A 69,640-nucleotide genomic window follows, 5' to 3' on the forward strand; every position below is an offset into this window, starting at 1 on the left:
TCCCCAGGTAGAGGACACTCCTACCCTCACCCCAGTCCCTTGTCAAATTTCCCTGTCAAGAAGCAGTACATACGTATATAAGGATACTCCTAGTGTTGGTGTGCATCTGAGAGAGAGGGAAGGAGGGAGGGAGGGAGAGCTGGAGGGCGGTGGGGCAGGGGAGCAGGTGTTCCTCCTGGCTAAGCCCCTGCAGCTACTTCCTTTCTTCCCCCAGACAAGTTGAGGATAATTAGCATCCCATGAGGGAACAGAGAGGCAGCTCCCATCCCTAGACTGAGTGTGGGAGGAAGATTCAGAGCCCCCACCAACTCCACTCCCACTGCACAACCCAGCACCCCCCAAAACAGGCCCAAGGACAAGGGGTCGGGTTCTACCACCCCCACCCCATGAGTCCAACCACTCCCAGCTTCTGTAAGGAACAAGAGTTCAAAGACATAAAACCTCTGTCCAAAGAGGTACTTGCTCTGCACAGTCAAGTGGGGTGGCACAACGTTCTTGAAAACCTGACCTTTCTTTGGAGTTCCTGGTTGTTTCTTGTGTTCTCTGACTCCCTTTCGAGCTGGACTGGTCCATGAGTGTTTCTCAGGGACGAGATATGACAATGGGAAGCAGACAAAAAAAGATTCTCTGCCTGGCTTTTGAGTTTTGGTGCCTGGCTTGGGCACATGACAGATAAGAGCAAAGCTTCCCAGCTGCCATCCCTCCCGCCAGGAAAAGGGTTCCTGAAGGGAAGAAGAGAGGGGTGGTTGGCGGGGGTCAGTGGGGATGGACTGAAGGAACCATCCTCTTTGAGGGTGTCTCGTCTGTTTCCAGCACCCAGGAGGCCCCTGGAGCCATGTTTGGAACCAGGCTTCCGGGCTCCTCTTCCTCAGGTGCCCCACCAGCCTGCCCCTCCCACATGACTGTGGCATCTCCAGCAGTAGCCCCTGTGTCTCCTGTGACGAACCAGTGAGGGGGCTGCCACCTGTGCCCTGAGCATCCACGTGGGATAGGTTCTTACCCATTGGACTGCCCTCCCATCTTCACCCTAAGGCACGCTTAAGACCCAATAGAGGCTAGGTACAGTGGCTCACACCTGTAATCCCAACACTTTGGGAGGCCGAGGTGGGTAGATCTCTTGAGGTTAGGAGTTCGAGACCAGCCTGGCCAACATGGTGAAGCCCTGTCTCTACTAAAAATACAAAAATTAGCCAGGCATAGTGGCGTGCGCCTGTAATCCCAGCTACTCAGGAGGCTGATGCAGGAGAATCGCTTGAACCCGGGAGGTGGAGGTTCCAGTGAGTCGGGATCACACCACTGCATTCTAGCCTGGGCAATAGAGCGAGACTGGGTCTCAAAGGAAAAAAAAAAAAAAAAGACCGGGTAGACCGGGTTGAGCCCCAATAGGGGAGACAGCAGTGCAGAAAGCCCCTCCCTTGTGCCTCAGTGGGACTAGGAGAAACAGCTTGAGGTCCCCAGAACCCCGAGTAAGGCAGGTGCTGGGTAAACCAACCCTGTGCTCAAACACTGACTTTGTGATATGGACTCAGGAGACCTTGAGCAAAAGGGCCAGCCAGGCTCAGAGCCCGCTACTCTGAAGTCTGGCAGTGGCACCCACCTCCCTGCAGAAGAGGCAGACCCAGGCTTATCCATGGCAGGGTCACCAGGGCCTGGGGCTGCAGGATGCCAGGAAGGGGCTCAGCTTCTGCCTGGCCTGGGGCATCCCTCTGGGCCTCTCTCTCCTGTGTGCCCATGGGGAGTTGAGCTGCCTGAGCCCTGGGACCCCTCCCAGCTCTGCCACCCTGGACATGAGACCCTGAGATGCTGTGTCCCCATCTTTGGGGGTGAAGGATCCGTTAACCAAGTTCGGCTTCAGGCTGCAGGGCCCTCTCTGGCTGAAGCTCAGCTGACTGATGCTCCCATTTAATCTTGGGGCTTGGAGCAGGGTTCCTGAGCCCCCCAGGCAGAGTTCCCACCTTCCTGTTAGGCTATTCCCCATGAGCCTTTTTATAAAGAGTTTGGCTGGGAGCCAGAGAGCTTTTGGAAAGTGTATGGGCCAAGCCAAGCTGTACAAACCTGTCTCCCTCCCAGAGCCGAAAGAGGCCAGGTTGTTCCCAAACAAATGCAGAGGCGGGGCCGGGGGTTGGGAAGAAGAAAGGGGGCTATTTTAGGAGGACCTGCATACTGCAGAGCCCCCACACAGCAGCAAGGGGTGTGGGGAGGCACGGCCAGAGGCAGCAGAGGTAGGGACCTGGTACCAGGTGTCTCATGTAGACACACACATGAAACATACGCATACACCCCCAAACGCATGTGGGCACAGACACAAGTCACAAAGATACACAGACTTGTGACTGTGTAGAAGCATGTGCTGATGTGTACAGAAATATGCACAAGTACATACTAGGTAGTCACACCTGCAGCTGCAGGGACATGCACAAACATGCTCACACGTACAATCACACACCACCACGTACACACACATGCATAGACACTTAGAGATGTACACAAAGGATGCAGATTGAGCAATGCCAGGCTAAACGCAGGAGGCTGGGAGAGAGCTTGCACTCCCTGACAACCCAACTCCCTGAAACCCAGCACACATGTGCATGCACACACACACACACACACACACACACACACACCCTGGGAGGGAACCGCTTCCTCCATAGGAACTTTTGGATCCAGGGCAACATGCAATCAAGACCTTGTGCTAGGAAAGAAAGCGCCTTTGTCTGCTGGCACCAGGGCTGCAGGAGCAGCTGCAACCTCCTCCAGGATAAAAGCCAGGCCAGTTCCTTGCCCTGGGGAAGAAGGTCAGGCCAGGCCCTAGATGGGGGATGGAAAGAGGGAGCTGGGGGCTCCAGCAGGCCCTGCCACCAATCCCAGGACACTGTGTCTGGCTGGTGGCAAAAAGCCCGGATAGCTTGTTGTTCTCAGGCCTGGCCACCCTGACCTCTAACCCTAGTTTGGCCCTGTCTCCAGAACGACTGTGGTTCTGACCCTAGCCCTGGTGCTACACTGACCCAGACTGAGACCTGGCTCGCCCGGGGCTCCATGCCTGCCATGTGCCTGTGACCTCACTTTTTTTTAGCAGAGTGAAAAAAAAGTCAGGCTCTGGAATTAGAAAGATGTGAAATTGAATCCTGATTTGTCACTCTCTGAGTGATTTTTAGAATGTGCTTGACCTTTTTGAGCCCTAAATTCAAACTCCCGTTATACAGAGGCAGATCTTTTTATTTATTCATTTATTTATTTAGAGACAGGGTTTCATTTCTCATTCCATCACCCAGGCTGGAGTGCTTGCTGTAACCTTGAACTCCCGGGCTCAGGTGATCCTCTCTGAGCCTCCCAAGTAACTAGAACTGCGGGTGTGTACCACTCGCCTGGCTCATTTTTCAAAACATGTATCATAGAGATGGGGTCTTGCTGTGTTGCCCAGGCTGGTCTTAAACTCCTGGCCTCAAGCCATCCTCCCAGCTTGGCCTCCCAAAGCACTGGGATTATAGGCATGACCCACCACACCAAGCCTAAATCCTCTTTATTGAGCCCACTGCATACAGCTGCCTTCTCCCTGTGTATACCTTCTCTTCTGGGCCTGGTGAAGCTGGGTTGGTCCTCTCAGCCCCCAGCACCCCTGCCCAGCACCCTCTCCTGCTGCGCTGGCCCCAGGGAGGAAAGCAAGACCCAGGCCTGATCTCTAGGGACTGCCATCTTGGGAGCGCCCCTCCTCCCTTGTGCCCTTTTCTCACCCCCTGTGGTCCCGGCCATGTCCCTGAAGCTGCCCCGTGCCCCTCTGCACTCCTCATCACGCTCTGAAGACCAAAACCTCAGTGAGAACAGCCCTGTTTTTCTAACTCAGGAAAAAGATTTAGCTTTGGAGGCCTTTCAGAGGTAACGTAAGCCCCCTCCAGACACTTCCAGAACTAATTTCAGTCCTTCCATTCAACAGATATTTACCAAGGGCCTACTATGCTCTTCTAGATGCTGGAGATTCCACGGTGGGCAAATAGGCAAAACTTCCCGCCTGGGGCTTACATTCAGGCTCCCTATGCCCCATGCTGCGGGAGCCTCTAGCCTCACACATTCTCCACATCGGCCCGAGGGCTGCAGCCACGGTGCAAGCGCAGACACACCCCCTCCTTCATGTTGCCACAAAACTTTGGAATGTCACTATCATCACTGTCGCAGCTCTTTCTCCCACTGAGGCGCTCCTGGCTGATGCTGGGAATCTCAAGGGCAGGAATGCGCCTGGTGGGAATGCACTTGAACTATTGAAAGCCATTGCGGCGCGCTCTCTCTCTCTCTTTCTCTTTCTCTCTGCCCTGCCACCTCCTGCCCTCATGTAAGATGTGCCTTGCTTCTCTTTGCCTTCCACCGTGATTGTAAGGCCTGCCCAGTCATGCAGGACTATGAGTCAGTTAAACCTCTTTCGTTTATAAAGTTTTAAAAAATTGGGCCAAGGTGCAGTGGTTCACGCCTGTAATCCCAGCACTTTGGGAGGCCAAGATAGGTGGATCACGAGGTCAGGAGATGGAGACCATCCTGGATAACATGGTGAAACCCCATCTCCACTAAAAATACAAAAAATGAGCCAGGCATGGTGGCGGGCGCCTGTAGTCCCAGCTACTTGGGAGGCTGAGGCAGGAGAATGGTGTGAACCCAGGAGGTGGAGCTTGCAGTGAGCCGAGATCGCACCACTGCACTCCATCCAACCTGAGCGACAGAGCGAGACTCCGTCTCAAAAAAAAATTAAAAATATAAATAAATAAATAAATAAACAATGAAAGCCACTGTGGAGTCTGACAGCAGCTTTCAATAGTTCAAGTGTGGCCGGCCGCAGCGGCTCAAGCCTGTAATCCCAGCACTCTGGGAGGCCGAGATGGGCAGATCACGAGGTCAGGAGATCGAGACCATCCTGGCTAATACGGTGAAACCCCGTCTCTACTAAAAAATCCACAAAAAAAAAAAATCACTAGCCGGGCGAGGTGGCGGTTGCCTGTAATCCCAGCTACTCAGGAGGCTGAGGCAGGAGAATAGTGTGAACCCGGGAGGCGGAGCTTGCAGTGAGCTGAGATCCGGCCACTGCACTCCAGCCTGGGCAACAGAGTGAGACTCTGTCTCAAAAAAAATAATAAAATAAAATAGTTCAAGTGATTTCACGTACCAATGTCCCTTAGCGTGCCTTCTGATCTTACTATAACTTGGTATCTTTCAACTATGATGCAATTATGATAGTTATTACATCATAATTGAATTATACATAATTATTTCTCTTAATTGCATCATCGTTAAATAACTTGCCCTTATTTTAAATAAAAGCATACTGTTTTAGGAAATAAATCAGCCATGCACAGCAACTCATGCCTATAATCCCATTACTTTGGGAGGCTGAGGCAGGAGGATCTCTTGAGGCCAGGAGCTTGAGACCAGCCTTAACAACATAGCAAGGCCCCATCTCTACAAAAAATAAAAAATTAGCCAGGCACAGTGGCACACACCTGTAGTCTCAGCTACTTAGGAGGCTGAGGTGGGAAGATTGCTTGAGCCCAGGAGTTCAAGGCTGTAGTGAGCCGTGATCATGCCACTGCACTCAAGCCTGAGTGACTGAGCGAGACCCTGTCTCAAAAAATATAAGAGATGGACTGAACCTGAAGCTCAATTAGTGTCAGTTCAATTGCCCTGGTCTGTCACTCACAGTTCGATGCGTTTGTTCATGAAATTTTAATTGAACACTTGCTCTTTGCCAGATATGGAGAGGGGGAAAGGGGTCCCCGGAGCCCCCTGTCTAGAGTGAGCCAGTGAGCAGAAAATGACAATGCAGTGTAGTAAGTGCCGAACAGACTGATGGGCAGTTGCCATAGGAGCCCAAGGGGAGTTCCTTGGGGGCAGATGGATTAAAGACAGTTTTGCAGAACAGGGGATATTTGAGCTGAGCCTTGAAGGAGCAGTTGGATTTTTTTCAGGTAGAGATGAAAGAGAGTGAGCCAAGCAGAAGGACCAGCATTTGCAAAAGTCACGGAAACAGGGAAGTGCCTGATGTGTGAGGAAGATGGCAAAATGTTAAATGTCCCAGGCGGAGAGGCCAGGCTGGCTGAGGAAGTGACTGGCACCAGATAAGACTGTGAATGCCAGGGAGAGTGGGGAACCCCTGCCACGTGGAGGTCACCCAACCCTGGCCCTGGAGCTGTCCCCCTGAGCTGTCCACCCCCAACCTGAAAACTCTGTGCAGCCCTTCCCCTCCTACCTTCCTCCTGCCCTTAGAAACCCTGATTTCACTGTGGTCAAATTCCCCTCCATTCTTGGCTTAGGGAAAACAATTATGAGGCAGGAATTCTTGTAAGAGCTTTTTCTATATTAAAATGCTTGATCCTCTGTTAAATATTGTCTGTCATTTTTTTTCACAGTTTGACCTTATTTTATTACGTTTTGATGGAAAGAAGCCTCCCATTATCATGTCGTGAAATCTGTCAGTCTGTTCATATGATGTCTTCTTAGGAAGTTGTCCCCTATCCTAAAGTTGTGTAAGTTTTCGGATTCTTTTATGGTTTACCTTCTAGCATTCAAATCTTTAAGCCATCTGCAGTTTATTTGGGTTTAAGGTAGAAATCTAACTTTTTTCCAAATTGTTAGCCAGTTGTCCAGTCCCACTTCTTAAGTAATCCATCATTTCTGCCCTGTTTTTTTTTTTTTTCCCCCAAATTTTCAATTCCCCCCCTCCTCGATTTTTAAAGTTATACCTGCTATCCAGGAAAAAGAAGAGGAGTGAGCAGGAGGGGGATGAGAAGTGGGGAAATGAATGGCTTAGGAAGTAAAAGCCCTCCTCCCCTTTCACCTCCCTGAGGTAGAGGCAATAACTGTTCATCGTTTGTTATATATCCTATTATTATTAGTGTTACAACACTTACTAGGTTTCTCTTAAGTGCAGAGATGTTCAAAAGAGAAAACCCAAAAGGGATCAAAACCTCTGGAACATATTTTGGCATAAAAGCATGTTGGCTTCTCAGGTGAAGAAGGTTGCAGTGAGCAGAGATCGTGCCACTGCACTCCAGACTGGGCAACAGAGCGAGACCCTGTCTCAAAACAAACAAACAAACAAATATATATATATGTATGTATGTACATATGTATATGTGTGTGTGTGTGTATATATGTTGGTTTTTAAAAAAAAAAAAAAGAATACATACGGCAGGGCACAGTGGCTCACACCTGTAATCCCAGCACTTTGGGAGGCCGAGGCGGGCAGATCACAAGGTCAGGAGATCGAGACCATCCTGGCTACCATGGTGAAACCCTGTTTCAACTAAAAATACAAAAAATTAGCTGGGCATGGTGGCGCGTGCCTGTAGTCCCAGCTACTCAGGAGGCTGAGGCAGGAGAATCGCTTGAACCCAGGAGGCAGAGGTTGCAGTGAGCCAAGATTGCACCACTGTACTCCTGGGCAACAAAGCAAGACTCCGTCTCAAAAACAAACAAAAAACAAACAAACAAACAAAAAAACCATATATAAGGTTGGAAAAATAAAACAACTCTAAAAGATACAAAATGAAAAATAAACACTTCCCTCTCACTCGCTACTGTCACACGCCAAGTCCCGCTCCCCAAAAGTAACCACTGGTGAAATTTCCTATTTGCTTTAGTGTGACATGCATTTCCTTTTTTTTTTTTTTTTTTTTTTTGAGACGGAGTCTTGCTCTGTCACCCAGGCCAGAGTGCAGTGGCGCGATCTCCACTCACTGCAAGCTCCGCCCCCCGGGTTCACACCGTTCTCCTGCCTCAGCCTCCTGTGTAGCTGGGACTACAGGTGCCCGCCACCACGACTGGCTAATTTTTTGTATTTTTAGTAGAGACGGGGTTTCACCGTGTTAGCCAGGATGGTCTCGATCTCCTGACCTCGTGATCCGCCCGTCTTGGCCTCCCAAAGTGCTGGGATTACAGGCATGAGCCACCATGCCCAGCCTAGTGTGACATGCATTTCTTTGCCACATTCCACATTCTCATCTGGAGATGGGTTTACTGCTCATGTTTCCATTTTCTGTGCCATTTCCCTCTCTGCTGCGCCGGCACAAGTACCATAATGTTGAAGGTATTCTAGTGTTACCTGCTTTTAACATCTGGGAGGGTAAGTCACGCCTTAATGTTTTTCATCTGTGGAGATATGGTGAGTATTATATACTTATGTTCTACTTTATATTGCACCCTCTCCCTACCCCCGCCAATTTGATTGGAAATTTGTTGGAAGGGCATTGTTTGTATAGATTCATTTGGAGAAGATGATGAGTTTATCTCTTTGTGGACATCTCGCCCCTGTGACTGCATTCAGATATTGTGACTTTTCTTTTTTTCTTTTTGAGACAAGATCTTGCTCTTTCATCCAGGTTGGAGTGCAGTGGCACAATCATGGCTTACTGCAGCCTCAACCTCCCGAGCTCAAGTGATCCTCCCACCTCAGCCTCCCAATTAGCTGGGACCACAGATGCCACCACCCCTGGTTAATTTTTTTATTTTTAGTAGAGACAGGGTCTCTCTGTGTTGCTCAGGCTGATCTCAAACTCCAGGGCTCAAGTGATCCTCCTCGGCCTCCCAGTGTGGGGATTACAGACGTGAGCCTGGCCCTTTTCTCTTTGAATTGGAGTGAAGGCATACCGATATTATTAACATGTACACAGGGAGAACCACAGAGTCATTCCCCCAGACATTGTGACTTTTCTTGTTTGGGATTTTGAACACCTCTCCTTAGAGCATCTTAATCTTTGTCCATCTGATGTCATAACTGCAACCGCCTACTAGGAAAAGGGTCGGGAGACTTGGTCGCTGTCTTCCCATACTCGAGGGTATCAGGTGAAAGAGGGTGTGGCCTGCTCAGCAGAGCTCCAGAGAGCAGAACTCAGACCAGTTGGGGGTCACACAGAGGCCATCTTTGGCTCAGTGAACGGAAGAATGTTCTATCCGTTGGAGCTGCAGGGCCATGGAACGAGCCGCTGGGGGAGGTGGTGAGCTGCCCACCTTGGCTCTTTTCCAGTGTTCCAGGGAAAAGGCAGCCCGTGCTGCCCAGGGGCATCCGTGTTGCTGAGAGGAGTAGGGGAGGATGCTTGGTTACTTGGGCCCCTGTTCTCTCCACTCTGCCCAAAGGGAAAGCCAGGGCTTTCTGAGCCCCGCGCTGTGCTACTTACTTCATTTCATTTTGCACAATGACCTCTGTGGGTAGAATGGCGTTATTCTATTTTCCATTCAAAGACAGGGAGGCCAAGGGACTTCTCCAGGCTCATCCAGCTAGGCCTGCTTGAACCGGATTCCAAAGCAGACCCTCCCCAAGCTGCCTGTCTATGATTGTCCCCTGGGAGCCCCTGCTCAGAGTCAGGGCTGAAAAAAGGGGAGCGGGAACACCCTCCCTGCCTTTCAGTCCAGGGACAGCTGCAGGGCAGGTGAGCGCCCAGTGGGCAGCAAGAAGGCACCTGGCTCCTCTCCCATCCCTGATTCTGCACGTCCATGTCTCTCCCCCGGGCAGCTCTCAGCTTGGCTCACAGTGTCCTCAGGGGGCCAATGGGCTTCTTGATTCCAGGCTGCACATCTGGAAGTTGACGCTATTAAAACAAACCCCATTATATAACAAACGGACATCTGGAATCCGTTAGCAATGAGTTTTTAGAAAAAGAAATTGTTTTGGATGTGCTCTCTCCTAAGAATGTGGCAAAGCGCCCTCGCCCTGGCTGTCCAGGAACCCAGGGACCCAGGGGCCTCTCCTGGGCCCACTTTTCAAGGTATCTCAGGCCAGACCAGAGGTGGGCTGGGGCACAGACAGAGACAGACTCCTCCCTGCCCCCACAGGCAACTTCACTGTCTCCTGCTGGCTCCATCTTCGGAAGGGCTCCTTTCCAATTCATTCAGCAAACACTTGTGTGCCTACTGTGTGCCGCCAACTGCATATCATTCATATGGCCATGCCCAACTTCTCCACTGCACCTAAGCACTCCAACATAGCTTAAGAAAAAACATCATGGACTTCCCTGGATTCTAAACAGCAACGCTAAACAGCCTGAGCCTCTGTTTCCTCAAACACAGAGCCCAAACGCCTTAGCTAGTCCCTGGAACTCCCTAGCACCCTCAGGCCTCTTTCTGAATTGTCTCCCTACTCTTTCTTCCTGGGCACATTGGTGGGGGACACAAGGACAAATGACTTGGGCATAGGCTTGTGGCAACCTTGATCTAACAATGAAGAAAAGATTTTATGAGAAATGTCTAGCTAATATTTTCAAATGCAAATTTTATCCCCCCCCCAACATTTTATGACGAAAAATTTCAAACCTACAGAAAAGTTGAAAGAATTATACAATGAGGCCAGGCACAGTGGCTCATGCCTGTAATCCCAGCACTTTGGGAGGCTGAGGCAGGCTGATCGCTTGAGTCCAGGAGTTTGAGACCAGCCTCTGTAACATGGTGAGACCCAGTTCCTATAAAACAATACAAAAATTAGCTGGGTGTGGTGTCACACGCCCATAGTCCCAGCTACTCTTGAGGTTGAAGTGGGAGGATCGCTTGAGCCCACAAGACGGAGGTTGCAGTAAGCTGAGATCACAACACTACCCTCCAGTCTGGGCAACACAGCAAGACCCTGTCTCAAAAAAAAAAAAAAAGAGAGAAAGAAAAGCAAAGCGCTGGGCTCAGTGGCTCACGCCTGTAATCCCAACACTTCGGGAGGCCGAGGCAGGTGGATCACTTGAGGCCAGGAGTTTGAGACCAGCCTGGCCAGCATGGCAAAACCACGTCTCTACTAAAAAAATACAAAAATTAGCCGGGTGTGGTGGTGGGCACCTGTAATCCCAGCTACTTAGGAGCCTGAGGCAGGAGAATCACTTGAACCTGGGAGGCAGAAGCTGCAGTGAACCTAGATCACACCACTGCACTCTAGCCTGGGCGACAAAGCAAGACTCCATCTCAATAATAATAATAATAATAATAATAATAATAATAATTGTACAGTGAATCCACCATCTAAAGTCTGCAATTGTTGGTATGTTGCTATATTTGAGTTTTCAAATATCTATTCATCTATAGACCCAGCCATCAGTTCAAAAGCTATTTGCAGACAGCAGTACACTTTATCCCTTAACAATATGCATGCATATTATTAACTAGAGTTCAATATTTGTTTCTGGTTTTCTTTGAGGCAAAATTAACAGACAATTAAATGCACAAATTGTACTATTCCATGTACAATATGGACTACATGTTCTATTCCAGTGAGTTTGACAAATGTAGATATGTAGATACTTCTTTTTTTTTTTTTTTTTTTTTTTTGAGACAGAGTCTTGCTCTGTCATTAGGCTGGAGTGCAGTGGCGCAATCTCAGCTCACTGCAACCTCTGCCTCCTGGGTTTGAGTAATTCTCCTGCCTCAGCCTCCCGAGTAGCTGCAACTACTGGCGTGTGCCACCATGCCCAGCTAATTTTTGTATTCTTAGTAGAGACGGGGTTTCACCATGTTGGCCAGGATGGTCTCGATCTCTGGACCTCATGATCCACCCACCTCGGCCTCCCAAAGTGCTGGGATTACAGGCGTGAGCCATCATGCCTGGCCAACAAATGTAGGTATTTGTATAACCCAAACCCTATCACCAAATCCAGTTTTCCATCAACCCCAGAAAGTCCCCCAAACCCCTTCCTAGTATATCCCTAACCCACACTCCTCCCAGAGGCAACCACTATTCTGGTTATTTTCACCATAGTCTAGGTGTTGTGGGCTAATTGTGTTCTCCCAAAATCCACATGTTAAAAGTCCTAATCCCTAGTACTGCAAAATGTGACTGTATTTGGAGGTTGGGTCTTTAAAGAGATGATTACATTAAAATGAGGTCCTCAGGGTGGAACGTAATCCAGTATGCCTGGTGTCCTTATAAGAAGAGGAAATTAGGACACAGATACACACAGAGGGACAACCACATGAAAACACTGGGAGAAAACCGCCATTTACAAGCCAAGGAGAGGGGCCTAAGAAGAAACCACCCCTGCCAATACCTTGATCGAGGCTTCTGGCCTCCAGAACTGTGAGGAAACAAATTTCTGCTGTTTAAGCCACCCCGTTCCTGGTACTTTGTCATTGGTAGCCCTAGCACAATAATACACTAAGTTTGTCTTTTCTAGAATTTCATATAAAGTCATTTGCTCTGTGCTCTTTTGTGTCAGGCTTTTTATTTGGCCCAGTGTAAGACTGTTGGGATTCCTCCATGTTGCTACATGAATCAGTACCTTGTTCCTTTTCATTGCTTAGTAGTATTCCATTATATTAATACTCCACAGTTTGTTTAGCCAGAGAAATTTTTCATTTTTTAAGAACACAGGAATGCTTTGGCAGCATTTCACTTCAGTGTATGCCCTTTATGCCACCCCAGCAGCAAACCAGACATTCCATGGCCCACTCTATTCAGCAGGAGCTTCAGAACCATATGTGGATGTCCTGATAAAAGACATCATAACTCCAGGAATGAAAAGTTCTTACAGATGAGATTAAATTAATATTACATCATTTTTATCTCAGCAAATATAGATGATCCATTATGTCACAGGAGCCTCAGATCTTCACCCGTTTGGCTGCAAACCGAACGCAGTGATTACACTGGCTTGGGAATCAGGCTAGGTTTGACTTTTACTTGCTGCGTAACCTTGGGCGGGTCACTTAACATCTCTGACCCCCACTTTCCTCCTACAGCAAATGGGACTAGTGATTTCTTCCTGCAGGGTTGCTTGAAGACTGAATGAACAAATGAGTTCAGGGTGTGTATTAGTCCCTTTTCACGCTGCTGATAAAGGCATACCTGAGACTAGGTAATTAACAAGAAAAAGAGGTTTAATGGACTCACAGTTCCATGTGGCTGGGGAGGCCTCATAATCATGACAGAAGGCAAAAGGCATGTCTTATATGGTGGCAAGCAAGAGAGAGAATGAGAACCAAGAGAAAGGGGTTTTCCTCTTATAAAACCATCAGATCTCGGCTGGATGTGGTGGCTCATGCCTGTAATCTCAGCACTTTGGGAGGCCGAGGCAGGCAGATCATGAGGTCAGGAGTTCAAGACCAGCCTGGCCAATATGGTGACACCCCGTCTCTCCTAAAAACACAAAAATTAGCCAGGTGTGGTGGTGCATACCTGTGGTCCCAGCTACTCAGGAAGCTGAGGCAGGAGAATCACTTGAACCTGGGAGGCAGAGGTTGTAGTGAGCCGAGATGGCACCAATGCACTCCAGCCTGGGCCATAGAGTGGACTCCATCTCAAAAAAAACAAAAAACAAAAACAAACAAAAAACCATCAGATCTCATGAGACTTATTCACTACCACAAGAACAGTATGAGGGAACCCGCTCCCATGTTTCAATTGTCTCCTACCCAGTCCCTCCCAACCCTGTCCCTCCCGGAGCTACGATTCAGGATGAGATTTGGGTGGAGACACAGCCAAACCATATCAGGGTGGCAAAGGAAAGACTCAGGAAACATTCGATATGGTTTGTCTCACTCTGCAGCTGTTGGGGCCAGAACCTCTAACTGGACAGAGCAGCAAAAGTGGGTTTCTAAGCCACTAAGAGTAGAAAATGAGCTTTCTGCATTGCTATTGTAATCGCTGAGACTAAAGAGCAGTGTGGTGAAGACAGTGTCAAATCACCAGGCTGCCAAGATCAATTAAGTTGATACAATCGTAGCAGGAGTGATCTTTTTGGAGTTTCATAAAACACACTCTGAATTGTGGGATTTAGAGTGCTTCCAGGCTGCACAAATTTTGCACGTGTTTGGCTATTTCTATGTATTATTTAATTTCAGCTGAATGGGACTGCTCAGAAATTTGCTTCACTTCAATGTGATCATTTCTACGAAACCGTAAATTTAAATGTAATCTAGGAACCCATCCTTCATAAGAGACATTAATTTAATACTTTTCCTATGAGAAAGTAGGAAAAATGCATAATTGGAATTGCTATCATTTGTTTTATCTCAGAAGTTCTTTTCTTCTGAAGGAAATATTTTTCAACTTTGAAGTCCTTAGGAATTGGAGGAATTGGTTTTTGGCATAATTTATCCACTCTGTCCCAAGTGGCCTTGAAAGGCTCATAATTTCTCTCAGATGATCATCTTTTTTGGCTTTTAAAGGCAAAGAAAATGTCTACAGTTTCACTTTGAAGCTCTTTAGAAAAAATTCCTGCGACACTTATCATGTGGTTAAAAAAAAAGTAAAACAAAAGATAAAATCAAAGTTGGAATCAATGATAGCGATTGTATACTTCGATCACCTGCAAGAGCTGAAGAGTCATTTGTTACAACTTCCTGTGGTCTAATGGTATATGAAAGTTCTTCAGCCACAGGTGAAGATGGACCATGAGGCCCAGTCCAAAGTGTTTTCAAGAAATCGGCCAGGCATGGTGGCTCACGCCTGTAATCCCAGCACTTTGGGAGGCCGAGGTGGGTGGATCACGAGGTCAGGAGATCGAGACAAACCTGGCTAAGACGGTGAAACTCCGTCTCTACTAAAAATACAAAATGTTAGCCGGTCATGGTGGTGCGCGCCTGTAGTTTCAGCTACTTGGGAGGCTGAGGCAGGAGAATGTCATGAACCCGGGAGGCGGAGCTTGCAGTGAGCCAAGATCGCGCCACTGCACTCCAGCCTGGGCGACAGAGTGAGACTCCGTCTCAAAAAAAAAAGAAAAGAAGAAAGAAATCACCCTGCTCCCTGCACACTTCATCTTCACCCACGTTCAAAGGTTTGGAAAACTCTTTTGGTGGGTACATGGTATTGTGCCAAGGAGAGAACTGAGAGCATTTAAGGTTTATTCTTTTTTTTTTTTTTTTTTTTTTTTGAGACGGAGTCTCGCTCTGTAGCCCAGGCTGGAGTGCAGTGGCCGGATCTCAGCTCACTGCAAGCTCCGCCTCCCGGGTTCACGCCATTCTCCGGCCTCAGCCTCCCGAGTAGCTGGGACTACAGGCGCTGCCACCTCGCCCGGCTATTTTTTGTATTTCTTAGTAGAGACGGGGTTTCACCGTGTTAGCCAGGATGGTCTCGATCTCCTGACCTCGTGATCCGCCCATCTCGGCCTCCCAAAGTGCTGGGATTACAGGCTTGAGCCACCGCGCCCGGCCTAAGGTTTATTCTTTTCCTCACAAAATGCTATAATTACCAGAACCAAAAGATGTGCAGAATTCCTCAGAACTCCTTCAATGTCACTCAATTTTCTATGCATGCTAGATGCATCTTCATAGACCTAGTAAAAAAAAAAAACAAAAAACAAAAAACTGATTTTATTCAAATCCATTCCATTTTGCTTTTTATTTTTATTTTTTTCTGATATACTTTTGCAAGTATAAGTATACTTTTGCAAGGTAATTGATCCCAGTCATCTCTTCAATATCATGAAACCCAAGAACTTCTCTTTAATTAAACCTCTAGGGTGTAGGCAGGCTGACCACCCTGCTGCCCTCCTTTCCAATCTCCAATGGGCTCCCGCAGCAGAGCTCCTGGGTCAGCCAGCAGCCAGGCCTGGTGGGTTGGACGGGGCCTTTGTCCTGATAGGGCTGACTTAGGACTTAGTCTCCCTCTGGGGCAGACAGTAGGGACCTGCAGCAGAGAGAGCCCTGGGTAAGAACGAGACCTCCAAGGCTCCAAGAGCGAACTTGGCACAGGGATACACAAGAGAGGCAGAGCCAGCAGCTTTGGGTGGTCCTGGGAGGCCCTGCAGAATCCCTCCCTGCCCCGAGGCTGGGAGACGGGGATGCAGAACAGCAGAATGAGCAGAGAGCTCTCTCCTGGGACACACAGACGTGCAGCCAATTTGTCAGCTGAATCTGAGCCTTGGAGATGATTAGGGCTGCAAGAAGGCAGAAAGACAGTCGGCACCTGAGGGAATCCAGCAGCCAGGAAGGAAGAGCCTGCAATTCACTCAGCATGGCAAGAGGAGGCCAACCACAACCTGCACAACAGGAAAAGCAAACAAAACCATAAGCTCACATTTTAAAAAACCAAAAGCACTGGGAGGCTGAGGCGGGCGGATCACAAGGAGTTCGAGACCAACTTGGCCGAAGTAGTGAAACCCCATTAATACTAAAAATACAAAAATTAGCCAGGCATGGTGGCAGGTGCCTGTAGTCCCAGCTACTCAGGAGGCTGAGGCGGGAGAATTGCTTGAAACTGGAAGGCGGAGGTTGCAGTGAGCCGAGATCACGCCACTGCACTCCGACCTGGGTGAAAGAACAAAACTCCATCTCAAAAATAAAATAAAATAGGCAAAGGCGAAATCAAATACTTTCCTGAACGAGGAAACGTCATTTTCAATTTAAAATGACTTGTAGGGGAGGATGGAGCCCTGGGAAACCACATGGAAGAGATAACACAAAACCCAAAGTAAAAGTCTAAAAACGCCTCAGAGGAGAGAGATCCAGGAGTGGTAATAGGTGAATAATGAAAATAAGAATAAAAATCTCAGAAAGAAAAAAGAAGAAATAGAGGAGAAGCAATCATTTTTAAATGAGAAAGAAAATTTTCCGTGGTTTGAAGAACGCCTTGGGTTTGCAGATTAAAAGGCTCATTGAGTTCCAGGCAGGAATGATGGAAAAAAGACACACATCAAGGCATAGCCTGGTAAGTTTCCCGAATTCCACGATTAAAGAGAAAACTCAGACAAGCTTCCCTAATGAGAAAATAAGTTGCATAGAAAGAAAAGAATCAGACTGAAATCATACATCTTATTTGCAAGCTAGAAACCAATATGAATCACCTTCATAGACCACTGAGAGAAAAGCATCCTAAACCAACCAGGTTGCCATTCACCTTCCCAGGATGGAAAAAATGCAAAGGTCCACGTAATTTTCCCATAGAAAGGAATCTAATCAGGAAACAGATGAATCAGATTGAAGACAAGGAGATGAAGAAAAGAGGAACCCGTGGTGAGCCATGAGTCGACCAAATCATGTACAATTACCTTCAAATAAATAATGATAGGACAGAATTTGTAATGTAAGGGCTAAGTATATTCTTTTAAATAGAAGAGAGATGCAATAACATGTATTGCTGACTTAAAGGGAAAGCACTGAATGATGGCAAAATGTAGGTATTGAGGAGGGGAAAGGGAGCCTGAAAAGGCATTTTACATATCTCCTATTGTCTGGGGGAGGAGAAACAGGGACAAGAGCTCTCCAGTGAGAGGAATTAATTGATACCTAGTTGCCATGAGTTTCTTTTTAACGAAAATCAGAAAAGGTAAGGTCAGTACTTGCGGACAGCAGCATCTAGCAGAGCTTCCAAAATAAGAAGGGAAAAAGAGGAATGACAGGTGTCTATTGCCAATTGTTCCATCTTTTTAAAAAAAGTTAAGACTTTATTATGGAACCATTATATATATATAAAATATATATTTAATATATTATACATATAATATATTATACATATATGTGTGTGTATAGAGAGAGAGGTTTCACCATGTTGGCCAGGCTGGTCTTGAACTCCTGACCTCAAGTGATCGGCCTGCCTCAGTCTCCAAAGTGCTGGGATTACAGGCTGGCCAATTATGGAAACTTCTGAACACACACCACACAAAAGGGGAGCCATAACATATTGAATCTCTGTGGATCCAACACTAGGGTCCAATGACTCCTTTTTTTTTTTTTAAGCTGGGAATACATTGATAGATATAAAACCCTGTAATGTTTCAGTGTTTATTTTTCCCAGCAATTCCATTTAGAATTTGTACACTTTTGCAAAGAGCACCACTCATCTTCATTGATCTAAAGGTCTCTTTTCCTACATTTTTTTTTTTTTTTTGAGATGGAGTCTTGCTCTGTCTCTCAGGTTGGAGTGCAGTGGTGCAATCTCGGCTCACTGCAACCTCCATCTCCCGGGTTAAGCAATTCTCCTGCCTCAGCCTCCTGAGTAGCTAGGACTACAGGTGTGCACCACCATGCCCAACTAATTTTTGTATTTTTAGTAGAGACAGGGTTTCACCATGTTGGCAAGGCAGGTCTCAAACTCCTGACCTCAGGTGATCCACCTGTCTCGGCCTCCCAAAGTGCTAGGATTACAGGCGTGAGCCACTGCACCCGGCCTAACGGGTGATATCAACCAGCATTTATCTTCACACGATAAGAGACACCTGTCTTGGCACAGTATCATTCACTCTCTGCTTCTATTTTAGTGCCAGGTGCTAATGATTCTGGAAAACTCTGGGCCATCACTTAACTCCTTGGGTGAGTTCTTGCTGGAAAATGACAACAGACTGTGTCTTCACTCGTCACAGTTACCTTGGTCAAGATGTCAGGAAGTAAAGAGTAGGAAATATCTGTAAGCACAGCGATAAACAAGCCAGGCAGGTGGGCAGGTGGACACCAGCAAGGCAGAGAATGTCAGCGTCAGGTTGTCCCCAGACATTCGGTTTGTTCATTTGTTCTTCTTTCTCAGTGAAAATGTGATTTTTTTTTTTTTTTACATTGCCACAAAGCAAATAGTCACATTTTACAATTCTGAAGGCCCTGCCAGGTTTCTGTTGATTTTTTTTGTTTGTTTGTTTTTTCGAGACAGTCTCTCACTCTGTCACCTAGGCTGGAGTGCCGTGGTGCCACCGCAACCTCTGCCTCCCAGGTTCAAGCAATTCTCATGCCTCCGCCTCCTGAGTAGCTGGGATTACAGACACGTGCTACCATGCCTGGCTAATTTTTTGTATTTTATTGGTAGAGACGGGGTTTCGCCATGTTGGCCAGGCTGGTCTTGAACTCCTGGCCTCAAGTGATCCACCTGCCTCAGCCTCCCAAAGTGCTGGATTACAGGCGTGAGCCACCATGCCCAGCCACATTTCTGTTGATTCTAAATTTGGTTTTCCCTAGGAAACTGGTTGAGGAGCAGCAATCCTTACTCCCCCCAGGTTTCCTCTCCCTCCCTAGATCCACCCTTACAGCCCTGGACCCGCCCCTGTAGGCAACATTCTGGCCCCGCCCTCAAACTGCGGGGGGCTGTGGCCAGGGGGCAGTCACCAGAGCCTTGCAGCCACCACAGAGACTATGGTCTAGCCTGTCCTCAAACCTTCACTTCTCCTCAGCCTTATCTAAATATCCCTCCATCCTCTCTCCAGATCTCAGGAGAAAACCTCACTGCCCAGTCAGACCAATAAGCAGAGGCCATTTCTGCTTCCTGCCACCCCGTCAGTCCCCGCCACACCTGCAGGTGGTCTGCCTCCCAGCCTGCCTGCCGCCTCCTCCTTCTCCTGCCCCTCTTCCCTCCAGCCTGGGTCCTGCCCGCTAGGGGCCTTGCTTTCCTCTCTCTGGCTCCCTCCCCTTTGCCTAGAAACATCTCAGCTCTTCCAGCTCAGCACCGTACCCTTCCCTGGGCTCACTCATTTTCCTTCAGCTGCCTTAGACTTCTTCCTGCCCCCTCCCCACAGCCACTGCCTGCACTCCATGACTCCCTCACCTCCCACCCTGCTTCCACCCAACTTGGTCCATGCAGAGGGCACCACCACCTTCCCTCTGGGTTGTGAACTCCAGCTCTTCACCTGCAGCTTCTCTTAGTCTCTTGGAAACTCCTCCACCTCTTGATCTCTTATCTTGGCTGGTGTCTCTCTCTCTCTCTCTCTGTCTCTGTCTCCCCCCATCTTTCTCCCTCTCTCTCTCCCCTCCTCTCCCACCCCTCTTCCAGCTCCTCTGACCACTTCTTTTTTTTTTTTTTTTTTTTTTTTTTTTTGAGACGGAGTCTCGCTCTGTCGCCCAGGCTGGAGTGCAGTGGCCGGATCTCAACTCACTGCAAGCTCCGCCTCCCGGGTTCACACCATTCTCCTGCCTCAGCCTCCCAAGTAGCTGGGACTACAGGCGCCGCCACCTCGCCCGGCTAGTTTTTTGTATTTTTTTAGTAGAGACGGGGTTTCACCGTGTTCGCCAGGATGGTCTCGATCTCCTGACCTCGTGATCCGCCGGTCTCGGCCTCCCAAAGTGCTGGGATTACAGGCTTGAGCCACCGCGCCCGGCCCCGACCACTTCTTTCTGATCTCCTTCACTGACTCATTTTCCTTAGTTTTCACCCTAAATGTCCCCAGTTTTCTTCTTACACCACACAAACTCCTTTGTTTGTTTTTTGAGACAGAGTCTTACTCTGTTGCCCAGGCTGGGGTGCAGTGGAACAATCTTGGCTCACCACAACCTCCGCCTCCCAGGTTCAAGCGATTCTCCTGCCTCAGCCTCCTGAGTAGCTGGGATTACAGGCACGTGCCACCACACCTGGCTAATTTTTGTATTTTTAGTAGAGAGAGGCTTTCACCATGTTAGCCAGGTTGGTGTCAAACTCCTGACCTCAAATGATTCACCTGCCTCAGCCTCCCAAAGTGCTGGGATTACAGGTGTGAGCCACTGTGCCCAGCCTACAAACTCCTTTGGAGATCTCTTCATTCCCATAGCCTTTATTTTTTCTGATGAGTTAAATTATCTTCAATTTCAAAGAAATGAGACGGGGCAGGTTTTGAACATTAGCTGGTTTTGTTGTAAGACTTTTTTGGGGGGTTGTCTCTATTTTCCCTTGTATTAGGAGTCATTTGGCCCATTCTTCTGGGGAGGGTGACCCTTGCCTGGTTGGAACCTAGACTCCTCCCCTCTCTTCCCAGGAATGTTGCCCTGACTGGCACACTTGAGTGTCTAAGGTCAGGCTCTCAAGGTGGGGGAAACCAGTTTCTCTCCTGGTGACAATTTGGGCTCCAGGTATAATAGGCAATCAAAACTTTTCCGGATTATGGGAAAAGGAGAAGAATGAGGTTTGCGGGAGGAGAAAGGGAGGGCTCCTGGGAAGGAGATGGTGAGAAGAGAGGCTAGGCATGGGGGGAAGGACAAAAAACACATGAGGGACCCAAAGCTGGAAAGATCATCCATGGTGCAGCAGCCACCTGGGAAGTGCCAGGCCCGTGGAACAGGGAAGGATGGCCTCGGGGCAGCAGAGGGGCTGTGGCCTCAGCCAGCCGTGCCCTCTGACTAAGTGCCTTCATCAGCTATCGGGGAGGAGGGGGCACCAGGACAGCCAGTCAGCCACTTCCCTGTGGCTCTAACAGGAGCCCTGGACAGCAGTGGGATAGGGTGGACCTCTGACCTTGCACTACAGCACATCCCTGCCCTGCCCCCAGCTTCAAAGGGGCAGCCAACAAATGGGACACCTTAACAGTGTGTATATCCTGCTGGCCTCCAGACAGCCTTCTCCCCCGGGGTACCTGAAGGCACCTCCAATTCAGTATGGCTTCCCTCCAAACTGGTGTGCCCCTCTGTCCTTGTCTCAGCAAAAGGCCCCCCAAGCCAGAAGCCTGTAGTCATCCAGGAGCCCCTCAAAAGTCAAAAGGCCTCATCGCCTGGATGCTTTCAGCTGCTCCCTTCCATCCTCACCAACATGGCTCCAGCCTTCCCCCTGGCTCAGGCACCAGCACTGCCACCTAACTGGCACTACCAACCACCCACTCCATGGTGGGCAGCTGGGGGGACGATGGGCCTTTTCATGAGGCCAGAGACACAGGAGGAGGATGGAGAGAGGGAGGGAGAGGGAGGGGAGGGCAGACTGTGACTGGAGGTGGGACTGTGGTGCTATGGCCAGAGAGGAAGATACCCTAATCCCAGTGCAGCTCCTGGGGCAAGGGAGGGAAGGAAAGGATACAGTCCCACCCGTGGGAGCCTCCTGTCCGCTCTTTCCCGAAGGAACTGGGGCTGCTGGCCAACACCAGCATAGCCAGGGATGTGGGATTCCCGGCTGCAAAGACTTAACCTGGGGAAGGCCTCAAAGGTCACATGGTGGGTGGCGAGGACAGGTGGGTGGGACCCCGGCAAAAGGAGAAGGCTGGGCTGCTCTGGAGGAGAAAGGATTGTCAGAGGATCAGGCCCTGGCAGGGAGCCCATTTTTTTTCTTTTTTTTTTTTGAGAAGGAGTCTCGCTCTGTCACCCAGCTGGAGTGCAGTGGTGCGAACTCGGCTCACTGCAAGCTCCACCTCCCAGGTTCACGCCATTCTCCTGCCTCAGCCTCCTGAGTAGCTGGGACTACAGGCGCCCGCCACCACGCCTGGCTAAGTTTTTGTATTTTAGTAGAGACGGGTTTTCACCGTGATAGCCAGGATGGTCTCGATACTCTGACCTCGTGATCCGCCCGCCTCGGCCTCCCAAAGTGCTGGGATCACAGGCGTGAGCCACCGTGCCCGGCCTGGGGAGCCCTTTTGAATAGATGCCAAATATATCATCTAGCCCTAAGCATAAGACAGAATCCTGGGGCCCCACCGACCCTGCCCTTAGCCCTGACCCTTCTCCAGCCAGCTCATTGAAGCCTGGTGACTCTGTCTCCAAAATGCCCACCCTCTCTCATCTCCAGCATCTCTTGCCTGGATCCCAGTGCCAGCCTGCCTAGTGCCATCTCCTCATGGCTACAGAATGACCCATTTAACACCCACGGTGCATCCATTCAGCCAACTTGGGCAGGAGATGGCCCCTGCATCCAGGACTACCAGTCTGGATTGGAGCTTGACTCAGAAACAGAAAATGGCAGTGGCACTATGAAGTGGTCTAGAGTGGATTCAAGGGGCTGAAGGCCAAGCGTCTCCATGTACCACCCCCCCCCCCCCAGCCTCCTCAAGTCCTCAGCCTGCACGCAACCCTCTCCCCTCCAGCCATGTCCCCTCCTAAGTCCCCTCCCTCTGATTGGAGCACATGCCTCCCACCATGGATGCTCCTTCCCCTCTCACCTCCCCAGGCCCCTTTCTGGCCCCTCCTGGGGCTTCTCTAACTCTCATCCACCTCTGCCCCTCTGGGTGCCTTGAGCACAGAGCCTGGAGCCGACCTGTCTGCGCTTCCAGCACCGGGTGCCCAGCAAATGTCCCAGCAAATTAAGGAATTAAGGCAGAGCAGGTCTGAGATAAGGACAGTGTCTGGGTGAAGGTCAGGTTCTGCCTGTCCAAGCATGAGTCTTCCATGGCAACAACCTCCCCTTCCTTCCCCACATGGAGAATAGCCCCCTCCCCTGCTCGTTTTGGCCTCTCTGCACCCGCCCTGCATTGCAAGTCTGCCTCCCCCACACCAGCGGGTAATCTTGTGTAGTTTTTACTCTGGTGCCCATGAATAGAAGAGTTAGAGAAGAGCTGACGGAGAGCCCTTCCCAGGGCCTTGCAACCACACCCCCGCATCGATGCCTGAGCAGCTCTGCACTCCACTTCACTCCCCCACGCCCAGCCTCTCCCCATCCCTGTCCTAATCAGGCCTGGAGGCCAGACCCTCCAGTGAGGGGCAGCCCCAGGTCCTACTGGGGTCAGGCCAGCTGTGCCACATACTCTGGTCAGTGTCCAGACCTTCCAGCTGGAGGCTCAGGCTGGCTCTAGCTGTGGTGGGCACAGGGAATGCAGACCCCTGCCCTGTACAGCTCATTCAACCCTGCCTCAGCCCTGACATTTTGTCTCCCCTTTTTGTGGTGCCTTCCAGACTCCTTCCCACAGCCAGAGTCCCCATATTAGCCACCAAGGCCTTTCAGTCCTTTGTCCTGAAAGCCTTTAGAATCTCGCCCTGTTCCCCATCTCTCGGTGCCTGTTAGCCTGGTGGCTGACAGCTGCCAGGGCCACCCCACTGGCACCCCACCTCCAGTGTCTGCTCCACACAAGCTGCAGCCACAGGATGCTTTCCGTGACAGTTCTGTACGCCTCGTTTCCCAGCTGTAAAGTCCAGATTCTTCACTGGGGTATTCAAGGCCCCTCTCGTCTGGCCCCTGCCAACCTCTCTTGGAGCCTGGGCTACCCAGAGCTCTGCAGGTTCCCCAAACATACCAGGCTCTCTCCTGCCTCCAGGCCATGCACATGCCCTGCCCACCACCCAGGGAGCTTTCTCCCCATGTGGTGGACTCTAGTGTTGCCTGTTTTGTGAAACACCCTCTGATCCCTTTCCCCAAGCCCAGGAACCAGGCGCTTCTTCCTCTGTGAGCCCATGCTACCCTACGGTTCCTGACTATACAAGTTAATGTCCCCCTCTGCATGCAGGTCTGTCCCCCTCTCTTGGGTTGGGTTCCACAAAAGCAGATCCTGAGACAGTGATCTAGTTATAGGTCATTTATCGAGGGGGCTCCTGGGAGAGACACATAAGGGAGGTAGGAAAACAGGAGAGGATGGAAATAGAGCAAGAATGGATCCCAAGTAGAGTCTAGAGGGCCCTGACCAAGGGGGCTGTGCAACATAAACTAACACTGGGCTGTCCACCAGGAGACAAGGAGGCTGCCTTTTATGTCCCCCTGGATATTTGTCCGTTTTCACGCTGCTGATAAAGACATATTCTAGACTGGGCAATTTACAAAAGAAAGAGGTTTATTGGACTTACAGTTACATGGCTGGGGAGGCCTCACAATCATGGTGGAAGGTGAAAGGCATGTCTCACATGGTGGCAGACAAGAAAAGAGAGCTTGTGCAGGGAAACTCCCCTTTTTAAAACCATCAGATCTTGTGAGACTGATTCACTATCATGAGAACAGCGCAGGAAAGACCTGCCCGCATAATTCAATCACCTCCCACCAGGGTCCTCCCAAGACACATGGGAATTGTAAGAGTTACGATTCAAGATGAGATTTGGGTAGGGACACAGCCAAACCATATCACCCTATCAGCCAGTCACTCCTCAGCGAAGGGCAATTTGCAGAAGGGGCAGCTGGGAGCATTCCCGTCATCACACCTGCAGCCAGGGGATTCGTGGGTACACTGACCAGGGAAAGGGAGTCTGGGTGGGGTACCCACAGCACCCCTGTTGAGTGTGACCTCTGCCAGATTTCTTGATGAGTGAGAGGAACATGGATTCCTGGCCCATCCAAGCACTGACATTTTCCAAACCCAGAGCTGCATGTGTTGCCTTGCAAGAAGGTCCTGCCCATGAGCTGAGGGGGCATAGTTGCTACTGCAGTGACTAGAAAGGAGCCCCAGATATCCAACCCCCAAGAAAGGACTCTGTGCAGAGCCCTGCCACACTCACTGGGCATCTTTTATGTGCACGACTGTGCACATGGGAGCCTTGGCCAAAGTTCTCATCTATTCCTTATAATAATAATCATTTTATTACAGGAAAGCAGAGGCTCAGAGGGGTGAAGTGACTCCAAGGAGGTCATGCAACTTGTGAGTGGAAGAGCTGGGATTCAAACCCGAGTCTAACTGACTCCTTGCCTGATTTCTTCCCCCCAGTGTGTGAACCACCTTGGAGCAAAGCCCTTCCTGCCCACCATAAGAAAATTGGCAAGTCCTAGCTGGGTGCAGTGGCTCACACCTGTAATCCCAGCACTTTGGGAGGCCGAGGCAGGTAGATCACTTGAGGTCAAGAGTTCAAGACCAGCCTGGCCAACATGGTGAAACCTCATCTCTACTGAAAACACAAAAATTAGCTGGGTGTGGTGGCTCATTCGTGTAGTCCTAGCTACTCCAGAGGCTAAGGCACAAGAATGGCTTGAAACTGGGAGGCGGTGGTTGCAGTGAGCCAAGATCACGCCACTGCACTCCAGCCTGGGCAACAGAGTGTGAGTCAGTCTCAACACACACACAAAAAAAAGAAAGAAGGAAGGAAGGAAGGAAGGAAGGGAGGGAGGGAGGGAGGGAGGGTAGGGAGGAAGAAGCAAGTCCAGGGTGATCTCTCTGCCCCACAACAGGTCTCAGCTAAACTCAGGGTCCTCAAGGACCATATCTGGCATTTGCAATAGTTGGGAGACCTGTGCATGTATTTTGTATATAATTTGCATAATGTTGCATCTGGTTTGCATATGTCCATGCTGAGAGTCCATCAGCATTGCACAATTTCTAAGTTGTTCCTAAGCTACTCTCACTCAATGGAAGTCTGTCCAGGCTTTACAGAGCCCAGTTTCCACAATTTCTGGACTCTTCCAGGACCTCACCTTCAGGCTGCACATCTATCCCCCGCCAGGATCCTGGAAAAGCCCTGCTTCTGCCCAGCTGGATGGGGTCAGTGCAAACTCCTGCCCCAGAAACTCATTTGCATTTGGTATAACCTGTTTTGATGGTGCAGGTATAATCAAAATGCTGATGGTGATGATGTGCAGAAAAAAGTGAGCCTGGGCAAAAAGCCTTGCTGCACAGAACTTCCAGAGGTGGCTCTGTGTGCAGGGAGGCCTAGCTGTGCACTCTCAAAAAAGAAAAAAAAGAGGGTAGGGGAGATGGGCACTGACAAAGGGCTGTACCTTAGGGCTGGTACCTTCAAGGGCTGTGGTCCCTGTGCAGGAAGGGTCCATCTGCAGCAGGAAGGGCTTGTGCCAGAAAGCCAGCAGCTTCAGTGCTTTCTATTTCTGTGTTTTTTAGGGGAACTTCATCCCACACAACTTTGTGTGGTTTTTAATAATCTTCTGTGCTGGGCCCTCAATAAGAAAAGGAAAGGCCGGATGTAGTGGCTCATGCCTGTAATCCCAGCACTTTAGGAGGCCGAGGTGGGCGGATCATTTGAGACCAGCCTGGCCAACATGGCGAAACCCTGTCTCTACTGGAAAAAAAAAAAAAAAAAAAAATACAAAAAATTAGCTGGGTGTGGTGGCGTGTGCCTATAATCCCAGTTGCTTGGGAGGCTGAGGCAGAATAATCCCTTGAACCCGAGAGGCGGAGGTTGCAGTGAGCAGAGATCATGCCACTGCACTCCAGCCTGGGTAACAGAGTGAGACTCCATCTCAAAAAAAAAAAAAAAAGAAAAGAAAAGAAAAGAAAACAGAAAAGGCAGGATGCATGGGGTTCTCCCCTGTAATCCCAACACTTTGGGCAGGAGAATCACTTGAGGACAGGAGTTTGAGACTAGCCTAGGCAGCACAGTGAGACCCCATCTGTACAAAAGGAAAAACTGTGTGTGTTCATGCACATGCGTGATAGTGGTATGGGGGATGGGTTGGGTGTGTCTGGATGTGGTTGTGCATGTCCCTGTGAATAGAAACTGCACTCCCACTCCTGTGTGTGGCCCGTTTCCATTCAGGTGTAGAAACTCCAGTCTGAATCAGAGGAACGTGACTGCCTCCTTTCCTCCTCTGCTTCTGGCCTCCCTAGGTTTCCTGTCTGGCAGATGCAAAGTCGCCTCATCGTCTACTGGGGGGACCCCAGCTCTGGCCTGATCCAGCCAAGACCCTGAGCATCTCCCTGTACTGAGGTCCTCCACCTCCACTAGAATGGGGCCCAATCCTGGCTCCCAAAACTGTTGCAGTGAAAGAGGGAGCATGGGGTTTGATGTCAGCCACTTGGAAAAGGGGGAAGTGGGGTCCAGCTGTCCTTTCAGCCCCTGTGACATGGAGATTTCCAAGCTCAAACAGAGTCCAGCCTCTTCCCTGTGAGTTTTGGGTTCTACAGCTGGGGCTGGGGAAGGGAATGAGAGGAAGGGGTGGGACCCCTTGGAAAAAGATCACAGCCTCTGGGGTGGGGGAGTTTCCTCCCAGAGCCAGTCTGGGTAATGCTGCCAGGCAGTCAGCACCCAGCCTAGGATGAGGAGCTGGCTCTGTTCATGTTCCCCTCAGATGTTTCTCACTTCCTAAAAAGCACAAAGTCAGTGGTTACAAGATCAAGAGCGTGTTGTGGATATGGTGTGTCTTGCCCTCAGCAAAATGGTTCTTAACATCTCTCTTAGAGGTTGGAGAATATAATAAAACATTCGGTGGTTTTATAGGGAGAGCGAGAGGCTGTCTTAGGCACCATTTGGTTGCTGTAAGACTATACTTCCAGGGATCATTTCTACAGTTCCTTACTAGAGAAGTTTCTCTCTGTAGGGTGCATTTGGTTGCTGGGATCAGAAACCCATTCAAGCTAGCTCCAGTGGTGGACTACTGGGAAGCAGATAGGGAAGACACAGCTTGTCCACAGATGTTTACTCACCACACAGCCCCATGACTCTGCCCCACTCTCCCCTGACCACCCTCTTTCTCCATTTCCCATGATTCCCCCAGAGCTCTCGTGGTCTCTCCTATCATTACCAGCCAAGTGTCCCTGTAGTGGACTGAACTGGGCCCCTCCCAAAATTCATGAACATTTGGAACCTCAGAACGTGACCTTATTTGGAAATAGGTCTCTGCAGATGTACTTATTTAAGATGAGGTTATGTTGGGCCCTATATCCAATGACTGGTGTCCTTATAAGAAGAGGAGGCTGGGCTGGGTGCAGTGGCTCCCAGCACTTTGGGAGACTGAGGTGAGAGCATCACTTGAGCTCAGGAGTTTGTGACCAGCCTGGGTAACAAAGTGAGATCCCATCTCTACAGAAAATTTAAAAAGGAGCTGTGTATGGTGGTGCACAACTGTGGTCCCAGCTACAGAGGAGGCAGGGGCAGGAGGATCACTTGAGCTCAGGAGGTCAAGGTTGCATTCCAATCTGGGTAATGGAGCTAGACCTTGCATTTATTTATTTATTTATTTATTTATTTATTTATTTATTTATGGAGATGGAGTTTCACTCTTGTCACCCAGGCTGGAGTGCAATGGCATGATCTTGGCTCATTGCAACCTCCGCCTCCAGGGTTCAAGCGATTCTCTTGCCTTAGTCTCCCAGGTAGCTGGGATTACAGGCACCTGCCACCACGGCCGGCTAATTTTTATATTTTTAGTAGAGATGGCGTTTCACCATATTGGCCAGGCTGGTCTCAAACTCCTGACCTCAGGTGATCCACCCACCTCGGCCTCCCAAAGTGCTGGGATTACAGGCGTGAGCCATCGCGCCCAGCCCTGTCTCAAATTTAAAAACAAAACCAAAAAGGCCAGGCACGGTGGCTCATGCCTGTAACCCCAGCACTTTGGGAGGCTGAGGCGGGCGGATCACAAGGTCAGGAGATCGAGACCATCCTGGCTAACACGGTGAAACCCTGTCTCTACTAAAAACAAAAATATTAGCCAGGCGTGGTGGTGGGCATCTGTAGTTCCAGCTACTCGGGAAGCTGAGGCAGGAGAATGGCGTGAACCCGGGAGGCGGAGATTGCAGTGAACTGAGATCACACCACTGCACTCTAGCCTGGGCAACCAAGCGAGACTCCGTCTCAAAACAACAACAACAACAACAAAAAAAAACAAAAACAAGAGGAAAGGACACAGACCAAACAAGAGGAAAGGACACAGAGAAAAAAGGTCACGTGAACAGGGATATGTGGAGGCGAAAGCAGAGGTAGGAGTGATGCTGCTACAAAGAATCCTTGACCAAAGAATGCCGGAGATTGCCAGGAACCACCAGTGGCTGGAAGAGGCAAAGAAGGCTTCTCCCCAGGGCCACTGGAGCAGGCATGACCCTGCTGGCCCCTGGATTTTAGAGTTAGCCTCCAGAATTGTGGGAGAATACATTTCTGTGTGTTAAGCCACTGAGCCTGTGGCTGTTACCACAGCCCTGAGAAACTCACACAACCTACACCTGGAAACTGGATTCCTTCAGCTTCTGTGTTCTGATTCCAAAGCCTGGGAGAAAGCAGAATGGGCCTAGCTGGGGTCAGGTGTCTGCCCCACAGAACCCACAAGCCACTAAAGCTGAGGGCAGGGAATAGATGTGGGTTTCAGAGCTGCCCCTTCCAGTATCCTTCATAACCATCGCCCTGTCCAAAGGGTACTAATTCATATCTCAAGGTCAATTTGGAGGGAGGTCTCTCCAGGCAAGCCCCAGAGTTCCGTGCATTCTGTACACCTATCAGCTCTTGGGGCAAAAACACAGAAGGCTGTAGCCACCGGTGTGGATGAGACAAGTCCAGGAAAGTACCACTCTGATGACAGAATCAGGATTCAAGGGTTCTGTGCAGGTTAGAGAGTTAGCAAGGTGATATTGAATGAGGACGACGATAAAACCCACCTCTTGGGTTCCAAGAGTCAACTTCACAAGCAAAATGTGGACGACGCCTGGCTTCACGGCGGCAGTGACTCGTGAGAAAGACCTGAAGATTTTCTTTGACCAGCCGGCTTCGAGCTTCAGTTGCACAAAAAGCACAGCACTTTTGGCTCGGCTGGGGCGGTGATGGGCCTTTCGGGCTCGGTGCAGCCCATACCTAAGACAGACAGGAAACACAAGCCTCTCCAGAGAACTAGAGGTGCAACAGGGCCACCAGGCTAGGTGGCAGAGGTTGCGGGGTAAGGGGGAGGTAGGACGCCTGGGGAGAGGTCAGCGGAGTTATCAAACTAAGGGTCCCGGGCACCCCCAGATAATGATGGTACCAGGAGGCAGAGCGAGCAAACGGGGATGATCTGGGGTCTATTCCAAAGAGGTGCCGGGGGAGGTGGTGCTGGTGTGCCCCCAAACACGGCCATCTCGGCTCCAGAGCCCTGGAGAGCAGTTCCCGGGTTCACATGGACTCTGAAGACACCCGTATCCTGCGGGTGGGCGGCTCCTGGAGAGCCCACGCCTAGGCTGGTCTCAGGGGTCCGCTTCTTTGCTTCGGTCCTGGGCCCGCAGGCGACAGAGTGGCTGGTGTGCTCTGGGGCCTCCCAGGGCGCGGCGGCCTGCGCCCCTTCCACCCGGGGCTGCTCCCTTCGGAACCTCCTGTTCGCAGGCGGCCCCTCGGCTGTCCGCTCGGAGCTGGGGCGGGGGGCTGGCGGCGGCGAAGGGGGCTGGCGGCGGCGAGCGGCGCGGCCCCAAGTTTATGCTAATCCGCAAAGAGCCCGCCTCCCGCCTCCCCTCCGCGGCCCCAGCCGCGAGCAGCGCCGGCCACTCCGCGGGACGCAGCCACTGCGAAGCGCCAGGCGGCCGGGCCAGCGAGCTCGGGGGTCGAAGGGGACCACGGGACCCTCGGGGCGGGACCCGGGCCGACCAGCGGCGAGGGCGGCGCTGCGCTGCGGGCGGACACCCGGCGGGGGGCACCGCGCGGGGCCGGGCAGAGGCGCGGGGACCGCGATGGGCCGCCGCCGCCTGCCCGTCTGGCTGTGCGCCGTCGCGGCGCTGCTCTCGGGGGCGCAGGCCAAGGGCACCCCGCTCCTGGCGCGGCCCGCGCCACCCGGTGCCTCCCGCTACAGTCTCTACACGACGGGATGGCGCCCGCGGCTGCGCCCGGGGCCGCACAAGTAAGCGCGGGCGGGCGGCGGGCGGGAAGAGGGAGGAATGGGCCCGCGCGCGCCGCCGCTCCCACCTGCCCGCACCCGCGGGGGGCGTCGAGGCCACCGGCCCCCCGAGGCCGCTGCATGGAGGCGGTGGCGCCCGGGGCAGAGCCCCTGCTCAGGCGGGCGCCCCACGCTCCGGGAGGTTGCGGGGCTGGCGCGGAAAAAGGAACCGAGGGGGCCTGGCGCGGCGGCTTGGGATCCTGGCAGTGCCCGCGGAAACCTTTCCAGCGAAGTAACATTTTCCAGCTGCGCTGTGTGCAGACTCCGGGCGAGCGGACCAGGTGGAGCGAGAGGAGGAAGGGCGGTCCGCGCTCTAAGCACGCGGGGCTCCCCCGCCCCGGGCCTCCCCTTTCTCCCCTGCCCCGCCAGGTAGGAGATGGAGCTGCGCATCGGGGCGGCCGCTCCCCCCTCGCAGTCAGCCTGGCCCCAGCAACCGCATGGGAGCCCCAGCGTGGCCTGGCTGCAGAGCCAGTGCGGGCTCCTGGCTCCGGGCCCGTGCTGTGGCATAGCCGTCCACAGTGGTCGGCTTATGCCAGGCAGCCACCTCCTCAGCCCTTGTGGCTCATCAAAGAGCCTGCTGCCCCCGCCTCAGCTTTCTGGTGTTTCGTGGGCAGTGGCTTGCAAACTGGCCTCAGTTAAGTGGGCTGGAGGCTCTGCCTGGGGTGCTGGCTGAACTTGAATTCTAGCTGAATTTGAGCGCTGTTGTAGGAGGAAGAGTACAGACACTCAGTGGGCCTGGGTACATCAGAGCGAACCTCCTAGAGGAGGAGGTACAATAACTGCTCTGAGGGTGAGGGAACAGGACCAAAGGCAAGGGCTGCAAAACTACAAGGAGAGGTGGATTTCTCTGGAAGCCAGGCAGGGGAGGAAGGACAAGACATGGTGCTCTCAAAGGAGTCACCGAGTGGGGACTCAGGAGCCTTGAATGCCAAGATAAGGAGTTTGGAATCAGCGAAGGATGGGGGTGTGGCAGGGCACTTGAGGGAGAATCCGGGCTGGCTTCCTCCCCATGCAGGGAGGGGCAGCCACATCAGACTCCTGGTTCCAAATAGTGCTTAGCCCAGGGGCCACCCATCAGGGAGGCTGGAATCAGAGAACAGCAGTGGGGCTGGACCCCAGACCAAGGGCGTTGGCTTCCAGGGACACAGAGAACTGACAGAAGAGACATGGGGTCTGGAGCCCTGCTGAGGCCCACAGACGGAGGTGGGAGGGTAGGAGCCTCCGTGGGCCTCGCTCAGCCAGATATTCCAGGGGTACCATTTTCTCCTGTAGGGCCCTCTGTGCCTATGTGGTGCACAGGAATGTGACCTGCATCCTACAGGAGGGAGCGGAGAGCTACGTAAAGGCTGAATACCGGCAGTGTGGATGGGGGCCCAAGTGCCCGGGGACAGTCACGTAAGTGCGCTCCTCACCTACACCCTTGGAATCCCCTGGCACAAGCGCCAGTCCTGCCTTCAGCCGAGAGCAGCTGCTAATTCCAGAAGGGCTTCTTGGACTCCAGAGAGCCCACCTGAGCCCCCATACAGGCCAGAGTAGAAGGCGGCCCCAGAAAAGAGGGTGCCAGGGAGGATCCCAGGGATTTGGGCTTGCAGCAGAGTATCACCTGCACAGACAGTGGCAGGCTTGGGCTGGAGCCCAGGAACCACAGAGGGACAAGGGGAGGGTTCTGGGGGCAGAGGCAGCACAAGGCTAGGAGGAAGTGACAGAAGCAGAAGGTGAGGGGAGAGGAGGGAGCACCCACCCTTAGGCAATGGGTGATGCCACAGGGGGGCCTAGCAGGCCCAGGGAGGACCGTGGTGACCACAAGGAGGCAGGCCATGGGGCAGGGAGAGGAAGCCGGAGCAGCAGGGCTGCACGTGAGGACCTGTGGGACTGCATGCACGTGGGATGCACAGGTCTGTACTTGGAGAGGTTCACATGTGTGTGTGGAAACAAACCTGTTATCCGGTGTCTCAGTGGGTAAACAGGTATGTGGCTGAACAGGTGAGGGCATGGACCCTTGTGAGCCTGCCTGCACCCCAGACCTTCCCTTCCCTGCTCACAATCAGAGGTGCCCATCCACCAGCCTCTCTGACCAGAGCCAAGGTCCCGGAGCAAGCTACAGAGGAGTGGAAAGAACTAAGGGGAGCAGGTGGGAGCCAAGAGTGGCCCCAGGGCAGTGAGGGGACTGCCAGCACCAGTTCCAGGGCAGTGCCCCTCCCTGCCCACAGGGAGGGCTGCGGCTGTGTCTGAGTTCTCCCAGGTGCCACTGCAGCCTGAGTGGAATTTCTCATGGCAGCATGAGCTAGAAGGGGTCCAAGTGGTCTTGGGAAGTGATGGGGCGAAATTCCTGCTTCTCTCCAAGCTACCAGGATGGGTGGGACTTCTACCTGCATCCTTCCCTAACATGACTGTGAGCTCCAGGAAGTCCTGCCCTTACCCCACCCCTGTCACCTTAAGCACAGAAAAAGTAAAACCCTGGGGGTGGCATGGGGGTGGGGAGACACACAGCCTTATGCAAGTGTCTGAGGGTGGCCCTGAGTGCCAGCTAGGGGGAGGAGCACAGCCCTCAGGTGCAGGATCCTGCTGTCTTGCTCTCCCTGGCCCAGGTACCGCACAGTACTCAGACCCAAATACAAACTTGGCTACAAGACAGTGACAGAACTCGCCTGGCGTTGCTGTCCTGGCTTCACTGGGGAACGCTGCCCTGAGCACCTCACGGACCATGGGGCTGCCCCACCCCAGCTGGAGCCTGAGCCTCAGATTCCTTCGGGGCAGCTGGGCCCAGGTCCCAGGCCCCCTTCCTACAGCAGAGCAGTCCCCAGTCCTCACGGTGAGTCTGCCCAAGGAAACCCTCCAAGGTGACTGGGTTTCTTGGGCTCAGTGGCAGGGGCAGGGAGGGGACTGATCCCAGGCTAGCTGAGCTCCGGCATGGATGGGGAGGAGGAACCTCCAAGCCCCACCTTCACCCCACCATAAAGCTGAGGGAATTATGCTGAGTGAGAAGGTAGGCTTAGAACAGAAAGTCTCTTGGGTGGCCTGGCAGTGTGACAAGCTGAGAGCGTGAGGCCAGTGATGCCCCCTGGGGCTCTCTTCTCCTCTTTCCCAGGAAGGAAAGGCCCAGGGCTGTTTGGTGAGCGGCTGGAACGCCTGGAGGGTGATGTCCAGCGCCTGGCCCAAACATATGGTACCCTCAGTGGCCTGGTGGCCAGCCACGAGGACCCCAATAGGATGACTGGTGGCCCCCGGGCTCCTGCTGCCCCTGTGGGCTTTGGGGTCATCCCTGAGGGGCTTGTGGACCCAGGAGACAGAGCCAGAGGGCCGCTAACACCTCCCTTGGACGAGATCCTAAGCAAGGTGACAGAGGTGAGCAACACTCTTCGGACCAAGGTGCAGCTTCTAGACAAAGTGCATGGGCTGGCACTCGGCCATGAGGCCCACCTGCAGCGGCTGCGGGAAGCCCCACCATCCCCCCTCACCTCCCTGGCCCTGCTGGAGGAGTATGTGGACCGACGGCTGCACCGACTCTGGGGGAGCCTGCTGGATGGCTTCGAGCAGAAGCTGCAAGGCGTCCAGAGTGAGTGCGACCTGCGAGTGCAGGAGGTGCGGCGGCAATGTGAGGAGGGTCAGGCCGCCAGCCGGAGGCTGCACCAGAGCCTCGATGGCCGGGAGCTAGCCCTGCGCCAGGAGCTGTCACAGCTGGGCAGCCAGCTGCAGGGCCTGAATGTGGCTGGCAGGGGCAGCTGCTGTGGCCAACTAGCCTTGATCAATGCCCGTATGGATGGCCTTGAGAGGACCCTGCAGGCAGTCACCGAGACCCAAAGGGGCCCCGGTGCCCCAGCCAGGGATGAGCTTACGAGGCTGTCTGCTGCCATGCTCGAGGGAGGTGTGGACGGGCTGCTTGAGGGTCTGGAGATGCTCAATGGGACAGAGGGTGGAGCAAGGGGATGCTGTCTGAGGTTGGAGATGGGGGGGTGGGGAGCAGGTGGCTCTGGGACTATGCTGGAAGAGCGCGTGCAGAGCCTCGAGGAGCGCCTAGTGACATTGGCTGGGGAGCTAAGCCGTGACAGCGCCCCTCCAGGCAGGTCAGCTCGACCCCTCGTGCAGACAGAGCTGGCCGTGCTGGAGCAACGGTTGGTTTCACTGGAGACTTCATGCACCCCGAGCACCACCTCAGCCATCCTGGACAACCTCGTGGCAGAGGTGAAGGCCTGGCAGAGCCGGAGTGAGGCCCTCCTACGCCAGGTGGCCAGCCACGCAGCACTGCTCCAGCAGCTCAATGGCACTGTGGCCGAGGTCCAGGGACAGCTGGCAGAAGGGACGGGCAGCTCACTCCAAGGTGAGATCACTCTGCTCAAGGTCAATCTGAACTCAGTGAGCAAGTCGCTCACAGGCCTCAGTGACTCTGTCAGCCAGTACTCTGATGCCTTCTTGGCTGCCAACACGTCCCTGGATGAGCGGGAACGCAAGGTGGAAGCCGAAGTCCACGCCATCCAGGAGCAGGTCAGCAGCCAAGTCTCCAGGCTTCAGGCTGGCCACAGGCAGGTCCTGAACCTGCGGGGGGAGCTGGAGCAACTCAAGGCTGGTGTGGCCAAGGTGGCCAGTGGGCTGAGCCACTGCCAGGACACAGCCCAGAAACTTCAGCACACAGTGGGACACTTTGACCAGCGGGTGGCACAAGTGGAGGGTGCGTGCAGGAGGCTGGGCCTGCTGGCTGCGGGCCTGGACAGCTTGTCCACTGAGCCACTGAGGTCCAGAGAGGGCCTGTGGAGCCATGTGGACCAACTGAATCGTACGCTGGCCCAGCACACACAGGACATTGCCCGCCTCCGCGACGACCTACTGGACTGCCAGGCCCAGCTGGCTGAGCAGGCACGGCCAGGGAAAGCCAACTAGACAGGCTGGCCAGGATCCAACCCCTAGATCCCACCAACTCGGGGAACATCACCCCAGAGCCCAGCCTTATCCAGCAGCGCCTTCCAGCCTTCCCTGGCTAGCCCAGATGGCACTAAAGAGGCCACCGAGGGAATGGTCTTGGTCTAGCTCCATATGGCTATCCCAGCCACCAAAACCCATGCACAGTGCTGCACAAACTGGACAGTTCCGGACAGCGGTCAAGGCAAGGATGTCGTGCTTGAAGGCCAGGGTGGACTTGAGAGATTCCACTGTCTGCAAATCCATATCTGGGCAGCCAGCTGCAGGGCCTGAGCGTGGCTGGCAGGGGCAGCTGCTGTGGCCAACTGGCCTCGATCAATGCTCATATGTAAGGCGTTGAGAGGACCCTGCAGGCAGTCAGCACCAGTGTCAGCAACTGTGCAAAGACCTACAGGCCCACAGCCAGTGGCCTGTCCACATTGCCCTGTGCCCACAAGCAATAGTCCACAGCCTTTGGTGGCTTCTGTTCCTTGTCCCCTCAGCTTCTCCCCGCAGCCATCAGGACTAGGTTTGTGCAGGAAGGTGATGCCCACTGGAACTGTCCTCACACCTGGCAGCTTCATGGATGCTGTATCTGAACTAAGGACCAGAGGCTGCCAGATGTTTCTGGCTCCTCACATGTCCTTCAGGACAGAAGAGAAGCACAAAGACTCAGACAAGAGTCTCAGACAAGAGTTCTCTTTATTCCCTTTGATCCTCCCCCAAGGTGAGGGCTTAGGCAGCTGTAGAACCCCAGGAAAGAACGAAATGCAGGCAATCTGTTTAGAGACCCCCCACCCCAAATTTATCCTTTTCCTTTCCTTCCCCTAAAATGTTTCCAGGGCTCTCTGGTGCCCGCACTGTCCTCTTCCTTCCACTCGGGGGTGGGGAAATCCTTCCTGCGAGGTCAGGGCATTTCTCTAGAAAGTGGCCTGAATGGGGCCAGGCCCTGAGAAGGAGCCCCCAGCCGGAGGAAAGGCGCTCCAGGCCTTGCTTTTAACACCCCTGCAAAACCGCCACCCTCCCAGGATGTTCACAAAAAGTGAGAAATTCAGGTACGAAACCATCAATGGACAACTTGAAAACGCATGTTCCTCAGGCCTATGCAGTTCCCAGAGACTCTGACACCCATCTCTGCTGAGGCTCCCAGCCTCAGTTTCCCCCACAGCAGCACGGGCCCCGCTGTGCTGCTCTTCAGGTCCCCACAGCCCTGCCTTTTGTTCCTGGACATTTGGTATTCTGCCCTCCACTCTGGTACTATCGGAGTAGGGCAGCTCTGGATTAAAGCTTTTAGCCAGTCTAAAGCTACTTTCTTCACCAAAGACAGTGGGAGGAGAGGTTGCTGGGGCATCATCCCTGCTTCCTACAGCTCCTTAGGCAAGAGCTTACCGAGCAGCTGTGAGCACCAAGCTGGCCAGCAGAGACTGGGGGAGGACTGTCAAGCCAACGCCCACCTGCCCCGGCTGAGTTTGGGACTGTCTTTAAGGGAGGTCTGGAGAGAGGCAGTGGCAGCAGCCGGACGGGGAGCAGGCCAAGCCGGAGCCACACTCTTTCAGCCTGCAGGTGTGGGTGTGTATCGTGTGCTGAGATGCCAGGGCACCAGCAAGGGGGATGTGTTGGCAGTGATGTCTGGCTTCAGAGGGTACAGTCCTGGCTCCCAGATAAGGTACGGGGAGAACACTACGTCCTTCCAGAGGCTGCACCACACTCCCACTGCTGCCACCAACCCTTCACTGATGCCTCGAGCCTCAGAGGGGCCTCCCTCTTCTCCCTGTCCTATCAAGAGTTACAGCAAGGTCCCAGATTGACAGGGAGAGAGATATCAAGGGCATAGAGAACCCTGCAAGGAGGCCAGGCGTGGTAGCTCATGCCTGTAATTCCAGCACTTTGGGAGGCCGAGGTGGGCAGATCACTTGAGGTCAGGAGTTCGAGACCAGCCTGGCCAACATGGTAAAAACCCATCTCTGCTAAGATCACAAAAATTAGCCAGGCGTGGTGGTACATGCCTGTATTCCCAGCTACTTGGGAGGCTGAGGCAGGTGAATGGCTTGAACCTGGGAGGCGGAAGTTGCAGTGAGCCAAGATCATGCCACTGCACTCCAGCCTGGGCAACAGAGCAAGACCCTGTCTCAGGAAAAAAAAAAAAAAACAGAACCCTGCAAGGGCCCAGATGACAAACTCATTGCCCCAGGCCAGTGCCACACTGACGCCTGGAGCATCTGCAGCTTAGCTGGCAAAAACAGGACGGGGAAGATGGGGGAGTCTCTCTAGCTCCAACCAACCTGCAGCCCCCTTCTTCCCCTTCAGTGGGTTTGCCCCGTGGCACTCCAGCTCCCACCCTCCTATACCCCGGTACACCTAGTCAGTTCTGGGCTGGGCCAGGGAGGAGAAGCCAGGGCAGGTTCAGTCCAGGGTATCAAGGTCCACAGTGGGCAGTGGCTCCCGCCAGTAGCAGAAGTTACTGTATTCAGGGTTGGCCAGGTCTGTGCTGGGGCCACGGGCCACAGGTGGGAAGAGGAGCTCGACCACCTCACCAAGCCGCTCATACCTACAGGCAGAAGGGGGCCAGCACTGAGCCTGAGCTGCCACCAAACCACGGCCTCGGCCATGGGAGCCCAGAGGAAGGGACAGAATCCCTGGTGAGAGGTGAAATTGGGGCCCAGGAAGAAGCCGGGGCAGGGGGACGTGGCAGGGCATGGGGAACACGTGGCAGGGTTTGGCCTCACGTGGACTTGTGGTTCTTCATGAGCTCCTGGATGAGCTCTCCCTGGGGGTTGACTGTGAAGATGCGTGACTCAGGTAGGCCCACCTGCCGGTAGGCAAAGACATCCTGTGGGAGACAGAGGGGCCCATGGAACGGAGGCCTGCAGGCAGCTGGGGAGAGATGGCTTGGCAGAGGGGAGGGGACACACTCACATTGGGCCTGTTCCCAAAGGCAGCATAGAAGGGCTGTCCATGGGGCAGAAACAGCTGCTGGATGTCACTCAGGCAGGCGACCTTGAACACCTCTGGTTTCTTCTCAATCACCTCTCTGGGGTGGCCAGAACCACGGCAGGGAAGGGGGCCAAAGTAGGGAAGAAGCCAGAGGGGATGGCAGGCTCAGGGGATGGGGGGTCTGACCCCACCCTCCTTGCCACCTGAGAGCTTAATGCCAGCCTGCTAAGGCTGGCCTGGCAGTGGGCCTGCCTCTCCCCACCCGGGGACCATGGGCTTGTACGTGTGGGGGTGGTTACCTGTGGAGGGCAGAGAAGAGGCTGCTGGGAGACAGAAGGATGGGGCCCGTGGGGAGGCTACAGCCCCCCTCGCTCACCCACTGCAGGTACCCCTTGGTGAGGTCTGCCATGCCAATGGCCCGCGCCGAGCAGTACAGGAACTTGTACCCATTTCTGAGAGTGGGGAACAGGGTGGCATAGAGCCATCAGAGACCAGCCAGCCCCCATCTGTTTCCTTGGCTTCAGCCTGCCCAGCCCAACTGTGGGGCTCTGATGTTCCAACCTATGCAGGGAGAGGACTTGGGGAGAACGGCCAGGCCTCAGCAGTGGACTCAGCTGGATGGTGCAGAGTCCTGAGGCCTGGGTGGACCAGGATGGAGAGGGCCTCCCCTCCGGCCTCAGGCCAGTAGGTGGCCCTGATCCTAGAACACAGCCCCAGGGGATGAGCCTTTCACAGAACTGCGGGCCAATAGAGAGGTCTCAGCACCCGAGGCACCTGCCCTGGTGGCCTCCCTTGTGGTCCCTGCTGGTCCCCAAGATGTCCTGTCCTGTCACTCCCTCTCTAGAGCTAGGGGCCTTGCCTCAGCCCCAGCCCCAGCCCCAGCCCAGGCACTCACAGGTGGATTTTGTGATAGAGACTGGTGATGCCCTGGTGTGTCCAGTCTTTCCCCAGCTGGGGCAGGATATGACCCAGAGCGTCCGACCTACAGCCAGAGAAGAAGGGTCACTCCAAGGCAGCTCCATGTGGCCCAGCTCCAGCCCCAGGATGCCCCACCAGGAAGGGAGGGCTCCTCTCACTGTCCCCACCACACCCAGCACAGAGGGAGGCGAGTCTGTAACCCCTCTCTCCCTCCCCTTCCCACAGCCAGCTGAGCCTCACTTGGTGATGGTGCCGTCGATGTCAGAGATGACCACCTTGTCATCCCATTTCCACAGGTAGATGGTGGCCTTGCAGCGGCAGGTGCCCTGGTACTGAGTGGTCACACTGAACACCACATCATTGGCACCTTCTTGCAGGTTCAGGCGCCGCTGAGGCCAAAGGGGGGTGTGGTGATCAACGACAGCCAGGCACTGCCTACCTCTCCCCTTCTGCCATAGTCTCCAATCCCCTCGGGCCTCTCATTCTCCTCTTCCTCCCAGCTCAGAGACCCTTCTTGAATTCATCAGAGATAGCCACGCACAGACACACATCCATGTGGGCAGAGGGTGGCCATGCTGATCAGGGCTCTGTCCAGTGCAGGCCACAGGAGCCCTAGCGTCCATTCACTCCCCTTTGAAATGTAACTCACAGACAAAGCCACATCCATGACTCCCTGCCCAGGATTCCCAGGCCCAAGGCTGGGGCTGCTGTTGGCAGGGAGACACCCCCCTCCATAGATGGGGGTCCTGTGGGGATCTCCATAGGAAGCCCCTCCCTGGGGCCAGGATACCTGAGTCAACATTGCCCTAAGAAGAGGTGTAACCCTGTACTTGGTCCATAGAGAAGGATCAGGGCCGTTCCCCACCAAAGCCCTGAGTTGAGTGTGAGCTCCAGGGTACCAGACAGATGGCAGCTGCTTTGTACTGGCTGGTAAGCTCCTCCTGGACACCTCTCTGACCATGGAGCCACATCCATGAAGAAAATATATTCTTATTCCAGGAGCCACCAGTTACTGAGCTTAGAGAAGATATGACTTGGGGCCAAGAGTTGCCAGAATCTGAGGGACTGTCATCAGCATTTGATTCTTTTCAGTGTTGCTTCCAAGGGCTGACCCAGAGCCTGCTGGCTCACCACAGGTTGATATCTCAGGAGGACCTAAGAGAGAGCTTTCCCAGTGTCTGACAGACAAATGGGCTGGCATGTGAAGAAGTGAGCGCCTGCCCTTGGAGGTATTCGAGTGGAGGCTATCAGGGAGGCTCCCAAGGGGATAGATTCTGGCCTTTGGTGAACGTGTGGCTCCCTGGAGCCATTTCTCAGCCGGGTCCTGAGGGACTCTCAGACAGAATTAGCTCAGCCCCTCCCCAACCTCCACACAGACAACCCACACTTACAATCTGATCGGAGGAAAGGCGGAGGGACTTCTTGTAGGTGGGAGTGGAGGGTGGAGTGGAGGGTGGCAAGGAGGGGATCTCGAGGATCACAGGGCTGTCTGGGGCGTCGTCATCACTGCTCAGGACATCTGTCTTCTCCCTGTGGACCGCACTGGCTCTCAGGCCATCTCCTCCAGCCAAAGGGCCTTCACTCCCAGGAGATGCCAAGAGGAGCCTGGGCCTGTCCCCGCCATGCCAGGGCCTGTCCAGGCTATCAGTGATCCCTCTCTCTAGGTACAACCCATTTGCAGTGGTGGCAGACACAGGGGTGTAGGCTGGCAGTCTCCACCCAGCCAAGCAACAGCAGAGGGGGCCGAGACCCAGGGCTGCCAGCTCTCAGTGCCTGCCTTGGAGATATTTACCTGAATACCTAACGTGTATCTCCGGGCTTATCCCCAACCTCACCTGCTTTGGTTTCAGTCAGGCCATCCTTAGCTACTCTCCACCCAGCCTTAGGCAGCTGGGTCACTTCAGATGTGGAAAAAGGAAACAAAGTCAGCTGGCTTCTTTGGGCTGGAAGAGGCCCTGCCCCTCCTTAATAGGGATCCCCTTGTCTGGGGCAGGAGCCTGAGGACCTGTGCCAGCTCTGCCATTTCCTGGTTGTGGCCAGGAAATGTATCTCCAGGCCTCATTTTTCCCATCTGTAAAATGGGGCCATTTCTCAGGAAAAAGAAAAGGTATAGAAGTGCTTGCGGTGGCTCACGCCTGTTATCCCAGCACTTTGGGAGACCAAGGTGGGCGGATCACCTGAGGTCAGGAGTTCAAGACCAGCCTGACCAACAGGGTGAAACCCCGTCTCACTAAAAATACAAAAAATTAGCCAGGCGTGGTGGCTCACGCCTGTAGTCTAGCTACTCAGGAGGCTGAAGCCGAGAATCGCTTGAACCTGGGAGGTGGAGGTTGCAGTGAGCCAGGATTGCACCACTGCACTCCAGCCTGGGTGACAGAGCCAGACTCTGTCTCAAAAACCAACCAACCAACCAACCAACCAAAAAAAAAAGGTGCTTGGTGCTTGGGGAATGACAAATAAAGAACCCACGGCTGGAGACAGGGTACTGGCTCCTCCCTGCCACCCCCCGACCCAGGGCCATCTTTCCCAGGCTCCCACTGCAGAGCCCCGGATAAGGGGTCTCACGCACCCCTGCTGCTCCTTGGCTGCAGTCTTCTCCCTCTGGGCACTGCGCTGTGGAAAGAACATCCATTAGTGAATCCCACCTCCTGCCTGTGCCAGCCCTGGCCCTGCCCCTCGACCATGACCACCCACCTCCTCGGCCAGGAAGTCCCTGCGTCGCCAGGAAAACCACCATCGCCCACCCTTCCGGGGCATCTTCTCCTTCTCCAGCTTGTCCATGGTGCTCTGTGGGCAGATGAAAACCATGGCAGTGTTTCCTACCTCCTACCTCCACACAAACCTCCTACCTTATGTTGTTCTTGGGACCCTTCTCCCATGAGCCCAGAGTCTGGGTCGACCCTAGAACAAGGTGCTGTCAACATCTGGAGGCCAAGGAAGCATGCTCACCTCCATCCTGGGATTCCAAGCAATGACTCAGGTGAGTTATGTTCAAAAGACGGAGGGCTATTCCTGCCCCCAGCCCCGATCCCTAGCTCTAGGCTCAGCCTCAGCCTGGCCTCCAAATCTTGTGGATCCATTCCTCTACTAGAGTAGTTAAAGGCAATGCTTTCAGAGTTTCTCAAGATCTGGTACTCCCTATGTTGAGACCAAGTGGTAGCAGGGAGAACAATCTTTAGCCAGTACTCCCCTCAACCTCCAAGACTGCCCCAGGCAATCTCCTAAGGTCGGTGATCCTATCCCACGAACAGCCCCGTTTTCTGTATGTTACCATCGCTGTCTGGTTGGGGCAAGTTGACCTTGTGAAAAAATGCTGATGAGATCTATGCTATTATACATAACCCCAGGGAGAGCCCAGGCAAGGCCCATCTGGGGAACACACCAGCATTCTACAGACCCAAGTCAGGAGGATGTGGGTTTGGGCTGGGAACAGCCAGGGGGCCCCCTTGAACTGGAAACAGGCTGGCAGGGCAGGGGTCTCTCAGGGGCCTCAAACAGTGGGTCTGTCTGGGTAAGGTGAGGAGATCCAAGCAGGGAAGGGACCCTCTTCCTTCCCACAGACTCTGGGTCCTAGCTCAGACCCCGTACCAGCCAGAGGACGAAGCTGTCACCCAATGGCAGTGACAGCTGTCAACATCTGTTAGTGATGCTCTTTGGGTAAGCCAAGAACAATAGGCCGCGCCAGGTCAGGGTGGTGCCTTGGATCGCTCCCAGAGGGGCAGGTCCAGGTCGGCAAAGGCTGGCACTGCCCAGGAGGGCACCATCCTCCATGAGTAGGGGAAGGTGGCTGGGAAGACCAGGGAAGAGGTTCTGGGAAGAGTAAAGAGGCTGGGCATACCATCATTCCTTCCCCACTCTGGGCATCATACATGCTGTTCCCCACCCCTGTCCAGCTCAAGGCCCATCCATCCTTCAATCTCTTACCCAGCAGGCACTTGCTTATCAAACCACCTTGCCGTAGGCTCTCCTAGCACTGCACGCCTGTCCTTCCCAGCACTCAGGACTGAATTATATTCATCTGGGTGAGTCTTTGGTTAACCTAGTCCTCCTTCAAGAGCAGGGATAATTTTGTTTCATTTATTCATGACTGTCCCCAGCCTAGGCCTGGGACATAGTAGGTACTCAAGAAATGTGTGCAAGTAAAGAAAGTAAGCACCCTTCAGCCCAGCCTGGAGGAATAGTCTTCAGGCAAGGTGAAGGGAGCAACTTCCATTTCCCAAACCCCATATTTCAGATCCAAGGGCTTCCCCATATTTCAGATGCAAAGGCCTCCTGCTAAAGACATGTCCTTGTTTAAGCATCTGTTGGGTTTTTCTTCCCCTCTGGTTTGTCCTGAGCTCCTCTGAAGTCCACTTTAAATACAACAGGATTCAGCCATGGCCAGAAAACCAAGGAAGGGTGGGGCAAGGCTTCAGGGACCTGTGTTGCCTCTCCCAGAGTGCGTCTTGCAGCCAGCCAGCCCCTGGCCCCCAGGCCCATCTCTGCTTACCCTTCACTTCCTTGCCAAGGGTCTCCCTGCCCCGAGGCTATGGCTACCTTCCCCAGCAGGGGCAATGGTGCTCTAACCATTACCTTGGGCAAGTTTTTCTGGAAGGCTTGCAGGGAGAGGATCATGGGGGCAGCCACAGCCCAGTTATAATGCCTGGAGAGACAGAATAGGGCATCAGCAGCTGCAGGGTTGTAGAGAGGGAAATGACTCTCCGGCCACCAGCAGCCCCAGCTCTGGGACTTACTTCCCATTGATTTTCACCACTAGGTTTGGGTCATCCAAAAGTCCGGGGTTTTTGGTGAGGTCCTGGTAGGAGACGCTGTGCTGGCTGAATTTCTCTGGGCACGGAGGCAGAGAGTGACGGGTGAGGCTGGCACATCCCACGTGACCCGCTGCCCCAGCTCCCTGGTGCTCCCCACTCTGCTGTTCACATCCTGTCGGTTGGCTCTGTAACCTGGCAGTGCTCCTCCCTGCCTGTGGGTTTTACACCTGTTCCCACCCCAGGATTCACAGGATAACTCACAACTTAGTGTCAAGCATTTACTTCATGGGGACTTGGGAAGGTCCAGCCCCTGCTGGTGGAGTGTGGGCTGCACAGGGCAGAGAGCTGCAGGGAAGCCCAGCCTCCCACCTCTACTGCCCCACCCTCGCGGTCTTCCCTGCCCTTGCCATCCTCTGGGCTCAGCACCAGTCCTCGAAAGGGCTTGGGCCATAGTCGAACATACCTAGGGAGATGTCCCGGCTGTCAGCCAGTCCACCACAGAGGGACAGTGCTATTGTATCTACTGTGTCCAGAGTGGGTTCAGGTTCATGTTCAGGGTTGGGGTCCCTCAGGGACTTCTGACTGCTGGGTTCACTCCATCTTCTGGCCCCCAGCCCAGAGTCACTGCGGGCAAAGGGGCCAACAATGACAAGAATACGAGGAGGGTGGGAGATGGGTCCTCTCTCCTCCCATGCCTTTGATAGCCCTTGAAAGCCTGGACCCTTGGCCCCAGGTGCCCAGACCCATGACACCCTGGCATCCAGAACCCAGGCACCTCTGGGGGAAGTAAAGCGCTGCATTCTCAGAGTCCAGGGAGGGCAAGTCGTCCAGGTAGATGTCACTGGGGCCCAGGTGCTGGCTTCTCTTTGGGGAGCCTGAGGGTTGAAGAGAGGATGTCTGTGGAGCTGACATGTGCTTAGCAGTGTGGGCAGTAAGTGCCCTCTGACTTTGAATTCTCTAAGGCAGTGCCACCCAGCAGAACCTTCTGCAGTGATACAAATGTCCCATGTCTGATATATTAGCTGCTAGTCACATGTGGTTATTGAGCACACTTAAAATGTGATCACAGTGTGACAGAGAAATGGAATTCTAGGCCGGGCGTGATGGCTCACGCCTGTAATCCCAGCACTTTGGGAAGCTGAGGCAGGTGGATCACAAGGTCAGGGGATCGAGGCCATCCTGGCCAACATGGTGAAACCCGTCTCTACTAAAAATAATAAAAATTAGCTGTGCGTGGTGATATATGCCTGTAGTCCCAGCTACTCAGGGGGCTGAGGAAGGAGAATTGCTTGAACCCGGGAGGTAGAGTTTGCAGTGAGCCGAGACTGGAGTGCAGTGGTGTGATCATAGCTCACTGCAGCCTCAAACTCCTGGGCTCAGGTGACCCTCTTGCCTCAGCCTCCTCAGTAGCTGGGACTACAGGCACATGACACCATGTCTGGCTAGTTTAAAAAAAAAAAAAATTTTTTTTCTCACTACATTGCCCAGGCTTTATCTTGAACTCCTCAAGCAGTCTTCACACCTCGGCCTCCCAAAGTGCTGGGATTACAGGCATGAGCCACCACGCTAGCCCTAATTTGATTTTAAATGGCCACATATAGCCAATGGCTACTGATTTGGACAGCACAGGTCTCGTGCTTTCCTAGCGCTCTGAGATAAACCTGAGCTTGTGAGCTGGAGCCATCTGAGTCTGCTCATCTCCCCGACTTCCTATCCCCACGGTCTTCTACTTCTTGCTCAAGGCATGCCAGCTGCCTTCAGTTTCTGGACATGAAACTTCTCTCCAGCCCTACAGCCCCGGCACATACTGTTTCCTCTGCTTAGAATTTCCTTCCCCTGCTCCTCGCTTGGCTGAATCTTCATTATCCATGTCTCAGCTCCGACATCACCTTCTCGGAGGGGCCTTCTCTGACCACCTGGTTTAAACAGCTCCCATTCCAACCAATGACTATGCCCATGGCACGCCCTTCCACACACAGAGCATCTGTCTCCCACACTGCACTGTGAGCCTCATGAGGCTGGTGCCAAGAATAGCACCTGGCACACAGCAGTTGCTCAAAATGTACCAGCACCCACCCAGGGGACAGGGCGAGGCCAGGGAGGCAGTGGGAGAGTCCCAGCATTACTCACCTTTCCCCCTGGAGACCCTCTCTGGCTGCCCAGTGGGAACTGGACCCTCCAGAGTGGCCCAGCTCCATGACTTGGAGGCAGGAGGGAGGCCCATGTCCCCAGAGCTCTGAGTGTTGGTTTCCTCTGTCTCTGGGGTGTGGAAAGGGGGACCCACTAGAGTGGGATCCTCTGTGTCAGGATGAAGGTCAGCACCAGCCTCTGTTTGCTGGATTAGGGGTCCCGAAGGGTCCACGCTGCCAGCCACAGAGGTAGAGGGAGTGCTGGGTCCTCCCCGAGGAGGAGAGGTTGCCTCAGCTCTGCCTTCAAGGACCATTGAGGACTCGGGCCGCTCAGCTCTGGCCACCTTCAGTGGAACAAATGGAGGAAGATGTGGGCCAGGGCAAGGCCTGCCTCCAACGCCTCACAAAGCTTTGGGAGCAGTGGCCCGAGTTTCAGTCCCTCCAACCCTGATCCAAGGGGGCCACGGAGCCCCTGAAAGGCAGGGCCTGGAGTTGATACAGAGGGACTCACCTTAGGCAGCCTCCCCCAGGCCCACTGCATGTGGGACTCGGCTCTCAGGGGACTGGGCTCCGGGGTCCGCACCTCCAGCTCCGAGTCGCTCTTAGGGGATGTTAGCTCACCTGCTGAGAGGCTGCAGGAGACATATCCAGAGGCCCTGAGCCTGCCTACCCATCCCCGCTGCTGCCCACCCTAGCCAGGGAAAAAAATATGTGCAAACTATATTTATGCCTGTGTTGAATCCAGAATGTATAAGGAATATGTAAAGATCCAAAGAGTATATAAATATATGAATAACTTATGCTAATCAACAATAAGAAGACAATCCAGTAAGAAGAAGAATGGGAGGGAGGGAGGGAGGGAGGGAGGGAGGGAGGAAGGAAGGAAGGAAGGAGGGAGGGAGGGAGGGAGGGAGGAAAGGAAGGAGGGAGGGAGAGAGGGAGGGAGGGAAAGAAGGAAAAAAAAGATGGCAAAGTTGTAACTGGATTGCCTAATGGGCATAGGGTTTCTATTTGGGGGATGGAATGTTCTGGAACTAGGGAGTCGTGATGATCATTCAACACTATGAATGTACTTAATGCCACTGAATTGTATATACTTTGAAATAGTTAAAATGGTAAATTTATGTTATGTATATTTTACTGCAATTTAAAAAATCAATAAAAGACTTGAACTCTTTACAAAGGAAAAATATGAATGGCCAGTAAACATATTAAATGGGTTCTGTGTCATTAGTCATCAGGAAAAATGCAAATGGAAACCTCAGACCGTGATCTGGAGTCCCGGTGTGCAGCCCACTTGGACTCTCACCTGGCCTGGGGGGACCACTCGCCATCCGAGTAGGGGTAGATGTCTTTGGGCTGCGGTGAAGACTTCTCTTCCAACTGGACACTGCTGAGGGGCCACAAGGAAATGGTCACTGATCGGGCAGGATGCCCCAGGCAGGCATGAGAGCCTGGACATCAGGGGCTTGGTAAGGTGAAGCAGCTACTGCTCAGAGAGGTCAAGGCCCTTGCCCAAAGTCACACAGCATGAGCAGAGGAAACAGCACTTGAACCCCCAAACTGGGGTTCAAGTCCCTTGGTCCTTACACACCCTGGGGGCTCTGGCCTCGGCTTTTCCGGCAGGGACAGCTCACTCTCAGCACCTGCCTCCAGTTCCTCCGAACTAGAATCAGTTGCCACTGCATCCTCCTTCTGCTTGGGCTTCCTCCTGCGACGCCTCTTCCTCCGCCCAATGGAGGCCGTGCCTGCCATGACGAGGCCCTCAGGCTCACTGGCATTGCCCACCTGGGAGTCTGAGGGGAAGCCAGACAGACCCCCCCAAGGGATGGGTGAGGTGCACAGGCCGGGAGGCACGTGTTCCTGTGGAACAGATCAAGAACTGAGCTGGGGGCTGACCCTAGTGGGACTGCCCTCACCACACAGTCATCTTGAGCCTTGCCTGGGTCCCAGTCCTGGAGTGAGCTCATTTAGGGTCAGGAAAACAGGTGTGGAGGCACCAGCCTGGCCCCATAGCCACTACTGGCCTCAGAGCTCCCCAACAGAGCCACCTGCCACCATGGCAGGCCAGGCAGAGATCTTGGCATCAGCCTCTGATCTTCTCTTTTACCCAAGTCTACGACAGCAGGCATCTACTTCTGCTTTAAGATTCAGCCAGATGTCCCCTCCTCCAGGAAGGAGCCTTGGCTATCCCTCTCCCAGTTCCAACATCCCTCACTGCAATGACCAAACAGTTCATCATCCATTGTTTACGTGTCTAGCTCCCCAGACCAGTCTGTAACTTTCTTTGAAGGCAGGGGTCACCCGTCATCTGAGTCTATTGCACAGTGTCTGGCACACAGTAGGGACTCAAAGTTTTTCAAGTTCAGTTTCAACTCCTCTGTTGGCTTCTGCTGGGCCCTGCCTCCCCTGTGTGAACACCCACCACTTACACAATTCTAGGTTCCAGCTGCACAGAGCTGGCACCAGACCTGAGACAAGCCAGATGTTATACTTTCCAGCCCCCTTCTTCAGCTCCCGCCTCTTCTCCAAGCTGCCCGGGGAAGGCCTCCTTTTCATCCCCAGGGGCCCAGCTCAGGGGTCCAGTCTTCTGAGAAACCTTCCCCAACTTCCCAGTAAGTAGAGTTAGCTGGTACCCTGGCCCCTTCCTCCGGGCCCCCACAGCGTATCATGTGTGCCAGAGGCCAGCCCCAACTGACACCCCTGCCTCAGACCTCCGCTGGTGGGGTGCTCCCAGGGATGGGCGAGGATGGTGACAAATCCCAAGGCTCCACCCAGAGGAGGCACAGGAAAGGGGTGGGAGGGGCAGGTGCTGTTGGGAGGGACAGGTGCTGTCAGGAGGGCAGCACTCACCTCATCGCTCTCCAGCTCCTGAACGAAGAAGGCCTCCCCGCTGTCGCCGAGCTTCATGTGCAAGTCCACGGGCTCCCCATTGATCTCAATGTCTACCTGCAAATGGAGAGCGGTGGCAGGCACATGGGCCCTCACACCCATGCTTCCAACCACAGGTCTCCCGGCTGGTCCTCCGGTGGCTCTTTGCCACCCCAAACACCGTACTTGCTGGGGCTCCCTCCCCCTGGACCTCAAGTGCCTGGCTGCTCCCGACGATGGGGGGCTCTGCTGCATCTCCCCTTCCTCAGAGAGGCCTTCGCTGAGCTCCCTACCCATCTCTCCCTCACTCATACTGCCCCACTGTCTGAGCTTCATTGCACTTGTCACTGTCTCGGTCTCCTTGTGTATTGCCTGGTTTCCAAGTTCTTCCCTCTCTCACATCCACCGGAATAGGGACGTGATCTCTCTTGTGATCGCTGTGTCCCCAGCCCCCAGGTTATCGGCTGCGTGAACAATGGTGGGAATTTCATCGTACTGGCCCTTTGTGGAGTGTCTTCTATAGATTATCTCATTTAATCTTTGCAACCCCTTGCAGTAGCTCCTATCATTACCTCCACTTTATAGATAAGGAAACTGAGGCTTTGAGGGTTTAAGTAATTCGCCAGGAGGCAGACTCACAGCAAGCAAGCCTATGAACCCACAAAGGCTGAGTGTACAACCCAAGCTGCTAGCTTCTTAGATATTCTGTTTCCTGTAGGCTACACTTTTCTATTAGGATCCTGGAAACGTCACAGTTACCTCAGTGTGAATCTTGATTCACACCCTAGGCTTTGCTACTAACAAAAATCTCTGCTGTGCTTGCCTGAGCCCAGTGAAGGTGGAATGGATTTATTTATTTATTTTTATTTTATTTATTTATTGTATTTTTTGAGACAGAGTTTCGCTCTTGTTGCCCGGGCTAGAGTGCAATGGTATAATTTTGGTTCACCGCAATCTCTGCCTCCCGAATTCAAGCAATTCTCCTGCCTCGGCCTCCCGAGTGGCTGGGATTACAGGAGCCCACCACCACACCCAGCTAATTTTTGTATTTTTAGTAGAGACTGGGTTTCACCATGTGGACCAGGCTGGTCTCAAACTCCTGACCTCAGGTGATCCACCTGCTTTGGCCTTCCAAAGTGCTGGGATTACAGGTGTGAACCACCAATGCCCAGCCTGAAGTGGATTTATGAAGAGAGAGAAACTAACCTTTGAGCCGCATAGCTGGTCCTGGGACAGTATTATCAGTTGCTATTGACTTGTCCCACCAGCATCATTAGGCGGATAAAATCATATGCATTTGTGCAGGTGAAGTAACTGGGCTCAGAGACATGAAGTGACTTACCAAGAACACACAGGTAAGGTCTTAGTAAGCTGAGCCAGGTCTGACGGCCCCAGCACTGGGATGAGACCTACTCGTCTGTTTCCATGAGAAACTAACTGTGAGCCCTCCCAGATCAAAACCCCCAAATCAACCCAAAAACCTTCAAAGAAAGTACAAACCAAGGGAAGCCTGTCCAGAGGACAGATCCCCACCTAAGGGAGGCCCCAGGTCCTGTCCTGGGACTGTAGTGACTGCCCCGGCTTAAAAAGCCCACCCTGGCCGGGCGCGGTGGCTCAAGCCTGTAATCCCAGCACTTTGGGAGGCCGAGACGGGCAGATCACGAGGTCAGGAGATCGAGACCATCCTGGCTAACACGGTGAAACCCCGTCTCTACTAAAAAATACAAAAAACTAGCTGGGCGAGGTGGCGGGTGCCTGTAGTCCCAGCTACTCGGGAGGCTGAGGCAGGAGAATGGCGTAAACCCGGGAGGCAGAGCTTGCAGTGAGCTGAGATCCGGCCACTGCACTCCAGCCTGGACCACAAAGCGAGACTCCGTCTCAAAAAAAAAAAAAAAAAAAAAAAAAAAAAAAAAAAAAAAAAAAGCCCACCCTGCAGTGGCCACCTCAGCCAGCCTGAGCACTCACCACCTTCTCCCGTGACCGCAGGACGCCCAGCTTGCCAAAACGCACGTGGAAGGGTGAGCACCGGAACGAGCCGTCCACCTGCTTCACCACCAGCACGTCAATGCTGCCGCTCAGCGTGGCTGGGTTCAGGCCCCGGTACAGCTCCTTCACCGTCCCAAACACCGTCTCTGCCAGCTGCCCGACGTAGTTCATGGCTGGTGCTGGCAAAGAAGGGCAGTGGCTTGCACAAAGGTCTGCTCCAGATCCTCCACAAGAAGCTCCTGCAGCCTGACCACCCAGACCCCGAAGTTTACATTTGTGTCACGCCTTGGAGTGACACAGATGGCAGCACAGATGGCAGCAGCCGTGCGATGGGAGGTGCACCCGTAGATGTGGGTCTAACCCCAGCTTGCCTACTGCCCTGCTAAAGGACCCTTGGGCAGCCGACTCCCTTCTCTAAGTGCCGATCTCCACATCTGTAAAATAGGGCGCAAGGTAAGACAATACCCGGTTGCCTCGTGCTTCTAAATGCCATGACTAACGATAATGACCACAGTGTTCCGTGGGTATGGCTCATTTCATCTTCACAACAACCCTGTGGGGCTGGCTGAACGGGTGTCATTATTCCTGTTTACAGATGAGCCAGCAGAGGCTCAGAGAGGTGGAGTGAGCTTCCCAGAGCCTCGTAACTATGAAGGAGGGAACCTGAGATCTGAACCCAGGTTTGTGTGGTTCCACTGGGATGGTCCAACTGTGAAAACAGGAAGGGGTGGGAAGAGGGGGCAGCCTCATTAGATAGCAGGCCCAGGGCCCTGCTGGATAATGGGTGACTGTGCTAATGAGTGCTCTTCTTTTCCCAGGAAGCGGGAAGGAAGGAGCCTCCACTTTTCCATCTGAGAAATGGGCTCAGTTGTCTTGCTGTCTCCTGGTCCTGTGAGTTGGAAGGTGTCTTGCTGGGCAATTGTAGCTGACTTATGGGGGACCAGGGGTGGGAGCACCCCAGGTACTCAAGGCTCTGTTCAGCCCCATCCCTGGGGTCAGATGCTCAAGGTAGAGTATCCCCTATAGCTGGGGACTTAAGGCCCCAAACTACAAATTCCTTTCCAGTTTCCCTGGTGGGAAGCCTGTCGATGCACAGCCTGACTCCAACGGTGTCCAGGCTATCGTTCTCAGACCCCAACTTCAGCCCAAACCCCAGCTCCTCAGACCAGGGCTCAGCTGGCTAGGCGCTCAGATCCACAATCAGGCTTTGGGCTGGCCCCAGCCCACTGAAGCTGCTCCTTCCCCCAGCCAGACCGGTCTCTCCAGCTTTCCCACACCAGGCCGGGCTGGGTAAGCCCAAAGCAGGAGGCTGAGGCGGCTTCAGAGAAAAACCAGGGCTATGATGACAGCCTCCTCCAAGCTGGCACAGTGCCTGCCCCAGCAGCTTCAGGTGATCACCCCTGCCCTCCTGGCCAGGCCAGTGGCCTGCTGCCCCTCTGTCTGCCAAGACCCAGACTGTCCCACCTCCCCAGGGCACTTTCTTCTCTCAGACCCTGGGTCAGAACCCCTGGAGGACAGCCTGCCATGCAAGACCACTTAGCAAAGAAGCTAAGTGACTTACCCAAGGTTAAGTGACTTTATAGATGAGGAAACTATTCAAGCTCTATGAAGCCGAAAGGCCATAGAAGGGGTATAGGGAGGGGAGAGAGGGCGTAATGACTCATATCCGGCTCTCCTGACTCTAGAGCATGGTCTCCTTCCACTCCATGCTTCCAAACCACCCGACAGTTGGCTGCATGGCCCATGGCCACTTCTGCACAGCCCTGCAACGCTCTGCACTCAAAATGTGATCCATGCACCAGCAACGAAAATCAGCATCAGCATCACCTGGGAGTTTGTTAGAAACAGAAACTTATGCCCAACTCAGCCCTACTGATTCAGCATCTGCATATTTTTTTTTTCTTTCTTTCTTTTTTTTTTTTTTTTTAAACAGGGTCTCACTCTGTCACCCAGGCTGGTGTGCAGTGGCACCAAAATGACTCACTGCGGCCTCAACCTCCCAGGCTCAAGTGATCCTCCTGCCTCAGCCTCCTGAGTAGCTAGGACTACAGGCATGTACCACCACACTTGGCTAATTTTAAAATTTCTTTTGTACAGACAGGGTCTCGCTATGTTGCCCATGTTGGTCTCAAACTCCTGGACTCAAGTGATCCTCCCACCTTGGCTTCCCAAAGTGCTGGGACTACAGGCGTGAGCCATTGCACCTGGCCTAGCATCTGCATTTTAACAGGATCCCCAGGTGATTCCTGTGGCCTTTCGTGTGTTTGAAAGGAACTGCTTTTGTGTTCCCAGTCCACAGCTTACTCTTGGAAGAGCCTAAACAACAAGACATCCACCCCCACAGCATTTCTCAGATAATGCCACATCCTGCCCAACCTGGGACATCGGATGAAGCAGTGGATTCTTTCAGTCTATGTCAGAGCGTCACAAACGTAAGACACAATTAGAATTACCAAAGAGAAAATGGGATGAAATGAAACTCCTTGGACCCCTAACATGTCACTCAAATCAAGTTTATCTGCAAGGCACCTGCCATGTGCTAGATAGGACATTTCCACTTTGGTTTCTCCCTACCTAATGCCAAACTCCGAATATAGGTCTGGGGAGACAGTGGTGACAGACACTTGGTGGGTAGACCTCTAAACTACTGTGCCCAGGAAAAGCAGAGAGGGCTCCAGAGGCTTCCAGGAATTAAGGAGCAAGCATGGGGAGGGGCAGAGCTGGGGTTGGGGCAAAGGTCCATCCAGCTGGAAGCCCCAGCCTGAGCTCTCTGCCCTATTAAGCCCTAGTGCAGTTTGTCAGCTTCGGCGCTTTGCCCTTTGGCGCCAGATAATTCTTTGCTCGGGGGTGGGTGGGTGCATTGTAGGATATTTAGCAGCATCCCTGGCCTCTGCCCATTAGATGCCAGTAGCGCTTCATCCCCCACAATTCCAGGTTGTGACAGCCAAATTGTCTCCAGACATTTTTAAAGCCTGGGGGACAAAATTGCCCCCAGCTGAGAACCACTGATCTAGTAGAAAGGGCTGAATAGCAGAGATGGCAACCAGGGTCCTACTCGGATCCAGCCCTGGAGTATTCTCAGGCAAGTAACTGGCTGGCCTCAGTTTCCCCTTCTGTGAACCAAGGCCTCCGTTTTTTAGACACATCTCAGCCCTAATGTCATGGGAGTCCAGAATTCACTCCTCTGTTCCCCCCACTTCACCAATTTGGATGTCCCCCACATCTGCCTGCTCAGCATTTGGGGGGCCTCCTGTAAGTCCCCCCACACCCCCCACATCTGCCTACTTAGCATTCTGGGGGCCTCCTGTGAGCCCAGCCTCTGTCTTCACCCATCCCTTAGGCACCCCCTTTTCCCAGGACCCAGCTCTGCTTCCTTGGTCTTTTCCCAGACAGAGGAGAGCTCTGCTTGGTTCCCCTCTATCACCCTCCACCCACAAACTAACAAGTCTAAAATTAGCCACTTCACTCCCCACACCTTCCCAGGAAGCCAAATACCCCTTAGGACTAGTCACTACCCCTCCCTCCCTCCCTCCCTAGCCCTCTAAATCTTCTCCCCCAGTTTCCTGCTCACCCAGCCCCTCCTTTCTCCAGCTGTCCTAGGTCAAGGCTTTACTACCAAATGCCCAGATCATGGGTTGCCACAGGACATTAGGAGAAAATGCAGCAGATTCTCTGGGTGCTGATCCCCACTCTGCCATTTGCTGGCTGTGACCGTGGGCAAGTGACTTCATCTCTCTGACCCTCAGTCTCAGTCTCCAAAATGGGAATAACATCAGATGCGTGTGAATAACTAATGAGAGACTTTGTGTAAAGCCCTGGAATGCAAGAAAAGCCTGTATGTGACACCTATCAGCAGCAGCAGCACGACAGCCCCACTCATGCAAGCTGGTCCTGTGGGCACTGCAGGTCATACTCTGATGAACTGTCCCCGCCAGCAGTTGAGAGTTTGGACTTCTTTTATTTATTTATTTTTTCGAGATGGAGTCTCATCCTGTCGCCCAGGCTGGAGTGCGGTGGCGCAATCTCAGCTCACTGCAAGCTCCACCTCCTGGGTTCATGCCATTCTCCTGCCTCAGCCTCCCGAGTAGCTGGGACTACAGGCCCGTGCCACGACGCCCGGCTAATTTTTTGTATTTTTAGCGGAGACGGGGTTTCACCGTGTTAGCCAGGATGGTCTCGATCTCCTGACCTCGTGATCCACCCGCCTCAGCCTCCAAAGTGCTGGGATTACAGGTGTGAGCCACCGCACCCAGCGGAGTTTGGACTTCTTAACTTGGCATTCAAGGCTGTGCACAATGGTGGCGCCACTATTTGCCAAATGAGCATGTGCGCTCCAGGCAGGCCTCACACCCCACCTTGGGGATGTTCACAGGCCTTCCAGGCTAGACTACAACTCCAGCACAGGGAAGCCAGAGCAAGCTGCCCTAGGACTGAGCTCTCAGCCCTCGGGGCTCCCAGATTTGGGTGGATGACGGGTGTGGCTCTCCACCGAGGACCAGACCAAGCTGGAGAGTAAGCACTCCTAGTACCCCAGGAGAGAGAAAGCACCACCCCAGCTCCCAGTAGCTACACCATCTGACCTGCCCAGTCTCAGGGAAAGCAAGGCAAGGGCCAGACACTGTTTTGCAACTGAGGACACTGGGTACCAGAGAAAGTGGCTGTCCTCCTCAAGGTCACACAGTCAGGCTGGGGTAAAGCTGGGCCAGCCTCCCCTGGGAGGTTTCGGCGTCTCCTCTCCAGACTCTACGTTTTGGGTGTCCAGGGAGCCTGCAGCCGCTGGGCCAGGGAGAGAGGGACGGAATGAGACCGGCCCCTCCACTCCTGCGTCCCCATCTTATAGCTAGAGGTGGACCCAGGCCCGCGGACAGGAAGGAAGGAATGTCGGATGGCAGGACAGATGGGCAGGGTGGGAGGGGAGAGGGTCATCCCTTCCCCGGCCCGAGGTGGGCCCTACCTGAGGAGCTGCCCACTGGAGCTCCTGGACTCAAGAGCCGCCCCTCTACCTGCGTGCACAGGCTCCACAGGTGAGTGTCTTCGGCCCTCAGTCACTTGGAGCTTCCGGGTCCTCTAAGACAGGGTGAGATCACGGCTCCACGCCTTCCACGATCCTAGTGCGGCCTCCACAGGCTCCAATCTGCCCAGGCTCCACTCCCTGAAAAGACCCCGCCCCCCGGCTCCGATCCACGCCCAGGGCGCCCTTTGGCCTCTGAGGCGGGGGCGGGGCCAGACATCAGGCCCCGCCCACCAGTCCCCGCCCCAAGTCCTTGTGCCGCCCCCTGCCCCACCTCCAGAAAAGTGTGGATTTCGGGACGGGGCGGACCTAGCTCCTCCCAGATTTGCTTCCAGCTTGCTGTGTGATCTTGGGTGAATTCCTTCCCCAATTTGATCCCATTTCCTGTTTTGTCAAGGGGGGAAAGCCGCCTTGCAGGATTTTCGAGATGACATGAAATGACTTTGCGCGGCTCCTGGCGTTCAAACGTCCCCTCCTGGGGGCAGCTTTTCCTGAACCCTCCCGTATCTCCCAGACTGGACAGGCCCCTCGCGTTATCTGTTCGCATAGCTCATAGTTATAATTTCATATTTGCTTGAATGACTACTTGATTAATGTCTGTCTCTTCATTTAAATTTGAACTCTCAGAGCAGGTCGTGTACATCCTTACACCCCAGCGCTTATCAGTACATTGCCTGACAAACACCAGGCGCTCCATAAATGCCCGCTTCTTCATTCCATCTCTGGGACGTTCCGGTCTAGCGGCAGCGGGATCAATACCGCCACTGGCCAGCAGAGGGCAGGCGATGATCAGCCTTCTCGCCCAGTCGCGCTCCCTCCCTGTCTGCAGGCACCGCGGGAGGGGACAAGGTGAGCCCAGGGCCGCCGAGGCACGCGGAAGGTCCATTCATTCTCGCGCCTTGGGCGACGCCCGGGCTGGGAACGGCTTTTTCCTCTTGAATCTGTGGTTCGCGGCTTTCCTGGACCAAAGACCTTTACAACACCCTATGGCCCCTGCAAAGAAGCTGCTCTGAGAAGGACCTGGAGATGAAGTAGTTTGTTCTAAAAGAGAGAGGGCACCGAGGAAAGGCTTGGCGGAGCAGCAACGGCGAGGAGTCAGGCTTAGAAACGACTGGGCGGTGAGGAGGAGAGAAGAGGTAGCTGCCATTATTCTGACTCAGGGTGACAGAACCTGTTTGGAAGTGACTGGCCTCAGTCATCCTCGTTTTGGCAGAAGCCATTTAGTATCAGTCCTGATTCCAGGTAGTGCCTGGCTGCTATCTCAGAAGAACCCTGTTGGGAGCAGAGCTATGTCAAGGTGGCTAGGAGGGCAGCGTCATACATACCATTTTCTGTAACATCAGGAAATCCCTGAAGGGAGTCTGAGAAGGAAGGAAGGGGAGGTCACAGGTTGGGGCTACAGATGCCTAAGTCAACTTACCTCTTTGAGCCTCAATTTCATCTGCAAAGGTGGTGATAAAAGCTACCTTGCAGGATTCTACTGTGAGGATTTACAGGATGAACTAAATAAGTAGTTCTCAACCTTGACTGTGGGTTAGAATCACTGTGCCCTAGACGAATACTGATGCCCCGGATACTGGGCGTTTAAAAACCTCTCCAGTTGGTTGTAACGTACAACCAAGGCTGAGAAATACTGAGGCAAATTAAATGCTGAGCACAGCGCCAGGGCACACACTAGGCATTCAGGAGTGTTTATCACATATTTATTTCTATTTTAAAAATTTTTGTATCACACACTTTTTAAAGATGGAGCACAAATTGTTTTCATTGTTCATTGTTAGAGCAAAAAAAGTTGATATAAAGGTTGTTGCAGAAATTGCATTTCTGGCCGTGGTGCGGTGTCTCACGCCTGTAATCTAAGCACTTTGGGAGGCAAAGGTGGGTGGATAGTCTGAGGTCAGGAGTTCAAGACCAGCCTGGCCAACATGGTGAAACCCCTTCTCTATTTTTTTTTTTTTTTTTTTTTTTTTTGAGACGGAGTCTCGCTCTGTCGCCTAGGCTGGAGTGCAGTGGTGCGGTCTCTGCCCACTGCAAGCTCCGCCTCCCGGGTTCACGCCATTCTCCTGCCTCAGCCTCATGAGTAGCTGGGATACTACAGGCGCCCGCGACCGCGCCCGGCTAATTTTTTTGTATTTTTAGTAGAGACGGAGTTTCACTGTGTTAGCCAGGATGATCTCGATCTCCTGACGTCGTGATCCGCCCGCCTTGGCCTTCCAAAGTGTTGGGATTACAGGCGTGAGCCACCGCGCCTGGCCGCTCCCCCCCGTCCCCCAGTCTCTATTAAAACTACAAAAACAAAAAAACAGCCAGGCGTGGTGGTGCACACCTGTAGGCTCAGCTACTCAGGAGGCTGAGGCAGGAGAACCGCTTGAACCGAGGAGGTGGAGGTTGCAGCGAACTGAGATGGCACCACTGTACTCCACCCTGGGTGACAGAGCGAGACTCTGTCTCAAAAAAATAAAAATAAAAATAAAAATAAATAAAAGAAAAAAGAAATTTCATTTCTGACAGGCTCGTTTCGGGAACTCCGAATCATCTGGGATTTGGTGATGAGGGTAGGAGGAGAAAGGGGGATACAGCAGCCTCTGCTAGTATGACTTGTCGTAACACCGAATGGAACTGAATAAGGCAGAGACTGTCCCACTCTAGCTTGTGGTCGACATCACCATCTTCAAGGCTTTCTCTGAGGGTGCAAGCAGCATGGACACTTGTGTTTGCCCATTTCTGGGGTTGAAGGTGGAGGCCATTTTTTCCTCTGCTTGAGTATACTCATCGGATGAGCCTATATCACTGGCAGCTGTTTGTCTCTTCATTAATCCAAGAATGCAGGTGGTACTTCCTTCTTTACAGAATTTGGTAGCTTGTGTGTTTTATTTTATTTTTGTTTTGTTTTGTTTTAGACAGGGTCTGGCTCTGTCACCCAGGATGGAGCGCAGTGGCACAATCACGGCTCACTGCACCCTTGACCTCCTGGGCTCAAGCAATTCTCCTACTTCAGCCTCTGGAGCAGCTGGGACCACAGCTGTGCACGACCACACCTGGCTAATTTATTTATTTATTTATTTATTTATTTATTTATTTTTATTATTATTATTTTTTTTGGAGACAGTCTCCCTCTGTCACCCAGGCTGGAGTGCAGTGGCATGATCTTGGCTTACTGTAACCTCTGCCTCGTGGGTTCAAGCGATTATTTGCCTCAGCCTCATGAGTAGCTGGGATTACAGGCACCTGCCACCACGCCTGGCTAATTTTTGTATTTTTAGTAGAGACGGAGTTTTGCCATCTTGGCCAGGCTGGTCTTGAACTCTTGACCTCGTGATCCACCTGCCTGGACCTCGCAAAGTGCTGGAATTACAGGCATAAGCCACGGTGCCCGGTCACAATTAGCTAATTAAAAAAAATTTTTTGTAGGGATGGGTGTCTCACTATGTCACCCAGGCTGGTCTCGAACTCCTGGACTCAAGCAATCCTCTTGTCCTTGCCTCTCAAAGTCCTGAGAATACAGGCACGAGTCATTGCATCCACCCTATGTGCTTTGTTAACCACAGACCCAGCGGTTAGTGACTGTGCCCCTCTACTTCCTTGCTGGGTGAACCTGGCATGAGGTGGGAAGGCCCCTCCCCCAGGCCTGTAGCTGTGATCACTCAGAGCAGCAAGACTGGCTTCTGGGAGCAGCTCATCATCACTCCTGGTGGCTTTGTTGAAGGTGGGAAGGGAGGCAGCGGACCCTGGGGCTGGGTCTCCCACCGCATGCAGGACTAAGCGCTGGGGGGCAGGCAACAGGTATCTGGTTGGGATTGCCAGATTTAGCAAATAAAAATAAAGGACACTTATGTAAATCAGAATTTCAGATACACAGCAACTGCTTTTTAGTATAAGTATACCCAAGCAATATTTGGGACATACTTATACTAAAAGAAAGTATTCATCTGAGATTCAAATTTGACTGGGCATACTTTGTCTTCTTTGCTAAATCTGGCAACCCTATGTCTAGCCAAACAGCCAAGTCTCTAGCACGTGGGACTTGCTGCCAGCAATGGCCTCCTGCCCCGTATTGCCACATTCAGCTTCCACCTGTCACTGTCCTGCTCCAGAACTGTGCGTGGCTCCCAGTTGCTTCGACAGGACACTCCCTGGCTGCTGTGCTGGGCCTTGACTCTTCTGCCAGCCCAGCTGACCTGCTTGGGCCCTTTCCCATCTCTGCTCCTGTTTATGCTTTCCCTGCCTGCCATGTCTCCTGCCTACTCCCAGGAGGAATCACTAACACTTACTGAGCACCTACTGGGTACATGAGTTCTTCATTTGCATTATCTCATTGAATTCTCACAAAACCCAGGATGGTGGGGACAGTAGTTATGCCATTTTATCAGTGAGGAAACTGACACCCTGAGATCATGATTTGTGTGATCTCGGTTCACCGCAACCTCTGCCTCTCAGGTTCAAGCAATTCTCCTGCCTCAGCCTCCCAAGTAGCTGGGATTAACAGGCACCCACCACCACTCCCGGCTAATTTTTGTATTTTTAGTAGATACGGGATTTCACCTTGTTGGGCAGCTGGTCTCAAACTCCTGACCTCAAGTGATCCACCCACGTGGGCCTCCCAAAGGTGCTGGGATTATAGGCATGAGCCACCATGCCAGGCTAACAGTGATTCTTTTACTTTTTTTTCTTTTGAGATGGAGTCTTACTCTTTCGCCCAGGCTGGAGTGCAGTGGCGCAATCTTGGCTCACTGCAACCTCTGCCTCCCAGGTTCAAGTGATTCTCCTGCCTCAGTCTCCTGAGTAGCTGGGATTACAGGTTTACAGGTTCATGCCACCATGCCTGTCTAATTTTTGTATTTTGAGTAGAGGTAGTTTCACCATGTTGGCCTGGCTGGTCTCGAACTCCTGACCTCAAGTGATCCACCCACCTTGGCCTCCCAAAGTGCTGGGATTACATGCGTGAGCCACAACATGGCCCCAACAGTGATTCTTAAAGTGTGGTCCCTGGACCAGCAGAAGCACTTGGGAACTTGTTAGAAATACCAATTCTCAGGCCCTGCCCCAGACCTATTGAATCAGAAACTCTGGGGGTAGGACCCAGAATCTGTATTTTAATAAGTCGCTCCCTGCCTGCACCGCCAGGTGATTCTGATGCTCACTCTAGTCTGAGACCTGCTGCTATAAAAGATAAAGTGACTACAGACTCTCCCATCCCAGCAGAGGAATAGAGGACAACAGGGTGATTGCATTCTTCCTAAGCACCATGCCCGGGCGACGCACTGGAGATGCTGCAGCAGCCCCACAGTCTTAAAGGATGGGGAAGGGAGGGGAAGAACAGACCAGCAACCAGAGAATTGCAATATAAGATGATGAAACCTGAGGTGGGGCAAGCCCACGAGCCCATAGTGGGGTGGGAAGGGTCAGAGAATACATTCCAGAGAGTAGAAAAATAAGTTGGAATTAGGTGAAGACAGGTGAGCACAGCGTTCCAGGTGCAGGGACTCATTTGAGCCACCTGGGGGTAGTTCAGGTTGGGAGGTGGGAGGGGGTATAAAGTCCCTGCCCTCAGAGCGAAGGAAGACGCTGTAGTGGGTGCTAGGGAAAGTCTCTAGCTTCCAAGTGGTGTAAACCCACGGGACGCTGGAAATTGGGGTGTGAAGAGAGACCTAGGAGGTGCCAGGCCTCCCCGCTTCCTTCAATCCAGGAGCTTTTGCTCTCAAGACATCTGCTCAATCCCCAGCCATGTCAGCGGGCAGTGGGCAGGTACGTGATTGCGAGGTCGGGGCTGCCGGGTCCAAGCGCAGCTCCTTCCTGGGCTAGGGAGAGATGGAGTTGGGGGAGCAGCCCCGTCCGCCCCCAGCCGGAGAGGTTCCTTCTCTGTGTCCCTGGTTGGGTTGCTTTTGCCTTCCTTGTTTCCTTCTCCTGAGGATGTGACCAGAACTGTGCACAGTCACTGGGGGCCTCTCCTCCCAGCCAATGGGGACAGGTCCTGGATGTTATCCGGGACCTTCAGGCTGGAGGGCAGGAGACTTCAGTTGCCATCCCCAACTCCTGCCACAGGTACCGTTCGTGCCTGATGAGGAGTGACCCGGCTTGGCTAGATTGCTGCTGCGCAGTTCCCGACTCCCGGAAAGACGTCAATTTAGCAGCCTTTTTGGAATTTGTTTGTAATTTCTAGCCTGGAGAGGAATCCCGAAAGATCATTAACCAATGTATGAAGTGGAGCTTTCTGTGGCCTAAAAATCCCTTCAGGATTTCCCGACTGCCCCACGGGCTTGACCCTCAACAAAAGGACCTCCTATTCTTTGTCGTCTTGGGGTGTCCCTTCTACCCGCCCCTCCCCCGCCACCCTTCATCTGGCATGTGGGCCATGTCTTATGCTTTGCAACTCCAAGAGGATCTGGCATGGTGCCCTCCACTTAGATATTCAGAAATACTGTTTACAGAATATCAGTTTATGCTGGGCCTTGAACTATATATAGATGGGGTATATATAAGAGGCAATAGGCGGTCTAAGTGGGTGGAAGTGGTGAAGGGACGGGTATTGAAGACAAAACTAATGCAAGGAGATAACTTTGAATATGGGCAAAACCATGGGCACTGGGGAGCCATCAATGATTATTGAGCAGGAGAGTGATACAATATTGCTAGTCACTAGACTAGACCCTTTGTGTAAGTTGTACACACCATCTGCCTTCACTGTCCTGCCCCTTCTCTGCCTGGACAGTTCTTCCCTCCCTCTGTCCACATTGTTGATGCCAACTCATTTTTCAGATTCCAGATCCATTGTTACTGTCTTCAGTGGCAGACAGACTCTAAGGTGGCCCCTGCATTTCTGCCTCCTGGAGTTCATGCCTTTGTGTAATCCCTTTCACGGAAGTGTGGGTAGGACCTGTGACTTGGTTTTAATCAATAGAGTATGGCAAAGGTAATGGAATATCTCTCCTGTGATTATGTTACATTTCATAAAATTTTGCTTTGGTTGGGTGTGGTGGCTCACGCCTGTAATCCTAGCACTTCAGGAGGCTGAGGCAGGAGGATTGCTTGAGCCTAGGAGATTGAGACCAGCCTGGGCAACATAGTGAGACCCTGTCTCTACAAAAAAATCTTTAAAAAATTAGCTGAATGTGGTGGCACGTACCTGTAGTCTCAGCTACTTGGGGGACTGAGGTGGGAGGATTGCTTGAGAGCAGGAGGTTGAGGCTGCAGTGAGCTGTGATGCTGTGACCATGCCGCTGTGCTCCAGCCTGGGCGACTGAGCAAGACCCTGTCTCCAAAAAGGAGGAAGCTGCATTTTATAATGACCATTTAGAAATGAATCCATAAAAGAAAAAAATCAGATGAGTACTTTAATTATCAAAGTAGAGTAAAATTTGACAGAAGAAAGCCCTGCGATATTTATGTTATCATGGTGCCTATCTACATTTTAATCCTTTTTTATCTTATTTCTTTTAAAGATAGAGTCTCACTCTCTTGCCCAGACTGGAGTGCAATGGTGTGATCTCAGCTCACTGTAACCTCCACCTCCTGGGTTGAAGTGATTCTCCTGTCTCAGCCTCCCGAGTAGCTGGGATTACAAGCGTGTGCCACATGCCTGGCTAATTCTTTGTGTTTTTAGTGGAGACAGGGTTTCACCATGTTGGCCAGGCTGGTCTCAAACTCCTGGCCTCATGTGATCCACCCGCCTCAGCCTCCCAAAGTGCTGGGATTACAGATGTGAGCCACTGCACCCAGCCTTAATCCTAAAACTAATAATTTCGGGATTAAAATATACATAGGCACCATGATAACATTTAAGGCTCGGCTTTCCTCTGTGCGAGTGAGAAACAGACCCCCAAGACCAGTGTGAAAGTGATGAAAATTAATTTTAACATGAAAATTTTCATCCAGTTTTAGAAAAAGAAAAGCTGACCTTCTAAAACATGAAATTTATTTGGGGGTTTTTCTATGATTATAATGAGCTAGGCATAATTATATCTTAGAATTGAGTAGAAAAATGTACTAATTCTCTTGATAAATTTTAAAATACTAATTCTGTTAAAATCTTGATTGTGAAAGAACCTAGACATCTCACACTGAAAAAAATACCAACACAGATAATATACACATTAATCACATACATATACAGTCACACAAAGAATCTAAACTGGTGATTTTAACAAGCTAGGCAAAATACCGTATATATGTGAATATAAGATAATACCAAGCCATGAGCATAAAATTAAGGCAGTGACTTTATTTTGAACAAGGAAGTGGCATAAGCAACTCAGAATGTGTCCCCTAACATAAGAGCTCTTCCCTCTACCACTCCCTACCTCAATGTATAATTTTGGGAGAAAAAAGTGTCTTCGATCTGGTTAGCTATCTACTATTGCACCTCGTTATAAGGCAGGCACGACATCATGTCCAGATAGAACATTTAAGGAGATACATTTTGGGAGATGAAACTCTCATTTGGACTAAAGACGAGTGCATGTACTAACACAGGGCTACTGAACCACTAGTCTTGATTGTATTAGACAAAACGAAGGTGACTTGTCTTCATTTCCACAGTTGCTTCCATGTAAAAATCAGTTTTATATCTCCTTTCGTTAAAAAATATTCTGAGCCTGGCACGGTGGCTCGTGCCTGTAATCCCAACACTTTGGGAGGCTGAGTCAGGCGGATCACTTGAGGCCAGGTGTTTGAGACCAGCTTGGCCAACATGTTGAAATCCTGTCTCTATTAGCTGGGTGTGATGACGTGCACCTGTATACCAGCTACTCAGGAGATTGAGGCATGAGAATCACTTGAGCCTGGGAGGTGGAGATTGCAGTGAGCTGGAATTACACCACTGCACTCCAGCCTGGGCAGCAGAGTGAGACTGTCTCAAAAAATAAAAAGACGAGAAACATTCTGATCAAATAATCTTGCAAAGGAAAGACAAGTTTATCATAGCAAAGAGAAAAATGATTTTGTGCTGGGTTATGTTTAGGACCTTCGCAAAGCACACATTCTCAGGGAGCACTGCTATGCTGTCTGTGCCAGAAATTTCATGAACTGTCCCTGGACGTTGAAATGATCAGTTGGCCCATTGTATGCTGTCCACACTGGGTCTCCCTGAATGGCCATATGGCCTTCATGTACTTCTTTTCATCCAGCGTGAGGTGGTGATGAATTCCTGTGGGGAGGGTTATGTTACCTCTCTCCATGAAGATGTGGATTCACTTGTCCTCTTTATCTGTCATCCAAGTATCCACTGCCACCCAGGATGTAACAGATCTGATCATCCAAGTGTAAATGCTCCTCGTAAAACACCTTAATGTTTTCTTCATCATTTGGTAATTTATCTTTACATATGCTTATTATGTCTATCCAGGAGTAGCTTCTCTCTCTTTGAGTCTTTTCTAATTCTGGATCGTTCTCTTATTTGTCAGTGTCCAGCTTTAGTAGTGCGCCCTGAGCCGGCATGGCTGTTTCTGGCCCACTGGGTGGCGAGGGACTCGGGGTGGTGAGGCTGCCTCCAGCCATCTGGAAGCTCATCCATGTACTAGGCCTGCACCATGGCTGCAGATGCCAACAGGCAGAGGGGGGCTAGAGAGGGGAGGCTGCATGAAAGGGCTGCCACTGGGAGTGAGGAGCTGTTGTGGTTAGAACCCAAGGCTCTCAGGAGTTGGACAAAAGGTGGAAACTGTTGTTATAGATGAGGAAAAGGAAACCAATTATTGAGTACACTTAAAAGTATACTTGGAGCCAGGCATGGTGGCTCACGCCTGTAATCCCAGCACTTTGGGAGGCCAAGGCGGGTGGATCATGAGGTCAGGAGATCGAGACCATCTTGGCTAACATGGTGAAACCCTGACTGTACTAAAAATACAAAAAAATTAGCTGGGCGTGGTGATGGGTGCCTGTAGTCCCAGCTACTTGGGAGGCTGAGGCAGGAGAATGGTGTGAACCTTGGAGGTGGAGCTTGCAGTGAGCCAAGATCATGCCACTGCACTCAAGGCTGGGTGACAGAGCAAGACTCTGTCTCAAAAAAAAAAAAAAGTATACTTGGTCAGATGCAGTGGCTCATGTGTGTAATCCCAACACTTTGGGAGGCTGAGATGGGAGGATCGCTTGAGCCCAGGATTTCAAGGTTGTAGAGCTGTGATTACACCACTGCACGCCAGCCTGAGTGACAGTGTAAGACTGTGTATCTTTAAAAAAAAAAAAAAAAAAAGGCACACTGGCTGCTTCCTTTGCCCAGAAGTTTCTTTCCCTAGATGCCTACCTGCCTGGCTCTCTCACTAACCTCAAGACCACACCAATGTCCATGAAGTCTACCCTGACCATGCCCAGACACCTCTCCATGCTCAGTAGCCCTAACAGCTTCCTCAAGTGCTAATTTACTTTTTGAGGATGTCTGGTATGTGTGTGTCTCCCTCCAAAAGAATGCAGACCCCGTGAGGACAAGACATCTGATCTGTCTTCACTGACAGTTCCTAAGAACAGTCTGGGGCCGGGCATGGTGGCTCATGCCTATAATCCCAATAGTTTGGGAGGCCGACACGGGTGGATCACTTGAGGCTAGGAGTTCAAGACCAGCCAGGCCAACATGGTGAAACCCTCTCTCTACCAAAAATACAAAAATTAGCCAGGTGTGGTGGTACACGCCTGTAATCCCAGCTACGGGGGAGGCTGAGGCTGGAGAATTGCTTGAACCAGAGGTGGAGATTGCAGTGAGCCGAGATGGTGCTACTGCACTCCAGTGAATGAGACTCCATCTCAAAAAAACAAAAAGCAAGGCCGGGCGCGGTGGCTCAAGCCTGTAATCCCAGCACTTTGGGAGGCCGAGACGGGCAGATCACAAGGTCAGGAGATCGAGACCATCCTGGCTAACATGGTGAAACCCCGTCTCTACTAAAAATACAAAAAAACTAGCCGGGCGAGGTGGCGGGCGCCTGTAGTCCCAGCTACTCGGGAGGCTGAGGCAGGAGAATGGCGTAAACCCGGGAGGCGGAGCTTGCAGTGAGCTGAGATCCGGCCACTGCACTCCAGCCTGGGCGACAGAGCGAGACTCCGTCTCAAAAAAAAAAAAAAAAAAAAAAAAAAAAAGCATCTGGCACATAGTAGGTCTCCAATAAAGATTAGTGAGTGAATGTCCACATCTTTGAATGTTTTGCCTGTATGATGAAGTTTCCGTCCCTTGGGGCTGCCTCTTTTCCCAGTACTCTTGACCCTGCCCCAGGTGATATGACTTGTTGCCCAGTGTCTGCCAGATCAGTAGGGTCTTCCTAGGGTGCCAGCGTTTTGACCTCCATGTGTCCCTGCCAAATTGCCAGCAGGTGTGAAATATTAAATTCCAGCTGTTTTTGTTTTTGTAGGGCAAGAGGGTTAAAGAGGAAGGAGTGGGAAGAGGGGGAGACGATGAGAGGAGCAATGGTCAGAGTGGAGGGGGTGGAGAGAGAATACAGTCACAGATTTCCCCACCCCATCAACTTTCCAAGCAGCTCAGAGTGGCAGCACAGCCGCGAGTGAGGGCTGCGCACCACATATCCGGAGCTGTGTGCCACGTGGCAGAAGCTGTCTCGTTGAGTCATGGGATGTACTGCTGCACTGCTCTAGAGTTTGGTGTGTAGAGTATTTTTGGTTTTTACAGTCCAGCTCTCTGTGTAATGACTTCCTTCCCGTGGCCTTGTTCATCGAGGTGTCCCTGAGTGACTAGCTGAGTCACAACATTCCTTGCAGCTTAAAACACTGACCCAAGGCAGTTTCTCCATGTAGTTGGGAACTCAGAAGGCTGCCAGGAAGTGCCCAGGGAAGACAGTCTGTAGTGCTCCTGTCTCTAACCGGCACCCCTCCCCGAAAACATTTTAAAAAGCAAGTGAAAATAGAGAAGAAATTCCGGCACCCCTCCCCGAAAACATTTAAAAAAGCAAGTGAAAATAGAGAAGAAATTCTATCTGTTAAGTCACTAGGAAATGGCCTCAGCCCTGCGACAACCTGAAAAGTAATTTGTCAGTGACCATGAAGTCAATTTCAAATTGCATCGGGGCACCAGGAATCAACATCCATCCTCTCAGTGTTACTGCAACACAAAGGGTCTGAAACCCATGTGAAGAGATTGGACTGGTGGGACTATAAACTTGTTCAGCCCTTCTATAAAATAAGCCAATAGTTCTTAGTAAAACTAAGTATGCATAGGGCTCAGTAGTGTAGCAGTCTCATACCTGGAAATATATTTTGAAGAAAGTTTGCTCAGATCCACAAGAAGACAAGCAGGAGGTTATTTGTTACAGTATTAATGGCATACAGGAACTAGAGGCAAAGGAACTAGGGGGGATGAGTTAGTAAAATGTGGATACATACCTTGGAATTCTACATGAAATAGACGTAAAACAGCATGGATGGAATTTGTAGTGTTAAGTGGAAGAAAACAGTAAAAGAGATTTAAAATGCAAGGCCAGGTGTGGTGGCTCATGCCTGTAATCCCAACACTTTGGGAGGTCAAGGAAGGGGGGCTGCTTGAAGCCAGGATTTTGAGATCAACCTGGGCAACAAAGCAAGAGGCAGTCTGTACAAAAACCATTTTTTAAATTGTCTGGGTATGGTGGTGCATGCCTGTAGTCCTAGCTACTTTGGAGGCTGAGGCAAGAGGATTGCTTGAGCCCGGCAGTTGGAAGCTGCAGTGAGCTATGATCACCACTACTGCACTCTAGTCTGGGCAGAGGAGTGAGACCCCGTCTCCATAAAAACAAATAAAAAGGGTGGGGGGAGATTTAAAACAACCTTTTTTTCAGTTATACTGAGGCATAATTGATGTATAATAAAACACATATCTAAAGTGTACACTTTGAGTTTTGATGTGTGTACCTGTGAAATGACCACCACAATCAAGATAATATATTCACACCCAAAATTATGAAGTTTCCATCACCTCCTAAATTACGAAGTAGGTCTCTATGTATTAAAATGTTTAACAGATGTTTAGCAGCTACTGTTTAAAAAAGGTAAACAAGGCTAGGAGCGGTGGCTCATGCCTGTAATCCCAGGACTTTGGGAGGCTGAGGCGGGCAGATCATGAGGTCAGGAGATTGAGACCATCCTGACTAACACAGTGAAACCCCGTCTCTATTAAAAATACAAAAAAATTAGCTGGTGGTGGTGGTGGGTGCCTGTAGTCCTAGCTACTGGGGAGGCTGAGGCAGGA

General features: G+C 52.4%; 2 protein-coding genes and 1 pseudogene across 5 annotated transcripts; 2 read left to right on the plus strand and 1 right to left on the minus strand.

Moving 5' to 3' along the window:
- Window positions 1-27,646: 27,646 nt before the first annotated feature.
- LOC126929960 (uncharacterized) lies at window positions 27,647-27,748 on the plus strand (annotated as a pseudogene).
- A 2,825-nt stretch (window positions 27,749-30,573) lies between these two features.
- EMILIN3 (elastin microfibril interfacer 3) lies at window positions 30,574-37,187 on the plus strand. Its single transcript, XM_050806650.1, has 4 exons — window positions 30,574-30,958; window positions 32,267-32,389; window positions 33,583-33,806; window positions 34,083-37,187. The coding sequence occupies exons 1-4, from the start codon at window positions 30,792-30,794 to the stop codon at window positions 35,867-35,869; spliced, it is 2,301 nt and encodes a 766-aa protein (XP_050662607.1). The 5' UTR covers window positions 30,574-30,791; the 3' UTR covers window positions 35,870-37,187.
- On the minus strand, window positions 36,573-56,613 carry LPIN3 (lipin 3). Of its 4 annotated transcripts, none has more exons than XM_050806646.1 (20): window positions 56,431-56,613; window positions 51,456-51,655; window positions 49,473-49,568; window positions 48,214-48,482; window positions 47,929-48,009; window positions 47,131-47,251; window positions 46,621-46,963; window positions 45,266-45,365; window positions 44,954-45,114; window positions 44,473-44,566; window positions 44,312-44,381; window positions 42,434-42,526; window positions 42,309-42,352; window positions 41,131-41,269; window positions 39,980-40,128; window positions 39,717-39,803; window positions 39,121-39,273; window positions 38,804-38,918; window positions 38,614-38,717; window positions 36,573-38,435 (listed from the first exon to the last, which is right to left on the minus strand). In XM_050806646.1, exons 2-20 carry the CDS (start codon window positions 51,645-51,647, stop codon window positions 38,291-38,293), a joined length of 2,556 nt encoding a protein of 851 aa, XP_050662603.1. In that variant the 5' UTR covers window positions 51,648-51,655; window positions 56,431-56,613; the 3' UTR covers window positions 36,573-38,290. The 4 variants fall into 4 exon arrangements, with proteins under 4 accessions (XP_050662603.1, XP_050662602.1, XP_050662604.1 ...); XM_050806645.1 differs by having other exon boundaries at window positions 47,929-48,012; XM_050806647.1 differs by lacking the exon at window positions 51,456-51,655 and having other exon boundaries at window positions 47,929-48,012.
- Between the last annotated feature and the right edge of the window lie 13,027 nt (window positions 56,614-69,640).

Source organism: Macaca thibetana, chromosome 10 (genome assembly GCF_024542745.1).
Source record: "Macaca thibetana thibetana isolate TM-01 chromosome 10, ASM2454274v1, whole genome shotgun sequence".
Classification (NCBI taxonomy): Eukaryota; Metazoa; Chordata; class Mammalia; order Primates; family Cercopithecidae; genus Macaca; species Macaca thibetana.

Bases quoted from the DNA above. Each gene is read 5' to 3' on its own strand.
- LPIN3 (XM_050806645.1), bottom strand. From the start codon at position 51,647: ATGAACTACGTCGGGCAGCTGGCAGAGACGGTGTTTGGGACGGTGAAG. The intron at 45,115-45,265 runs GTGCCTGGGTTC...CTTTGCCCGCAG, and splicing joins GCGCTTTACTTCCCCCAGAG to TGACTCTGGGCTGGGGGCCA. The intron at 39,274-39,716 runs GTGAGTGCCTGG...CCCCACTCTCAG, and splicing joins CTCTATCACAAAATCCACCT to AAATGGGTACAAGTTCCTGT.
- EMILIN3 (XM_050806650.1), top strand. From the start codon at position 30,792: ATGGGCCGCCGCCGCCTGCCCGTCTGGCTGTGCGCCGTCGCGGCGCTG. The intron at 30,959-32,266 runs GTAAGCGCGGGC...TTTCTCCTGTAG, and splicing joins CTGCGCCCGGGGCCGCACAA to GGCCCTCTGTGCCTATGTGG. The intron at 33,807-34,082 runs GTGAGTCTGCCC...CCTCTTTCCCAG, and splicing joins AGCAGTCCCCAGTCCTCACG to GAAGGAAAGGCCCAGGGCTG.